Here is a 72,089-nt window from a genome sequence, read left to right on the forward strand (position 1 = left end):
CATCGATTCCTAGGAATTTCTGGGGATTGATAATTGCTACTCAGAACGAAGTGCGTCAAGAACGTTGCGGACGGTTTTAGAGGATGGAATTCTCAAAGTTGTCGGAAGTGGAGAAGACTCTTGTGCAAAGATCAGTACTGCACAGGGTTGTACGTACCAAATGCTTTCTGTTTCAGGTGTTCCTGCTGTTCTTAACTGTTTCCATGTTATTGGTGGGTGGAGTATACTATGGAATACAATCGGTATTGCCTTCTGCTTCACCTACTTCTTCTTCTGAACCCAAACATACTCCCACTGTTTCTCCTCATTCCTTTCACCTTTTACCTCAACACAAGCAGGTTAGACGTGCGGAATTCATGAACAACTCTTTTGTCCAACATCTCCATCAACATCAGTTGGTGATGAATACTACCAACTGTTGGGTGTGTGGTTTAATGCCACATACCACTGATAGGGGAATTCCGTACTTGGTCCTTCCTTACAGTTCCCAGGGTTCAGCTTGAGCATTCCAAACTATGTTTCGTAGCGCACTAGATTCCTACCCCCATCGAGAGCCACGCACTGCAGATCATGGTCCTGGCCGGTACCACAAGTTTTGGCAAGATCGATTGCCGATTTAGATAGAGATATCTTTGACGCATCGCTTATCCCAGAGGAAGAGGTGCGATCATACAGAGATCTGAGTGAGGCTGAGTATAGCATGTCAGTGGGTAATCGGCAGCTTAAAAGCTCATCTCCGATCTGGATCATACCCCATCTCGGTAACTTCTGTCTGAAAAGTCTTGGCCGAAGTCCGCGAGCTCAGCTTGGGAGGAGTGCCTGTACTGAAACGTATGTTTTACCGACGGCCTCTTCCCCTGCTCTCTTGACTGCCAAGGGTACATACTTTGTATGTTACAACCGCGCATATACATGGTTGCCTCGTGACTTCTCAGGCACCTGTTATATTGCGAATCTGTTGCCGCCGACCTTTACGGTTGGGTCGGATTATCACAAAACCAGAGTTGTGAGAGGCGTGATTAGCAAAGAAGACACTGCCGGTCAAGAAGCAGGAGACTTCTTTAAGGGTTTCTTGCCGTTTTGGGGACCTATGATCAATAGTAGGAACCTGAGACAGTTGACTCGAGTGGTGGAATCGACTGCTAATATCACTGTAAGTGCCCTTGGTAATCTTACAGCAGAGCTTCAGGCTGACAGGCTTATGACGTTACAAAACCGTATGGTTTTAGACGTTGTTCTTGCAGATAGAGGTGGAGTATGTAAGGTGATCCATTCGAGTTGCTGCACTTTCATTCCTGATAACGCTCCAACTGTCTATCAAGCCATCTCGAAGTTGCACAAGATCTCCGAGTCCATACACGTGGACCTAGGTGATTGGACGCTACTAGGATGGTTTTGGGGCCTGATGTCGACGTGGGGTTGGAAGATTCTGATGATCATTGGGGTTGTTGTAGCATTTCTATTCACGTGTTGTCTTTGTGTACAGTGTGGTCCTGCCTTATGTGGCCTCTGTGCTACGACGTGTATAAGACGGCCACCTGTCACCAAGGAAACATTGATGGATAAAATGATGTTGCAGCAACATCTGAATGGTCTGATGAATATCGAGATTGATTCTGATATCGACTAGTGCTTGCCTACATGAGAGCAAAAGGAGCGTCTGAGGTTCTGTGACACTTGTAAGTGGTGTTTCTGACTCGCTCGAATATGGACGAGTTTGGTATCTATGAACCGCAAATGACGTGTTTAGTGGGTGTACGCATTTTCACTACGCTGACCTAAACCGTTCGTTTGTTTCGTGGGTTTCTTGATCTGAGCCCACGGGTTCCATTTTAGATACGGCATCCATTTTGTTTCTTGCCCTCAAGTAGCCAGCGAACAGACACTGTCCGCTTCGTGACCCTGGGATTCCCAAACTCTTGCGGAAGACACATGTTCCTTTGAGGGTGTCTTTATGACGAGGGGGATGACACTGCAAAGGCAGATGGCCCCGCTCTAGGCTCATCTTGCCGTGCCGGTCTATTGTTTCAGCCGTGCATTCATTAGGCATGTCTCCTTTGATCCTGCAATCGTGTTTCCGATATCACCCCCTTACACTCTTTTCAATCTGTTGACTATCTTTGTCTTCCTCTGCACCTGTTTTTGACTCTTCCTTAATTCGTTTACAGCCGGATTGGAATGTACTAATGGTGGGAAGATTTACTTTTACAGTTGGGAACTGGTGATGTTACTGTAATTATGTTCCGTGACTCTGAATACATGAAAGCGACCCCCTATGAAATTTACTGTGGGAACTGGGTTGTAACCTTTTGTTTGCCATGTTGTTCTATGACAAAGAACTGTATAAAAGGAGCGATCCACAGATGCAATTTGAAGCAGTCTCCTAGAACCTACACGTGTTGTACTTCTTGTGACTTCTGTGTTCCCTGCAGTAAATAAAACTCGATCTTTGACGCCGAAGGAAGTGTCCCGTGTCTCTGTCATTTGTACGCCGGAACAGGTAACCCTCGAAGGTTTCAGGTGTTGTTCCCTGGCACCCCTGGGTCTTGGCAAAACCCAGTCCTTCCCCCCTCTTAAACCAGGTGAGGTAGAGACACAGGAAATCCTGCTAAGAAACATTAAGGGCTGGTGCGATGAAAACTGTACAGGTGGCAAAAATCTCTCTGCCAGTATAAATATGGGCAGACGGGTGAGTTGGGTGGGAAAAAACAAAAAAAACCTTAAGGGAGATTGTCTCATTGTGAACTTTAATAGACCCTATGAGGCATCCCGGTTATTCTGGGATGCAACGGACATGCTCATACAAGAGGGAGCGATACGTGCACTACCACTAGGGTTCTTTTATCCTCGGCCAGAATTACATAGGAGGAGTACACAGGAGAATGGGCGAATAGCTACAGTAAGAAATCCAGTTAACCAGCCAGCACCCTTGAACAGTTGGGCCACCAAAAAATCTGGATTACTTCCAAAATCATGTAATCTCAACACTACTGTGATTAATGGGGGTATCGATACGTCAAATAGATTTACACCTTTATCCTATTTGGGTGATATCGATTGACTGACACAAGAACGTTCAACAAACCTGCCTAAAAGTCCTATAGTACACCAGGAAAGAAGGGAGCTTCCTGTAAAGCTCACGCGCTGGAATATTGCAGGATTACACTCTAAGAGGGATAATAAGGAATGGATTGAATTTCTGAAGCAGTATGATATAGTGGCGCTGCAAGAAACATGGGATAGGGAGTGTAATTTTTGGGTGAATGGGTTTACCTCATACTCTGTAGCTGCCCGCACATCCAAATCAGGAAGAGACAAAGGAGGACTGATGTTTTTAATATTGGTTAATATACTAGGTATAGTGAAAGAGCTTAACACTACCTCCCCTAACATCTTAGCTATAGAAGTTTTAATGCCAAACAATAACAAAGTTGTATATATTAATTTCTATAACGCAATACAGGGAGAGTATCCAAATGAGCATATCCATTCACTACTAAAATTTTTATCCTCATATAAAGAAGCTCAAACCACTTTTTTCTATGTCATCTTAAGGGGTGATTTTAATGTTCATCTATGTGACTTAAACTGCCAGTATCTAGATTTAGATTACCCAGCCTATTCAGTTTATCAGCATTTCGAACATAATGTAAAGGGAGCTGCCCTGGAGAATCTACTCACAGAGGTAGACCTGTTCGAACCTGGGTTCGCTGATATAAAGGATCGGATTCCCACATATAACGCAAGGGAAAGCGAAACTATTATTGATTATATGTTTTTATCTCCTGGATTGTTAAGTTACGTTTTATTTTACAATACCATTCAATCTACGTTTAGTGATCATAACCCAGTGGTGCTGCAAATGGATAATACTTCACTTTCTTTTAATAAAACAGAGACCCTTAAAGTAATTACTGAGGTTGTAACAAAGAATCAGGGGAGGAGATTAAAATGGAATAAAATCATACCTGAGGAGTTCCTATCTACAATTAAATCTAAGGTTGGGAATGAAATTAACACCTGTAGAGACCCACTCAGATTTTGGGGGGGATCTTATAACATCTTTTGAGACAATCTGTCATCAGGTCTCATCAGAACTTACGGTGAAGCGACAACAGAAACCCAACCCGGTGCAGAGATGGTATGACCATAACTGCACTAAAATTCATAATGAGCTCCTGCATGTTCTAAATAAAAAGCCTAGAGACAAGACTGAGGTCTCCTCTTTAAGGAGAATATACCAAACTATACTACAAACTCGTAAAAATGAAATAAAAAAAGAGGCTTGGGACTCACTATATGATAAAGCTACCCTGAGGAATAGTTCCAAATTTTGGACCATCGTAAATTCTCCCTTGTTTAATGGGGTAGAAAATGCCCCGTTAGAAGTTAACATTACAGAACGGGAATGGTTAAACCATTTTGAGAATATTTACGGAAGTAATTTGGAACTTGACAATTACGAGATACATTCTAAAGAACAGAGTTTTACTATTAAAGAAGTACAGTTAGCAATAGCTGAAACATGGGGGCAGAAAGCACCAGGCCCAGATGGGGTACCGCCAGATATGTACAAAGCCAATCCTGACCTTTGGTCAATAATACTCACTAATGTTTTTAATTTAGCAGCAAGCTCTACCCCGGCCACTCTCCCTAAAACCTGGTCCCGTTCTATTATAATACCAGTATTTACAAAGGGACAAAGGGGGGACCCAAGATGTTATCGGCCGATTTCTTTGATTGATTCATCAATGAAAATATTGGGAAAAGTAATACTGGCCAGGATAAATGCTTGGGCTACAGACAAAGCTATATTATGTGATGCCCAATATGGGTTTAGAGGGGGAAGAGGCATGAAAGATCAATGCCTAAATCTACATCTTATAATCAACAAATACACAGTAGCGTCAAAAGGTTCGATCTTTTTGGCATTTATGGACCTATCCACAGCTTTTGACTTAGTTAATAGGTCAAAGCTGTGGAACATGCTCCTGGAGCTGGGTTTAGACCAGGCTTTGGTAAACTTTCTAGCTGAGTTACATAGGGACCTTTTGGCATCAATCAGAATGACGCAAGAGGGAAAATGCACTGCTGAGTTTAAATCTGGCAGAGGGGTGCGTCAAGGATGCATATTGGCCCCAATGTTGTTCACACTTTACATAAACTCCCTGGAAGAGGCTCTGGCGACTGTAACCGCTGATATTCCGCGTATGGGAGGAACGTCCATCCCTGTACTTCTGTACGCGGACTATATAGTATTGTTGGCGAGAACACCTAATGCCTTACAACGACTGCTTGACTCGTTTGGGGAGTTTATGGGAAGGTTGGACCTGATGGTCAATACAGAAAAATTACATGTCATGTCATTGGGGAACAGAAGAAAGCATTTTAAAACAGTTTCCTGTAATGACTCTTTAATAACTAAGGTTAGAGTTTTCACCTATCTAGGAGTTGTGTTTGATGATGTAGGTACCTGGGCTCCCCAATTATTAAATAAAGCAGCTGGCGTAAGAAGATCAACATCTGCTATTCTGGGCTTTGCAAAGAGACTGGGAGGCAAACCGGGGGAGGCAATCCTGTCTATTTACAAAGCTAAAAATGTGGCCATTGCTAGGTATGGGGCTGCAATATGGGGCTATAAGGATACAACCCTCATACAGAGGGAGGAAAACAAATTTCTGCGAGCCCTTTTGGGTCTTCCCCACTCAACCGCCAGTTATGCTGTACACCTTGAGCTAGGGATGGGTTATATCTCAGATTATTTGAATATGGCACCTATCCTACAATGGATAAGAACATGGATAAATCCCAATCTAACTTTGAACCACAAGAATTTTAAGGACTGCATGGCCCTTGACAAAATGGCAGAAGTAAAATGGTTGTTTTACATTAAATCCATATCTAGTTGTCTTGGACGTCCAGAGATTTACTTCAACCCAGAAAGTTTAATTAAAGCCGATATCAACTAAGGGTGGGCGTAAAATCCGTTTCGCGGGCGAATTTGCGGATTTTCCGCGATTTCGCGATCTGCGAATCTCGCGAAATAGCGGTAAAATCCGCGAATCAGCGGGGACGAATTTTCAGCCAAGCAAGGGTTACAGCAGCTGGTGCAAAAGTTGAAACTAATTTCTTTGTAACCTTTTACAAAAGGGTTACAAACAAATTAACTTCAACTTGGACACCTGCTGCTAATTGCTTCCTGGCACCTCTTTGCCTACTTGCAACTATTCTCTGACCCTGCTCTGACCCTTGAAGCAGGGTCAGAGAATAGTTACAAGTAGGCAACGAGGCACCTGTCCAAGGAATTAAACCTCATCAGGAAGCACTTACAGATATAAAAAACAGGAAGAAGGGAGAGGATGGCAAATACACCCATTTTGAGTTGTCAGGAGGGGTTAAACTAAAAGAGACCTTTACAGCACAATTTTCATATGCATTTTACTAAAAATAAAAAGCTGTATGTTCTGTAGGGGCAACTCAGGAATCTGGCCCTTCAGAGATCCGGCCTCTCTTTTTTTCTCTCGTTCTCTCTCTCCCTCTCTCTTTCCCTCTCTATCTATCTATCTATCTATCTATCTATCTATCTATCTATCTATCTATCTATCTATCTATCTATCTATCTATCTATCTATCTATCTATCTACCTCTCTCTCCCTCTCCCATAAACGACTGCATGGGTAACTTCGCTATGCAAGCTGCTCGCGAAGACACAAAAAGCCCCGCAAACACGCAAAAAACAAAAAAACGCAAATTCGCACAAATTCGCTAATTTTGCGGATCGCGAATTCGCAAATCTGCAAATTCGCGGATCACGAATTTGCAAAATTCGCCCATGCTTAATATCAACTGGGTAAAAACCAATTTTATAAAATCCAGGGAACTGGATCGTGAAGCAACAGAGCTCTGTAAACCTACTGTAAGTGGTCATTATTTGTTGATACTGACAATGTCTATTCAACCATATTTGACAATTGTCACCAAACCCTTTCATCGATGGTTACTCACCAAATTCCGTTTTAATCAATCGCACGTGTTACTGGGAAATTATAGGGAGTGGAGCAAACCAGAGGATGCTGCTCCCTGTAAATGTGATTGTCATTCATACCAGGACACGATGCATTTTGTGTTTTTTTGTCCTTTTTTATACGGAAGGAAGGAAAAAGTTTATTATTCCATTGCTGAAAAATAGGGGTTTCATACAAGTAAAACCTGATCTATTTCACTTACAGTTAATGGAATCTTCTGTTGTTATGTTTGGGGTAGCAAAATTCCTGGTAGACTCCATTCGCAACAAAAAGATGAAGCAAGTAGGGGAAACATCTTCTGACTAAATGCAATTTTATTAATTGAAGAAATTTTAAAGAATTAACTGAGTATATATATGAATGTGAACCTCTGGTTACTAAAATATTGTCCTATAGATAGTGTGTATATTTTGTAAGATAATTTGGAAACTTATGCATTTGCCAAACCCTGTGTGTTATGTACATATGAATTGTATATTATGTAAATAATTGTATTTATTCTCTGTACTTTTGATTTTAGTATGTGATTGAATAGCATACTTTTATGATTTTAAATAATCAAATAAAGTGGATTTTGACTTGACTTGACTTGACATTACATGGTAACAAAAATAGTCCCAAGAACATCATTTAATGCAATAATACTGCAAGAGAAGGACAACCAGGTCAAATTTGCATAACTCAAAATGCAGCCTCAATGATATTTGTAAGATTGTGTATTAAAGAGAAATAATGAACACTTTGTGCTCACAAAAACATATAAAAGGCGCAAGTGAAGCCAGTGAAAAAATATGAAGAAAAAAATGATAATTTGTGTTGGACCAGAATTCAAACTGAAGCTAAGCATGAATCAGTATTGTTGTGACAAAATATAAAATCATATCATAATTAATAGTAAAAAATGTTGCTTGTGCAAGTCCATGGCGCTTCCACCTTCATGACTTGAGGTCATCATCAGGACATAGGAAAACACAACAATGAGTGATGGCTGACTAATGGACGAAAAATTAAAGGAATTGTAAGGGATCGTAAGTTCTGAATAAAACAGGCACATTAAGACAAGTAGGGACTAATAAAAGTGGTACCTTGAATGATCGTGGGTACCTATGGATAAGGAGAAGACACAGAAAGGGGTGGTATTAGTTGTGGATGCTAACGAGGCCGTAAGCAAGGAGGGGGAGGGGAAAAGGGGGGACACTTACGTGGACGGGTATGGGCAGGGTATGCAAATCCAGACGTCGAAGCATCAATCATAAGTTCACGTCCACAAGAGTGCAGAAATCTGTTGTAGGAAGGTATCACGGAAAGACAACTCACGAAAAAGGCTGGGAAGTAAGGAAAAATTATCCTGATTAATTGGAATGCAGTTGGTGAGGTGGGGTATAAGGTCTACTCAGTACGAGGGCAGCTCACCATTTAAGAGACAACCCCTGAGGGCGTTATCTAAGATGAGGGTCCAAATGAGGTACCCTGGATTGAATGAATAAGTCTAAAACTATAAAATAGGCAGAACAATAAATGCATTAGTGCTATACCCCAAACAGGTACGAATTGAAATGGAACCTAGGAAGCTACTGACCCAGAGGGGTGTCAAGGATCTCCCACTTCAGCTGGCTGGAAAATGTCTCAGCTCTTTGGTAAGGGGAGAAGAGGGTCCTTATTCATTTGAAATACCTAGTTGGAATACATTTAACCCGAGTTACCACTACAGAAGGAAAAAAACACATTTAAACCTTGGGATGTAAAATTCCCATCCATATTTCACTATGAGTGCCAGGAACTGCAGGCAGGGCCGTGGCAAGATGGGGAGGTATCTAGCGGTGGCAGTATCCACCAACTTGGGACCACTTAAAGGGAGTGCCGTATTGGGAAAAAGACATGTTAGTGATGACTCAATCAATCCTTGGGGCCCGGTATGCCAAGTGACACATGAGTTGTCCACTCAGGATAAAGCAAGTATGGCAGACACAGGAGCATACCCGTCTGCAGGCACACAAGCTTTCCACTCAGGAATTAACAAGTATGCTGGGAGCAGAAGTATGTCCATCTGGGGGCACTAGGATGAATTGTATCAGTGCGTGTATCCGCTGCTTGCGCTGGCGAAAATGGACCACGCTAAGCGAGCGCCAGTCATATTGGAATAAAACAACTTGCCAAAGTCAGGAACATACCTATCTAGTCGCGCGTGAGCTCTCCACTCAGGAGTAAACCAATATGCCGGGTGCAGAAGCATGCCTGGCTCGGGGCTCTAAGAAGAACCATAACAGAGCATTTAACTGCTGTCAGCGCTGGCAAAAAGAAACCATGCTGCGTGAATGCTCCTACCTGCTCAGTATGTTGGCAGACAGTGAATTAATCTATCCTGCCAGCAAATGAGAGGGGCGGGCCTCTTTGAAAGGAAGGTTCTGCTGGAAAAACTGGGCTGAGGACATGAGGAGGTCTACCCTGCCCCTGGGGGAAGACAGCTGAGAAGAGGATCTAGGTCTCAATCCCCCCGGGGAATTGACCCATGAGAAAGGGAGAGGAATGAAGGGTGAAATACCAGGAACAAAAAGTCCAGGTTCGCTTACAATCTATTTACTCACACAAGAGTATCAACATAATGCTTATTGTTACAATATGATGGACACCGCCATGGTAGGCAGTGCAAATAATTACACAATTTAATACAGTGCAGTCAATATTCAGAACCACAAAATTGAATTGATTTTTTTTATTTTTTATAAAAACATTAGAGAAGTAACCCAGGCTAATATACATCAAACCAGAGGGAAGTATTTTTACTTATTATTTACTGAATATCCATATTATCAAAATTGAACATTGAGTTGATTCTTTAATGTAAGCCAGCTTCTAGAGCTAGAATATGTAGATGAGGTGGAAGGCCTCATCGTGGAAAGAATATTCAAATCCATTAGTCGGGGGAGGGGAGTAAAGTTCATCAAGGGAACAAAACTATGTGAATAGCGGGGTAAAAACTCTAGAGGGTCGCAGTGAAGAACAGAGAAGTTATCTCATGGTGTCACAAACCTACAATGTGACAAAAAACAACAAATGGTGGACAAAGGGCTGGAGCAGTGTATGATCAGCAATCAACGTGTTCAAGTGGAAACCATACTATTCCATTCATCTAAAGTATGAAGCCTATTGTCTAATGAATTGCAACAACACTGATTCTCCCCACAGTATGTTCCAATTTTTCTTGATGATTTTGCAAATTTTATTACTAGCAGGGAAAAATGTGGATGAAAAGGGTATATATTTGTTCTGTTTTATGACTTTTGGTTTTAGAAGCATATCTCTGGTGCAATACCACACACTTTTCAATGAGCGTGTGACCAAATAGGTGGATAACGAAGGGAAATCCATTTTTTCTTTGACGTTGCATCTTCGCTGAAATAATCTTTCTTTCACTTACAATTTCTGCGAAGGCACAGAAATTGATCATATGGCAATCCATCACTGAGTCCTCTCGGGTGGTTGTTGGAATATAGAAGCAGAGTTTTCTGTTCCATTGGTTTTCAAAAGCGTGATGTACCCAATTTGACCTGTTGGACTTGGAGAGAAAGGTGCAGGAAAGGGAGATTATTGGTCCTAGCTTTGAAAGTAAAATTGAAATGAGGCTGATTGGTATTGAGCCAATTTACAAATATTGAAGTGTAGTCTGATAGCCCTTCCAAATGAATAAGGCATGATCTATATAATGTTGCTTAGGAAAATTTGGTTCTGGAAAGAATTTACATGTGAAATGATACTGTTCTGTTTGAGACTGTTTACATACAGTATAGTAAAATTGGGGCAATCCCGGCATTTTTTCCGAACTTGTGTGAGGTCGAAGCACCCGTTTGCTTCATGTCTGCTATTAAACTAAATTGGCTGCAATACTTTAACGAAGCCCACATGGTCTCATGTCAATGTGTCGGTCCCCACCACAACTGTTATGTCCTTTTAGGGGTTCTCAACCTGGGAGTCCTTCATGTGTCAGAAATTCCACAAATCGCGATAGTAGAAGCATACTTTGACTGTGCTATTGTTTTGTCAATATTTGGTTGTGTGTCGTTTTGGGTGTCGTAAAAGCAGATATAATCCAGAGTGAATGCAAGTCTTTCATGTAGGAGGCGCACGTGTGACGAGGATTTGTGTGTGAACAACCTGCATTGTGTAAGGTGCCAGTTTCGGTGCATGCAGTTTTTCAATGTGTAAAAAGGGAAAGTTAAGGGACCATGCCTCCTTGTTGCAGCTAGCAAGAAATATAGCAATGGATAGTACCATTCTTGCCACCTCAAAGCAATGATTGCTTACAGGAGGTAACAATTTACCCAAAAAACAGAACACAATTGGACCGCATTTTGAAGGTGCATATTTGCAACAGCAAGAGGTTCACAATTTGCAACCCTTTTTTATTAGGAAATGTTGAATATATAGCAAAAGACAAATATCTCTCCCCATTTGAGCATACAAAAATCATCAATCAATCAATCAGTACTTGCTAAGCATGACTACTTACCTGTGAGGGTCTCAAGGCGCGGGGGCTGCAGGTCCAACCAGGTGATATAGTTCAGTTGAAGATCCAGGTCTTGAGGTACTTCCTAAATTAAGTCAGTGACCTGGAAAGCCTGAGGTGGAGAAGCAGGGTGATCCAGGTTTTGGTGGCGAGGTAGGAAAAGGATCTTCCTCCAGTCATGGTCTTGTGGATCCGAGGGGCGGTGGCAAGGGCCAATTGGGCTGAGCGGAGGTGTTTGGTGGGTATGTGGAATGAGAGACGGTGGTTCAGGTATGCAGTTCCGGAATCATGGAGGGCTTTGTAGGTTTGTGTGCGGAGCATGAAGGTGACTATTTTGTTGACTGGGAGCTCATTTGCTTAATTTCTTGAATAAACAATTAGTATTACGTTTGTCCTGCTGAGGATTCTGAAAGCAAACACTACAAATCACATCTAGAGAGTAATCCAGGTCTGAGCAGAAGCATGAGTTGGCATCCAAAAAGAAAATAACGGGCTAGTCGACATCCGAGCCGTAATGGAAGCCGTGCTTTATGCACAGTTTGACGGCTTATGTGATATTCGTAAGTTTTGGATGTATGCAAGGCTCCCGACAAACCCAAGACTCCATAATCCAAATGCAATTTTTAAGAAAGAGGGCAGCCAGGTATGATTTGCAATGCATTATTTATGAACTTCGAACAATGATTTATTAGTATCCAATTGCAGCATATTAATGCAAAACACACATAAACCATGGACGTCGATTCACCAAAATGCCTGGGGTAGCAAAAGTAACATCAAATACGCTTTTACCTTAATGACATCACAGGAAGTGACAACATATGGTACTTGACCCTGATTTTTTTCCTCAAGGCATGTCACATTGCCATAACATCATAAAAATTGACACTGCTTAACCCCTTAAGTGCTGCGTCAGTGCGTTGGCCGACGGCAGCACTACCTCCCCAGTACAGCGCACGACCATTGGACGTCCATTCAGCACTAGTTCCAATGGACAGCGCAGCACTGGGGAGGGATGTTTACTAGCATCTATGAGGTTAAGTTCCATAACACCTGAATGATTTGTGTAGCAACATAACACAGAAAATGTTTATTTAGATACTACCTATATTATGGTGCTGACTTTATCGTTGAAATTTCTGGGGCATAATTTGATCTGTAATCTATGGTGAGTGAGATAAGCAAGTACACCTAACAAAATACGAAAAGAATGGGTCGAAATAGTGCATTTTAATGCTGAATTTTCACATAAATTTGGAAAAAATGGCATAGTTATTCAAGTCCTTTCATGGTATGCCACGCCAATAAAGCCAAAGGGAAATGGGACAATTTTAAAAAAAATGTGCTTTGATTGTCCCCGTATTTCAAATCTTACCTCCATTATGCTATTGCCAGTATTTTTTCATGGATTGTCCCCTATATCATTGGTGCCACCATATATAAAAAATTACATAGAATATGCTGTTGACGGAATTTTGCAAGTTATGCCATCCATATATCATAGGTGACCCTTATGTCACAAATCACTGTAGTTTGCCAGAGCCAATATTTTATTATGGTTGCCACCCTCCCATATGCCAGGTTGTCCACCTTTATGATAAGAAGTACCTCCTTTTTGCTTGTGCCTGCATTTTGCCACCTGTGCTCATATAGCAAGAATGTTCTCAAGTATACCAGTATTTTTCCACAGGTGCACCATATGCCATGAATTGTCTCTAATATGTCAGTACCAATAGTTTACAATTGGTGCCCTCTATGTCACGAATTACCTAAAATAATGACTGTCACTCACATATACATGCTTACACATGCACACACTAAGACATGCATACTCTCTCTCTCACACACACACAACCACACTTCCACCCCCAATTACATACACAACATAGTTTTTTTTACTTACCAGTGCACCCACCAATGGTCTCATTCCAGCCTAGATAATCCATTTTTGTTATACTAATCATGAATAATAAAATGTTATTCACTATTAGCATAATGAAATATCAGAAAATAAAGAATTCTGAGCCACCCATGTGTTCTTGGCACTGATTTTTGCGACCTCTGTGGCCACGGTTTGCAAAGGCAGTACCAGGGGTCAAAAGGTGCAGGCAAGGGGTCGAAACAGCAACCTCTTGCAACACCTAAATGACTTCCATGTTGTAACTCCTTGTAATCTTTATGAAAGCAAGGTCTACATTTTTTTAGATAGATTAAAAATGTCAACATATTATTTAATAAAGTACCTCCAAAGAAACTTAACTAGCTTGCAATTGTGACATATACAAATCTTGAATAAAATAAAATTATATCATTTTGCAGGACAGTTATCCAACAGTTAAAGACAAAGACATAAAATACACTCAAAGGGTGATGGTGTGTGTAGACCCATTCTCGTTCTGTGTAAAATTGATAGCTTTAGATAATATTTTGAAGTTCTGAGTCTGCACACTATGGGTGCCATTTTGGATATGTAGAGTTCACAGCCTTTCTAGCTGAAGCTGGACAATGGACTTTAAATCGAGTGGACTCCTTTGTTTTGCGTACCCATTGAGAGCCCTCAATTCCCATTCTGAGAACATGGACTAGGGGTGCCATTTTGGATGTACTGAGTTTGCTGTCTCTAAAATGATTCCATAGATATTCATACATATTGGCACATATTGAAGTGCTGTTAAACATCTTAAAAACTAAGGGGCAGATGTAGGTAAATGTGAAATATCGATTTCTTAATACCGAATTTTACCGATTCGGTATTAAGAAATTAGAATTTCCAATGTAGGTAAAAAGTTGGTACTTTTTACGGACTCGGTAATATTCGGAAAAAATAAGTACTGAATCCTTAATACCAATCAGTATTACCGAATCTGAATTACCGAATCGGTAAATACCGAATCGGTAATTCAACATTCCTGCAATCGAGGAATCAGACAATCCTGTGCATCCTATTTACTCCTAACAAGGAAGTGGCCCTAGCAGCTGCACTGAACCAGAAGCTGTTGGAGAGACAGGCAGCTGGAAAAGACAAACAGGAGCAACTTTATTACCTGACAACAAACACCAGAATGGCCAGCCAGGACAGGGAAATTGATGGTGCAGAAAGGAAAAAAAACTGAAATTTAGTGAGAGGGAGCTGGAGAGCTTAATTGAGGAGGTGGAAAAGAAACACACCAAGCTTTTTGGTAAACAATCACTATAAGTGCCAGAGTCACAAAAGAGAAAAATATGGACTGGAATCCAGGACCTCATCAATGCCATAGGTGTTACCCACCGTGACGTGGACGACCTAAAAAAGAGGTAGTATGACCTCAGGAGTATGGCGAAGAAGAGGATGTCAAACAGAAAAAAGAAAGCAAACCTGGCAGGTGGAGGAAGAAATATAGCCCCTGCACCGACTGCCTTGGAACTGCTTGTGGAGTCCACCATTGAGACTGAGAGTGTCAGCGGCATCCGGGATGCAGACAGCTCTGCCAGAGCTGCAACCAAACAAGGTAAGATGCATGCACACCAAGCTGTGCCCCCCCTTCCTAACCCCATTCCCCAATGAGGCAGTGTGAATCCCACTCCAGTACAGGTTTTACTTAACACCAGCTATGCATTATGGGAGATGTAGTCAGTGTAACACCCATCATAACAGTCAGCCGACTGAACCCAAAGGCATGTGACGCACATCAGCAATAAGCAAGCAGAGGACAGTCAGATTCATTGGCAGACATGAAATTTATTTGTATGCAAATGCTGCCAGACAAGTGAACTAATATATAATCTGTTTCCACAGGCGAGACATTGCGCAGGGCTGCGCCAGGCAAGGCAAGAAAGGCACCCCGGAGAGATAGAGCGGAGGAGGAGGATGTCATTACGCCTGCTTGGCACACCACACCACCACCACCGTCGACACCACCACCATCAACACCACCACCATCAACACCGGCATCACGACTGGCATCACCAGCATCACCAACACCATCACCTCCAAGACCCAGGAGGCATGAAGTTGCAAGCCTCCAACAGATGGAGTTGTCCGACGAGGAGTGCAGGGGGAAGAACAGACGATGGCAATAATGCCAGTACACAGTCCCTCACAGAGCGACCACACACAGGTGCCAGACGCTGCAGGGCTTGAGCACACAGTCCACCTTCGCAGGGCAAGGAGAGTGTCTATGCAGGTCTAGAGGTGAACATGTTAAAGATGCAGCTCCTGCAAGGAAAGGCAATCCGATCAGTTCAGCGCCAGATGGGGCACAAGACAGCACACTTGCAGTGCGTAGATAAGGGCATCTGCACAAAGAACACAACACTGGCTGAGGGAATGAGGGACATGGCTGAGAGCATGAGGGACATGCCAGACTCAGTGAGGCTGCTGTGCAGCAATATGGAGGATGACAGAATGGCAAGGCGCAGGGAGAGGCACAAAATGGAGAACTACACCAAGGCAGCGAACGGCCTCTCTACTGCCACTTCTCTGCTCTCCAGGCGCTCGGTGGCCATGCAGGAAGAGATGGAACACTGCAGCCGGGATGAGGCAAGGGGACTGGTGACAGTCACCACTGCACTTGAAGTGCTACAGAATAATCAGACTGCAAATACTGGTGCAGGTGATGTGGCGGACAGTAAGGAGACAAATTGCCGCAGTAGTGAAACATCCCCTGTTACAAAGTCCAGGAGGGGAAGCGGACTGCAAAATGGTGGCACAGGACAGATTGCCAGTGAGGACAGTATCCACAGAGGAAGCAGCCATGTTGTGCGTGGGAGCAGGAGGTAATGCAAGGCACACTTGTGTTTTATACATGAGTGAATTAACCCATGACGGCTTTGTAGGCTGTTTGCAATTGGGACTGCTTTGTCGAGCCCTTCATGATGTGGCGTAGTGACATGCTTTAAACTACCTCACTCACACACAATTACTGACAGTGTCTCCTCACTTACCTAGAAATAGTTCCATGTAATCTCAGCCCGTCTTTGTCTCCCATCTAGTTCTGGTGCCACTCCTGCTGCGCTGGGCTCTGGCTGTGGACAGTCATCATCCTCAGAGTCGGTCAAATAGACTGCTGTCCCTTTCTTAGTAGCCAGGTTGTGCAGCATAGCACATGTAGTGATGATCTTGCAGGATGTGATAGGTCGATACTGACGGGCGCCTCCGCTTTTGTGGTGGCAGGGTAACCTGCTCTTCAACAGTCCAAACGCCCGCTCTACCATGTTGCTTGTTGATTTGTGAGCAGCATTATATCGTCTCTCACTTGGGGTTGATGGGTTCGGGCAAGGGGTGAGGATGAATGCCCGCATGGCATATGCGCTATCACCTAGGTGAGAAAGAAAATGCCATTAATAACAAACACCAACACATTCATCAGCAGTATACATCAGGGTGTGTCACAGTGATTTATCTAGCAGGTATCCTTCTCCAAATTCTCCCCAGCCAAACGTGTGTTTATCCCACTGTTGCGGAATATGTAGGAGTCATGGGTGTTCCCAGGAAATTTTGCCACAATGTCAGTGATGATGTTGGCCGCATTGCAGATGACCTGCACGTTGATGGAGTGGGTGGATTTTCCGTTACGGTAGATGTACTCGTTGGCTGCAGGTGAGCAGATAGGTATGTGTATCCCATCAATGCACCCTATAACATGCGGGAAGTCTGGTTTTTTTTTCAGCAGTTTCGGTCTGTGTGATGGGGAAGCTCATGTAGTGATGCATCCTTTGCATCATGGCATCCAGGAAATTGTTGATGAACAGGCAGCTCTGCGACACACCACCTACCGCGGCTATAACCCCCTGGTAACTTCCAGATGCTAATAGGTGGAGGCAACAGAGCACCTGGACATGTTGTGGTATAGGCTGCGCCCTTGGTGTAGGATGCTCCAGGAGTGGGTGCAGGTCCTGTATCAGGTCCAGGACAGTTTGGGGGTGTAGCCTGTACCTTTCATGAATTTCAACCTTAGTGAGTTGAAATAGTGTGATGCCCTGTCTGTATATGCACTCCTTCCTTCTCCAGATCCTCATTCCTGCTGCCTGTAGTCGTAGTCGCCTTGCAATAACGTAGAGGGCCGCCATTGTGTTGAGACTGTTGCATTTTGGGGCTGACTAAATGCTGTGCACATGAGTACCACCTGCGGTAATTACTGACTCTTAAATACCGATTTTCATGAAATTCGGTATTACCGATTTTTGGTACATCTCTTTTACCGATTCTTATTTACCGAATCGGTATTTGGGGTTTTCGGTATCTCTGATTCGGTAATAAGGAATCGATAACTGGTTTTCCGCATTTTACCGATTCCTTATTACCGAATCTATTTGGTATTACGTACATTGCAATTGGCTAAATACCTGTCGGTAACACTGAAATTTACTGAATTTCACAGTTACCGACCGATATTTCGAAACCTATATCGGGCGAAAAATTCTTTCTTCCGAAAGATGTCAGCATTTGCGTGGATTGGGAACACAGTCATCTTTAATTAAGAAAAGGCAAAAACTGAGGGGAGTCAATGTTTTTTTTAATGCATTGCCTAACTATGGACGCAGCACTTCTATTAACAAGGGCAGAACTACCTGTATATTCTGCTGACTTCCAGTCACGTAACCGTTTAGTCTGCATTTTGAAGGCGATTCTGACCTTTTCATTGGTAGAAAGTTAAGGTAAATATCCACCACATGAAAAAGTGTCTTTTAGTGAGAAAAGATCAATTCCTGGAAGGCTACCTGAACCTGGTGACCAGAAATTGAGCAGACGTCAGTCAGGACTAAACTCCTTGGACATATCAACATTGAGAAGACAACTTAAGTTAAAGCATGAGACGGAATATTTGAATTGCCAGGGGGAGATCAACTGCTGTAGCAGAAGAGGGTGACACTCTTCCAAATGGTTTCCTGTAGAGGCAATGAACCGAGGACAGAAAGAAAATAATGAACACCACCTCATGCTGCGTAGAAAATCCGAGAATCAAAATGTGAAGAACATTGCAAAAAATACCATGAGTAAAAACGTTTTTTTTAGGTGGCTATTTGCAACAACAGTCATAAAAAGCAGCAAAACAGCAACAATAACAAAAAAACACAAAATCCCAACAAGAAAGCAAAAAAAAAAGTTCTTTTGAGAATCACCAGTAAAAAAAATCTATGAAATAACTTATCTCTATTAAATCTCAAATCTTACGAGGCTGTATGTGGTGGGATGGCTACAAAGAATTACTAAAGTAGTTGGCTGCCAGCAGCAGATTGGGCCCATTGTGGGTAGGGTACCCGTGGCATGTTGGATGCATGGCCTGTGACCAAGCCCAGATGCTCATTGTCAAGTGCAGAGGAGGTTACATTTTCAAAGAATTTGAATGCAGTATATCCTCAAAAATTGTAAAAAGCAATTAACGTGAAGAATTGTTCCTTTAATTATCTTAAAATATCCTCATTTAAGTGGATGTCCCCATTGTTTGTGAAGCCACATTTAAAATAATTTGTGTTTTGAGATCTTAATTTACACAAACTTTATAGACCTTCGGTACAACAATAGAACTGTGACTGGCCAAATGAAAAAATACCTATCCTCTTGTAGCCTCGGAGAATCCTCTTGTAATATAAAGCAAAGAGGACAAAGATCGGGTCTCACTTGTCAACATGTGCTCCCCCGAATTGGACACTCTGCACTACCCAAGATTGGCAGATATTTGCAAACCATTCTACAGCAAGATGAACACTTGTGAGATATTTTCTCAAATATGTTCCTCCTTGTATTCTGACCATCATCCAAATGTTGAAAGACTTATGAACATGGACTTCATGAACTTGAATGAAACAATGCCATGCAAAAACAAGAGTTGTCTAACCTGCTAGCAATTACACATACTTCGGATTTAATCACAACACTGGTAACTTGGAAAAGCTACAAATAAAAGTGAATTTCGCCTGTGCAGAAAATATAGTGATTTACTGAACATGCATATGAAATTTTCTGGTAGTGACTATTACGTTGGAGAAACCAATCTAGTGCTCGGTAAATTAATCAATCACCACTGGCAGAGCCTCAAGAAACCGGAGTAGGACAGCTGTGTAGGTGAGCATTTTTCTTGACCCAACCACATCATTCAATATATAAAGAAAGCAGTACTCAAAGGTAATTTCAAAACAGATATGGGAAGCAAGACTTGTGGATATAAATGCATGTATCTGTTCGGCACACTGAAATGTGGTTTGATCAAGCACTCCAGCTTCATGAATCAACATCATGACTCAAAAACATTCATCCATGTTCCTCTACCATCAGAGATACACGGAGTGTAACATTCTGGCCTGCACCTCAGACAGTCCCAGAGACTTTCATATGACATGTGAATGACACTGCCCCAGACCTTCTGGCCTATTGAAAATGCATACATACATGTGCCAGGCTGCACTCAATCCAGTCTAGTCTTCAAAGGATGCCTACTTAAAATGCAACTGACTGTATCCAAGCCTGAAGAGCAATCCAGAAGCAGTGCCCTGATATTTGCATAAACTTGCGCAAGTTGCCACTCCCAATACGGCTTATAGGCAATTTATTCTATCACATCCCCATCAGCCTGCAATCATACAAGTTAGAGCAGATGACTAACTATGTGGACCTGATTACCACCTGTTTCCTCTTAGTGGTAAATTGCATGTGCAAAATGCCATTTTTGCGCGTTCACGCAATTTGCACCTTTTATGTACATGCAATTTTGCGATTCGCAAATTGTGATACACAATTTGGTAGTCACAAATTGCATGAGCTAATATTGCGTGCCGGTATTTACTTGCAATTTGCTTGAGGCTTTTGCAAGTGTGTTGTTCATTGAAAACGAGCATTTTTGCATGCGCAGGTCATACTCCCCTAGATGCATCAACGTTGTCATTTGCAATTCCTTATTTGCGAAAAATAAGGAATCGCAAATAAGGAATCGCAAATGGCAATGCATCATTTATTTCGCTATTTTATTGAGATTCGGTAAAAATCGCAATTTTTACAGAATCGCAATAAAATTGCGAGTTTCAAATAGCGAATTCGCAATTCCCATTCATTCCTATGGGCTGAAATGCCCATAGGAATGAATGGGAATTGCGAATTCGCAATTTGAAATCGGAATTCAACAAAGCCTTTCAAGGGTGGAGAGGGGGGTCCAAAGGACCCCCCCTGCACCTATGAAATGCACTTTTACATGTAAGTTACATACACACATGTCCTAAGGACATGTGTGTCTGTAACTTAACAGTTTAAAAAATGCATTTTTGTGCGTTTTTAAACAGTTTTGCAAATTACCACGAAGTTCAACTTCGTGGTAATTTGCATTTGCAATTTGTAAAATCGCAAATGTTTTGAGAATGATGCATTGCATTTAAGGAATCGCAAATTTGCGATTCCTTAAAAGCAATCGCATTTTTGGAACTCGCAAAAAATAGCGATTTTCCAAAAATGCATGATGCATCCCAGAAACCAATTTAGGAAGTGCAAAAGGCCGATTTTTGCGAATCGCACCGTTTGCACTTCCTAAAAAGGTTGATGCATCTAGGCATTCGTGACTGATTTAGCGCATGCAAAATGGTCGTACATCTGGCCCTATATGAAGTCTGCAGATTTAGCCACAAGTTAATTTTCAGGAATTTGCTAAGTCTAAAATCGTGATTTGGGGGCTCTGAAGATGGAAATGGACGGGGCAGAGTGCCTGTGGAGTGATTGTCTTCCTTGACATACTCTTCTTGAGTTATAAGTCACTTCGGCCCTCAAAAGGAGTTAGCCGATCATTTTCGATATGTGCAGTAATGTTTGTTATTGCACGTATGAAATGTATGATAACATACTGAGTGCAATAAAAAAGCATCTCACGTTAAATTTCTGCAGGTCAAATTTAGAGAGTAGAAGTGCTCGGAAAATACAGGAACACGCAAATTTTGGTGCAGTGCGCACCATCATCTGCATTTTATGCACCTTTTCAGGGGAACACTAGGCCTTGTGTTATTACTGCACTTAATAAATGACGTACCCCACACCTAATACTGGGCCACTCAGGATAAGGGCTTTCGTCTATAATTTAGTGATTGAAGCTAGCCTGCCTTTAGACAACCCATTCGAGAAACTACTGTGATGCTAAAACCTCTGTATATGTAAAACTTGTCCGAATTTTCTTAAATCTGACAGAAAGGTTGCTTCAAACTACTTCTCATATCAATTCTTATATTTCAATTTTACAACAAATACACATGGGCAACAACTTACGCCAGCCAATGCTCTTACCACCAGAAGGCACTGACGGTATATTAATTTCTCTACAGCTCCGCCAAAAATGAATTGATAACTCAACAGAGATCGCCTGATGCCATCTGCTAATTATGTCCTCCATCTGTTAATGATATTTATTTTGAACATTAAACCACTCCGCTGATGGTTTACCGGGACACAGATGAACTTAGTACCTTACAAATATATTTTGTACTGTAGGCGTTTCTTAGCATTCTCGCAGGTATATTTGGGTGACAGAAGGTGCAAAGGCCTAAATCCCACTGTCCAGGTAAAAATAAAGTGCTGAAAAGCATGAGCACACATACAATTTGGTTAGCTGACTGTGTAATTTATTTTTATGATAGTTAAGGAAAACAAGTGTTATGTAACACAAAAGAGTAATGACAGGCAGTACATTAATATGGAAACAGCAGGTCAATTTACACCGTACTTCCAGATGAAAAGGAAAAAAGATGTAATGCATGTTTAGTAACCATGTCTAGTGAAACACATCACTAGGGACAGCTAATATAGACCTGGTCGCCAAGCTCAGAACGTCAGCTTTCTTAAGTAAGAATACTAGGTCAACTTTACCAAAATTGTCGGAAGGAAAACATGCAAAATACTGACGATGGTCTTTATCGACTTTTAGGCCGTATTTCCTGTTCACATCTCTGGAGTGGTGATTCAAGACCATCCTTCAGATTCAGCGGTGCAGCGGGCCCTTGTACAAGCAAGCAAGCAATTTCAGATGAAGGCAGATTTGAGCACTTCTCTAATAACAACTCAGGGCCATATTATCAAGCCCCAGCGATAATTATCGCTCAGCGCACTTAGCGCTAGGATAAATATCGCCGGGTAGCGTGGATTTTTATCACTGAGATAGCGTGCTATTAGCAACGCTTATCTCAGAAGTGATAAAAATCCTCGCGCTAACTGCCAAATGAGAGATTATCGCAGGAAAACCAACTATAATCTCTTGAAGTTTGGCGTTAGCTTGATGATAGGGGCTCACCAACTTAGCCATGATATCCACCTTCCATAGGATATCATGGCTAAGTCAGGAAAATACCAGGTGTAAAAAAAGCAGCGCTAACCGCGGTTAGCGCTGCTTTTTTTATCACTAACAGGGTTAGCGATATCCTTGATAATAGGAGAAATGTCGCTTAACAACATTTCTCCTATTATTTTTCTCTGGAACGCCCCTTTGCATCTTATTAGAGATGCAAGGGGAAGCGTAGAGAAAAACGATGCTAACAAGCGCCTTGAGACCCTTGCGGGTGAGTAGTGCGCTATACAAGTATCAATTTACATTAGATTTACATTTACATGCAAATTTGCGTGTTAGCACCCTGTTGCTGATAGGGAGATAATTTTATCTCCGCTTTCTTGGCTTTTAAAGCCAAAAAAGCAGAGATAAATCCCTTGATAATATGCCCCTCAGTCTCTTCTTCATGCTATTTAGACTTTATGCCATCATGGAATCCATGGCTTAATTTTTGGCGTCCTGGCACTGCTCATGCTGCCTCTGGTTGGAGATCCATGGGGGAAATATGGGAACAGAAAAAGCCCTTCTGGCCTTCTGTAGTTGTTTCCCAGCACACTTCTCTTAGCCTTTCAGCAGCAACCATGGGTTTATTGGGGGGTTAAAGGTCAGACAAGGATCCACTACTGAGCGTCAATTGAGTCAAAGGGTGCATATTATTAGTTCTGCAACCCTTGGCATTTTCATTTGCTCTCACCTTCGCTCCCTTACATTTATACACTTTTAAACCAACCCATTCTCCAGGGGCATGGGTCCACACCTGCTTCCCAGCCCTGCCAAGTGGGCCTTTCCTCTGAGCCTGCCTTATCTAAGAGCAGGCAGGGGCATGAAGATGACATCCCAGTGCAGTGCTGCCTGCCCGGGGATGGTTCTCCCAGCACTCTATACTCCAATCAATTTCACACACTTGGCCCATTTAGGGTTAGACTGCTTGGCCAACCTTGGCTGTTGTTTCAAAGGACATAAAGCTGACATCCATGCTGCCCTCAAGGTACTGACAAGGGCTCATTTGCTTTCTCAAGTCCAGATAGGGCAACAGGAGGTTGGGTGCGTTCAAACCAGTGGTCCGCTCTGTCACCCGGTGAGCATGGATTACAAGAAAGGGTGGTAGCCTCTCTCCAGGTTAATAGAGACAGGGTACTCTGGATCCCCTTGCAGTCTAGCAGTTGTCAGCCTGGGTGCCTCTATGGCCTGGGCCGGTCCACCCAGTCCCCCAGGGGCCTGAGTCCGAACCTGCCTTCCACCCCTGCCCGATGGGCCTTTCCTCTGAGCCTACATGTCCCGAGAGCAGGCAGGGACACAAAGCTGACATCCAGATGCAGGGAAGGCTCCTGCCAGTGCCATATACTCCTATTGATTGGGCACACTTTGTCCATTTAGGGATGACTGCTTTACCATTCTCAGCTGTCATTTCAAGAGACACAAAGCCGACCGGATTTCTGTAGGTCCCACTTTGTTGGGTTTAATAGTCAAGGAAAATTGGTTTCACATGCAGGTTGTCTGGGCTTAACCTTTCTTTGCTCCATGGGCTCCAGGAAGGTAGAAGGCACCCATCCAAAGCAGCACCCTGAGCCCAGGGTATGGTGGTGACTGTCACTATCCTGACCAGGGTCGCTGCAGACCGGGGAAGACTCCCTTCCTCCCCCACTGGGGTTTATGGGTAAAGAGCAGAGACCAACCCTGGATGAAGACTGGGCTGGAGTACAAGCCTGGGATAACTCCAATAAGCCCCCAGCCTCGAATGGCAGGGACTGTCAATGATGTCCTGCGCCACCCAGGAGATACCACTGGCAGGCCTTGTGCAAGGTTTGCCATTCTGCTAAGTGCGAGCGGGGCCAGGCAAAGAGGAAGAGACTGCCCTTTGGAAAGCCCAACATGAAAAGCCTGTCAGAAACCAACATCATAAATCTGACTGCGGAAACACCGTCCGTAGGGGATTTTGTGCAGCCTCCGACTGGCTGACAAGCTTTTTGAGCCCATTGGAAGCAATGTGATCCAACTGGCCGGTTTAAACTCATACCGCCTACATTGTTATAAGGCGGTCAAACTTTAAACCATGGATGTTGGTCGGAAAGAGACTTTCCGACGGACATCCTAATCAGCTCCTAAGATGTGTACTTTCTTTGGGAAGTTCATCAAACAACCCAAGAAAGGTATTAACCTATCGTGGAGGGCTTTCCAAGATAAGCTACTAGATGTGGTGGGCCCACTCTCGAAGATAATAGAACTAGCAGAGCAGTTCAGATCATCAAAGTCACCCATGCCTACAGATATTACGGCAGGCTGGGCACAGACAGCCATTTGCCTTTTGGGGAACGCAAACTGCACCCTGTCAGTGGAACAACAGAGTTCCCTCCTTAGCAAAATTGATACAAAACTTGGGGAGCTAGCTACATCTGAGGCAGGGGTCATAATTCAGGCGAATCTCTTCAGAGAACTCTTTCTTAAGGAACAGGAACAATTGTGGCCACTTTTTTCACACTGGATGAGGCCCAGTCGTGCATCAGAACTGTTTTACCAGGAAAGGTTTTTGCTGGGGCCAAAAAAGGCAGGGGCCACACCCCTGGCCGCTCTTACCAGCAAGGCTCATTTGGAGGACAAAACAAGAGAAATAACAGCTGACATGATGGACGCCAGACCAGGGCCGTTTCTGCCATTAGGCAGGACTAGGCGGCCGCCTAGGGCGGCAAAAGGTGGAGGGCGGCAAAAATCAGGCAGCAGCAGCACCTATACGTGGAGTGCAAACGCACCTGCTTTATGCTTGTACATTGCTGCGCAGCACTGAGCGCACCTTAGTATATTGGTGGATAGCAGATTGTGTGGAGAGAAGCGGGCGGGAAGTACACACTAACAGTTTTGTATCTGCAGGTACCTCCCCAGGGCCATCAATCTAGTAGCGCGGGATAGCGCTACCAATGACGGCCCTGGGATCATAATTTCGGCCAATCCCCGAGCGGTGCTACAGCAGCTACTGTGGTGACGGCATGACGCACACCCCCCTCTCACTGTTGGTGCGCGAGGGATGGCCGGACTGTGTGTGTGGCGCTGCTGGCTAATGGAGAATTATCTGCCATGCAGGCCTTCTGACCTGTTGACTGCTGCCACTGCCCCACAACAACACAGACCTGTCACTTGTCCCAGTCGGCGGCCGTCTACTCCGAATCCTCTGCTCCCGCTGTCCCCGGAGTCTCACCCTGGTAGTAGTGCCGGTGGTGGCCCGGAGCGTCGTACTGAGGCCAGCAGTACATGAGCCTCGGAGCCTGCTAAATGCACATCCGAATCCGGGGTCTGTTCTGCGCGTGGATGTGACTGTTTCACTCGAGCACAGGTGAGTGAAGTAAGAACATCATCATGCAGGCCTGCTGCGTGCAAATGTGCAAAATATTTGTAATGAGTTCTGTAATTTTAAATGAGGCCTGTGAGTGAGTCTCTAAGCTCGTCTCTGTCCCCACAGGCCCAGAGATGGGCACACAACTGTGAGGGATATAGATGTTGGCGTGGGTTTCGTTTATAAATTATGTGTTGCAGCAGCAGGCCCAGACCCTAAAATCATAAAATGACTGGCATTGGGATTGGTGGCAGCGGCCCCATGTCCAGGCGGCAGGCCTTGGCTCCAGTCCGTGAGGTGATAGAGATTCCCACCACCACTGTGCATGTGGGCGAGGCTGGGTCTCTTCAGTGAATAATAGCCAACAGGATTCTTGTGGAATGTGAAGTTGATTTTTGAATGAGAGTTTTAGGGAGCTGGCATAAGCACCTGTGCTTGCACGAGTGGTAAACGGAGGTACCCGAGGGCTTCTGGTGTGTGGACAGGGTGTTGACTGGTAAATGTCAGCTCACCAGAGGCTCAAGCTGACAGCCCAACTCAAATAAATCACAATCTAATGAAAGTAAGTGAGGTCAGATATACATAACATTTTACAGTGGCAAACTGCATTTGGGACTGAACAGTTTTAATAAGTACAAACCCTATTTTAGTAGTCCATTACTAACAGCTTCTAAACCGGCGTAGGAACTTCCTTTGTAATTGTTATTTGGAAGACGTGTGTTGTAAGTGTCCTTTCCAAATAAAACAAGCATTGAGCTATTTGCAAAAAGGAAAGGGGTCTCGGGTGGAGGTCAGGACACGAGAGAGGGGGCTGCGAAGAGCGTGTGCCTTCCACTGCCTTAAAGCAGGGCCCTCAGCGGATGATGTGTCAATAATATTCATCCTTCTTCAAGAGGAACACCCTCTGGTCTGCTGTGGAACACCGCAAATTTCGTATACTTATTGTATGTGAACGGTAAAAGCATGTTATTCAAAAGTCTTAGGCTATCATTTGCTTCACCAAATTACAAAATGTAGAAGAAGAGGTCCCCGTCCCCCCTGGGCTCTTCTCTCCCCCCAGGCAGGGAAAGTATAAGTCTGCACTGCCCCAGGTGTGTGTGTGTGTGTGTATGTGCGTGTGTGTGTGTGTATGTGTGTGTAATATATATATATATATATATATATATATATATATATATATATATATATATATATATATATATATATATATGATTCTAAATTATAATTTTTAATTAACAATATTGAAAGTCATGTATTCTACATTCTGTGGTATTTTTCTAATTGCTGTGGTATTTAGCAGTGATTGTTTTTGAATGGGTGTAAGTATTTTGAATGATTGTAGTTTTAATTTGAGCCTGGGGAAATTTGTAGCTGTTTGTATATATAACTGTGTACTCTTGGTATGAGGGGTTTTCTTGCTTTTACCCAGCCTACTGTTGTGACCACGTCACAAACGAGCGTAACAGTTGCCGTCCTGGTGTTGTGACCACAGGCCATAGAACAGATAAGTATACAGAGGCAGGGCTGGTGGCTGGTCTGGAGATGTGACCACAATCCATAGCACAGACAACCATAGAGTGGCTTAATGTTTTGGTGACAGTGTTGTCAGTCCCCTGGATAGCTAAGTGCAACATTTGTTTGACTAAAGGTTTCTCCTTCGTTCTACCTAGATGTGGCATAGCAAGGGTGGCTTGGGTCCTATTGCTTGAAAGAAAAAATGCCCTGTTGTCCCTACAGTTGAGTACTAAACTCTAGCCATAATTGGTGCTTATTGGGCCACATAGCCCATGATGTCACAATGTATGGCATTACAGTAAGTGACATCACAAGAAGTAACATCAGATAAGTTAAGATCCCACTCATTGGTTTTTATTAGGTATATTATGAGTGCATTAAGGACATTATTTGATTCAACAAATTTTGCTTTAGGGTTGTGCTGAAAAAGTGGCACATTCCCAAAGCAAAATGCATTAATTCTTCTAGCCTGGATGACAGGGGCGAGAGTGATCGTATTAAAAGGGAGGGGGCGGCATTTTTCAATTCTCGCCTAGGGCGGCAAAACACCTAGAAACGGCCCTGCGCCAGACGCAACATTGTTGTCTGTGGACAAGGTTGGAATATATCCCTCCACCTCAGGGCTCTGCCACTCAGCTGGGTGCCCTTGGGTAGTGGCGCATATCGAGCATAGAGGTTTGACTGAGCTGCAATAAAAGTGAGGTAAAGCCTTAGGCTGCCACCATCATGTGCTGCAAAACTGCACGAAGATGGCAGAAAAAAGGATCTTTTTAGAAATTGATGGGGAGTCCAACTGCACCAAAGTTACGTGTTGGTGATGTGTGAAACATTCTTGCATTGTTCCTGTGGGCTACAGGTTGTATATTTATAATGTGCATCCGGCAGTGAGTTTTGGAGAAATGTTTTTATCTTTTGTAAGAACTGCCACATACGTGGCGATGGCTTTTCTCTTAATTCTGCTGAGCACCAATATATCTAGCAAACGTATTTTTATATAGGTCAAGCTTCCTGCCTGTTGCAAGGTGTATAGGGGATTTCCCAAGAACACTGAGGAGCTGGAGCCAGTCCATTGCTTACCACTATTTTGCTTTACTTGTAACTCTCATTTGTCTGCTTCCTATTTGTGTCCCAGCTTATTAATCTTCTGCTTGTCCCTCTCAGGGATCATTGCCTCTATACAATATATTTGATTTGCTGGTATGGCTGCTTCCACTTCTTGCTTTTCAAGCACTTTTTCTTTCTTTCTTTCGTGTGTGTGTGTTTTTACGCCACCTCCCTCATGTACGTCTTTACTCTTCACTCAGTGTTCTTCTGTGTTGGTTAACTGCTTCTCCGAGCCTCCTCACTTTTGTGCTCATCCATGTTATTTTTATATCTCCTCACCTGCACCCTCCACGTTGCTTTCCCCCAACCCCATAGGTTGTTTTTGCTCCCACATAGTTAAAAACCATTGGCAAACACAATAGGTCACAAAGGGGAGACCTACTAACTTTTCCAATGCATATCTTCATTGTTGCTCTTGTTGAAGGATAGTAGGTCCCACTGCCCAGGACACCTGTAAAGTCAAATGGTTCAACAGGACAGGTCCAGGGACTGGCCAAGTGCCGCACCTCCTAGAGCCATGGTGTACATATCATACAGAGAACACCTGGAAGCCCAGCACCACACTTGCTATCGGGCAGTAAAACCTGAAGGAGGATTTACCTGTTTGCAAATGGTAATGGCTAAGATCTTGATGATGCAATTTCTCTTGAAGCTCATGATATGTTATTTGTGGAGTTATGCAAAGTATGTATCATGCATGAACAAAGACTTACTTAGTAAGAAGAGCTTGGTAACGTCTCAATTTTACCCTACCTACCGGTATCATGAGTGGAGGACTGTTGCTATGGACACTCACACCCCAGTAGTAGCTGAGGGATCTAGTTCACTGTTTTTTAAATTTTTTTATTAACGATGTTCTTTGAAAGTATCTGTTATATAAAATACAATGAAGAAAGAAATGTATAACCCTGGCCTCCATGTCCTTAAAAGAATAGAAACTTTCCTCTGGATAGCTAGGAAATTGTTCATTTGTGCCCAAAACACTCACTGTTACTCCTAGGTTCAGAACCCAGAATGAGTAGGTAACAGCACGCCGTATCTATGTTTACAAGGTGCATCGTTACCTGTCTACATACTGTGGGTCTCATAATGACGTGCCCCATGAGTGTCATTGCTGCAGATATATTTTGAAATACATGAAACATTGTAAAGCAAGCATATGTTTTTATTTACGAGTGTGTTATAAAACATTGAGACACTGTAGCCTGTTCCTTTCACGCTCACCCACGCGCCAGCAACTGTGTTTTAATAGGGTCAAGATGCAAAATGCCCTACTTTGCAGTCAAGAGACAAGAAAAGCAAACACAGTAAACTAATGACCAGTACTTGGTCTGAAGAAGTTGTCCGACATTTGACAGTGTCTCTTTGGCAAAACATTAAATGCTGCAAGACAATCATGCGAAAGCTTCTATTGTGCTAATTTTCAAAGTGAACCAATTCAAGGATCCGCTGCACCTTCCGCCTTCTTAAGTCCAGTGTCCCTAGCACGAACTAGACCCCATGAAAGTAGCGGGTTTTAAGAATTATTTTGAATTGAAGTCGTATTTTCCACGTTACTGTTATCCTCTGGAAAGAAAGTCAAAGATATTCTGGATAAGCTATGAATTTGTCCTCCAGGAAATTCTATGTTTTCTTGGAACATCTTTTTTTACCTCTTGCCATGGCATTTTCGGCGAACTGAATGACTTGATTTAACATTCTGGTGATCTATATTTGACCCTATGTTCTGAACTGAGTGAACGTACTGAAGAATAACTGATATGGAATCTTGATTTACACAGGTGTTGCGTGCCCAGCTGCAGTTAAAGTCTGTAGCCTGTTTTACAGATAACTTTTGTTAACTCAATTGGGTGATTGTTTAATTAGAGAACAAGCTGGTCACTTACAATTTGCATGGTAAAACAGCCAGCAGGATCCACAGGATGTGGTTTAAAGTGTATTTATCATCATTATTGTGGCTTGTATCTAAATTGCCAACCATAAAACAAGGAGGCAAGGGTTCTAATTGTGGCTTTGGCAATTTATTAAACATTTTGGTCCTGCTTAACAAGCAGTTTCATGGGAGAGGGGGTGATTTGTTTATTAGGTGTTCTGAGGTACTCCTTACTTCTGGAATTTAGGCGTATGGTAGAAGTACTTCAAAGTAAATCACAACATCTTTGTTTGTGGACAAATCCCTCCATTTCTCTGTGTCTGAGAGCCTAAAATGTGTGCAGTAGGGGAAAACAACTTCTCAATATATGCAATGTGCTGGACATTGCCCTCTCACCAGTATGGTCACCACCATACTTTTCGCTTTCACCCCTCTTGTCGGCTGAACCCATTTGTTTTGTCGTTTAAGACTCTGTGTACCTTACCACTGCTAACCAGTGCTAAAATAATTGTGCTCTCACCTTTAAACATGGTAAAATTGGCTTATACACAATTGGTGCAATTAATTTACTTAGTAACCAGGGCACATGCATTAAATTCAACTAGTGGGCTTGCAGCACTTATTGTGCCACACACTTGAGTATCCCTTTGAACAATTGCTTAGATCTGCCATTGGAACCAGTAGGCAGTTTTAAACTGCCAATTCGACTTGGCAAAATAAGCTACTTGCCAAGTCTAAAACTCAATTTTTAATTGATATAAGTTAGCCCAAGTGTAGATTCTAAAATACCAATAGGGCAGAGTGCATTGTATTTAAAATGTTTTACATATAAATCATACATTCTTATATAGCGCCTTTCACCGTAAGGTCTCAAGCTGCTTGCTTTGGGAACACATCCTGGCCTTTCCCTGCAAGATTACCCCTACTGGGCGTCCCCAAGGTGAAGACCAGGCATCCCATCGCAGTGGGGCTGTAGTGGAGATTAAGCAAGCTATTGCCCAGAGTTGCAGAGTGTGAACCCACAATTCGAGTAGGCACCGAGGCGAGAAATATCGAGTCCGTGGACATTTTGAGTTCAAGGCCCTGCCGCGTCGGGGTTTGAACCCTGGTCCCGGGTCTGACCTCTGCATCAAGGACTGCCTCCTCTAACCGGTGAGCCACACTTCTCCTTTAGGTTTTACTTGTCCTGACAGTGAAAAACTCACAAATTCCTTTTTTCACTGCTGTGAGGCCAAACCCTCCCAAAGGATAAAATTGGGTTACCTTATTATATTCAATAAGTGATAACTTTTCTTTGGGAGCAAGTAGAAATCATCTCATGTTTGGTATCTAAGGAATTGTAACTTAAAACCCACATTAATGGTAAAGCTGGATTTTATGTCATAATCTTGAAAATACTTTTAGAAAGTTGGCATTTATTTGTCCTAACTATTTGGTGCCTGTAGCCTGTTTCCTGGGTCACATGGCTAGGTTTAATTGGCTGATGACACATTAGAAGAACTGGGTGTTGGCATGATGAGCCATCCAATTTAGGATGTGTGACAGGGCTGTGCATAGTCCTACTTGCACTTTCAAGTCACTGCCTCAGCTCACACACAGAACCTCACACTAGTCTATTGTGACTGCAGGCAGGCTAGTGCCAGGGCATGGAGGCAGGACATCCCAGACTCTTCTGTGAGGTGGAACGAAAACTCTAGAAGATTTTTCTACTTCAAAGTGGGCAACAGGTATAAAAATAGGGCTCTGAGACCCACCCTTCAGTCCACTTCTGGACCTGTAGAAGGACTCTTAGAAGACTACCCTGCTGTCTGTAGCATGCTGTGTACTTTAGAGGACGCCCTGCTGCACCAAGAGTACTGCCCTGCTTCCTGAAGCCTGCCTTGTTCCCTCACAGGCCTACCCTGCTGCTTTAGAGCTGCTTTCCTGCTTGAACCCAAGATTTCCAGAGTGACTTCAAGAGTTATTTGCTGGCCTCCTGATCAGAGCCTCAGCAACAGAAAAGGCTGAAACTATCTTGAACCCACTCCTCAACCCAGCCTGAATGAGTCCTGATGACTCTGCAAGTGTTGCCCCTCCAGTTCTGGACCCTCAGAAGAGGTACTAAAGAAGGCCAGATAGCCCAAATCCCAAACTTGTAACTTAAAATGTTTTCTGCCAGACATTGCTGTGAAAACTGGGAGGAGACTGGGACATACCTGCTTGCCAATCCACCCAAGGTGCATCGCCAGTTGGCCTGACTTCACGGTAGCCTCCACTGCAGTCTCCACAGTAGCAAACCCTTTTCAGCCACTCCTCGCAAAAGTAGTATCCGGCCTCATAGAGCCCTTGATCAGCTACAGCCTTTAGCTTTGTCCTGCTTGAGATTTTTGAGATCCAAAAAAGAGACTAAGTCTGAACATGGAAATCTTAACTGCGACTTCATACAGTGGATCCGCAAAGATGATACTTCCTCCTCAGATGCTGCCAGATGCCTTGCCGCACTGAACTTTATCTCTCAGACAGTTTTCTTTAAAATTGTTTCTAGGTCCAAAGGTAAGCTAAGACTCGGCCCTATCCAGTTTTGTGTATCAGAACTGTGCTCCATTGCGGTCAGCCATCATTTTGATTTTGTCCCTGCCTCGCATGGGTAGATGTCAGTGGGTACTATTTTCCACTAAAAACTTTAAAATTGCTAACTCAGGTTCTACTGATTGAAACTTTGATGTTTTGGCATCAAATAATTTATAACAAATTACACTGCTTTTCCAAATTTGTGTGGGGAATTTCTCGTGGTGAGTTGTAACGTTATTACAGTTTGAGTGCTGCATGAATACTTTGCACATTACCACTAAGTTAGGCATGACTACTTTTGTGCCAAGCTACCATAAGTATTAACCACAGATTCATTTAGTGAGTTTTTGTATTTCACCTTGACAAGGAATGTGGCTGTTGCTTGAGCAGGGTCTTACTCCCCTCAACCAATAACCTAATCTCTCACTAAATGTAATTTATGCTCAAAATACAATTGTATTTCCACATTCATAACAAATCGCCTGCATCATTGATATATGTAACACTTCTCTTTGCAATGTCTCAATACACAACATTTGTGGTAGAAATATTTAGTTTAAAATGAAATAATTTCCTACACATGAAATCATATTTAAGAGAGCCCCGCTTTATTACACAACATTATGCTAACGAAGATGGAGCATATTTAAAATAAAATTGCAGAACACAGGCTAACATTTAAAAACATGTATTTTATCTGTATCTTTTATTAGTTATTTGAATAATGCAAACATAATAACCGCATATGCTGCTTTTTTAGGTCTTGCCTTGGCAGCGCGTGCGCTGCATGCGCTGCATGCGCTGCATGCGCTGTCTCAGCAAGACATAAAGTAATCTGTATGTTGGCTTAAACTTCATGTAATCTGTGTTTCCGCTTGCTATTGGCTTATTGTGGTAGTGTTGTTGTTATTTTCCTTCCTGTTGGTTGTTGCTCATTTGCTAACTTCCGTGTAGTCCCGATTCAGCAGTACCTAACTACAGTTTTAGTCCGCTCTGCTTGCAATTCTTTTATTTGCAGTGCAGTGTGCCATCTGTTTTTCACGCTGTAGCCTGCATCTGTAAGCAGAGATTTTCATATAAGCTGGCTAGTTACTTTAGCCTCAGTAACGAGCCAGGCAGTATTGTATTACTGATTTATTTATTGTGTATTTCTCCACCCCTACGGTCCTCTTTCTCTGCTCTCCGTCCACTTTCTCTTCTCTCCATCTCCTCTCTGTCAGTCAGCTGGCTCCATTCTGCCTCTCAGCAGAGCCATGTGGACAGAGAGGGAGGGTTCTGCTGCAGGATTCCTTGGAGCAGGGGGCACTGCTGTCTGTCCCTTTCCTGCTCCTCACAGCTGCCTGGGCCCAGGATTGGATATGGTCTTCACAGAGATTGGCAGGTTCTTTCTATTATATTTAACGGCAGGCACAGTGCCCTTTGACGAGCACCTCAATGGTTTGATTTAATTCTCCTGTCTCCAACACCCCTCATCCCACTCTTTCTGCTCTCCCCCCTCCCTCCCTTGCAATCAGTCACGGGGCTCGGGCTTGCTTGCTTCGCAGCAGAGCCAGGCGGACAGAGTGGAAGGGTTGTGCTGAGTCACTGGCTGCAGCCTGCCTCAGAGCAGGGGGCATTGCTGTCTCTGCCTTTTCTGGTCCTCGCAGCTGCCATAAACTGACTTTGGTTTTTGTTCCTCCCATCTCACACGCAATGTGACACTCTCGAAGAGGATGCGAAAGCCAGAAACGGGGTAGCTTTGTTGATAAGATGTAGCCGATAAGCTTATCTCTACTCGAGGATCGGCTTGTTCACTCTTGTAATACAAATACTATAGAGAGGGAGTAAAGTTACACTCAGTGTGTGGTTCCCAGTTTCCCTTTAAAGCGTTCATTTATTGTCTCTGTTAGAAGAACACTTCTGAAACACCAGTCAATCAGTCACTGTTTTCTTATTCACATTTTTATTATGCACTGTTTCAACGTGATAATATCATTGAACTTTAAAAAGCAATTTACATTTGGAAAAGGAACAACGTAACAAAAAAATCTATAGAATAGTCTAATGCTCAACGCTTACAAATGAAAGGATCAGCTTCCCTGGGACATATAAACCTTCAGCATGTTCCTCACTGAAACCCTCAGAGAAAACAAGTTCGCTGCAACCTAAAATGTATTGTTATCACGTTTTAAAACAACAGCGATCTACAGAAAAAAAACACTTGAGCCCATTTTTAGTGTGCCAGTCAGTGCTTAATTTGTGCCGGTTAGGTTACCGGTGCTCAGCATACTCACTGAAATGTGATAATAGCTGTCTGCTACATGGTGGCACTGTTTGTGGGATTCAGAGATGAGCACAACAAGAATTGTTTATTAATTCAAAAGACATTATAAATTACTAATACCTTGCGTCCCAAGTGTTCTTGTAGCTTTGTGGCATGGAAGAGTCTGAATTGTCACACATGTAGAAGTGTGAATGCTAAAAGTTGTGTTGGTACAGCAGTGGGTAGTGTGAGCTGTTGTAGCCTCATTAAGAGAGCCCTGGCTCATATTTGTTTACGATTTAAGCCCTGGATAGTGGTAGCTTGATGCAAAGCATGGCATTCTATTTACTATCCAGCTCTTTTGCATTAAAAAGTCGCACATTTCACAGCATAAAAAATGCCCTGCTTTGTGTCAAGGGGCAAACAGTGATAGATTTTGACTCAAGGGCCGACTACAAAAATAGACAGACCAGGCTTTACATTAAAATAGTAATGTCAATTAAATCAAGTGCAAACAAAGGGGAATGCATTAATTTCTACCAAAACACACTGCATGTGTGCTACAGTGCACAGCACACACAAAATGTGAGGCAACCTTTTGAGTTTGTCTACGCCTGGACATTTGTGGGGAAAATGTGTGCCTCAAGTACAATCCAATGCTAGAAGCTTACACTCCCCTGTGCACCCTGGTGTGAAGCTACCTGTTTCATAGGGCAGCCTGTTTGTGTGACAGCGCAAGGGATGCACTGTATTTTTCTCCTTGCACAAATCAGCAGAGTAAATAAATTTGGATGCTGCACTGTGTAAAAAAATGTCAAATCTGGGCCTTGTTTACCATGAGCATGAAAGTAAAAGTGTGTTGTTTCTGTTACAGTGCCACAACATGTATGTAAAACACTTGCCTCTCTTTTTACTATAGCATATATACACCGACTGGCTGCATACCAAATACACTTGCCACATCTCCTACTAACCTTCTCTCATCTTCTTTCTTTCTCTCTCTCTATCTCACTCTCTCTGCTATTTTTTCCTCTTTTACTTTTCTCTTTCTTACTCTTCCTCTTGTATTTCTCTTCTGTTTTCTCCCTTGCCACTCCTCCTGGGCCCTCTTTTTCATTTTCGTCTCCACAACGTTACTTCTCTCTCGATATCTTTCTTGGCGCACACACTGTTTTTATCTTCCCTTGTCCCTTAAGCGAAGACAAAAACATTGCTCAGTTTAACAAGCATTTGTAATGCAATAAGTCTAGTATTCACACAAATTTAAGCTATTGGCATTGTAAATGACAATGCCTTTTATTTTTATTTATGTTTTAAAAACCAAAACATAAATAAAAGGCATTGTCATTTACAACGCCAATAGTTCAAACTCAAGTAAATGCGAGACCTATTGCATTGCAAATGCTTGTTATGTCCAGGCAACACTCCTAGTTACATTTTTTGCGCTATTATTGGGTAGGTACCGATATTTGCTACAGTTCCCCATAATATAGACCATTGCAGCAGATATGAGCAGGGGAGTCAAGAGGTTTTCACAGGTCACTAAAGAAATAATCTCACTGCATCCCCATTGCCCACATTTGAGCCATCATTCCACAGTCATAGCTGCTCCGCATGCCAAACCTTTTCTAAGTTTGATGAAGCTGACGGGGAATTTCAGATTTGAAACACTTGTGCAAGTAAATAATGCTTTAAACTCTTAAGCGAAGCTACATTTTCAAACCCTCCCCTCCACGTGTTAATCTCAGTTTTTTTTTTTTTACATTTAGGGCAGTTCACTCTTAAACTTCAGTAGGGAAATCAAAAAGGGGGGGAGGAAGAGGTAGTGCTGGGTGGCACCGAGGTGGGCACGTCCTCCTCTTACAAAAGTACTAATAATCAAAAAGGTCCACCTCGAAGAGGGTCAGTGTATATCCTGTTGTTTATGGAATACACACAGTGTGTTAAAATACCCCTCACACACCAAAAGGGCCCTTGGTGTCATGCTTCATCATCGGAGTCTTCCCGCCCGGCTGCCGGACGGGGCAGTGCTGCGACAAGCGACTACGCTGGAGCACCTTTTAAATGTGGGTGCTATGTGAGTGAATTGGAGTGAGTGTCAGTAGGGTCAGGGGTGATAATGAAAAGTGATGTTAAAAAAAAACCTAGCCTAGTGATAGAAAAAACTGTTTAATAAACACTGGCTGGTATTATTAAAAAAATTGGTGGTGTCGGAAAGATTAAGCGGGTTAATGGGCTTACTTTCCTGTGCGGGTCAACATGTTTCGGGGCGCCATGCCCCTTCGTCAGGACCGGGGTCAGATCCCCGTCACTCACTAATGTCTCTCCACAATAAAAAAGTGTATGTACAAAAAGGTGTAGTGGTGATCTTATTTATCAATGTGTATAGATATACATTTTATATTAATACACTTCCCTTGCTAATGCTAAGATACTGATGTAGTATGCCTGAAAGACAAGAGCACGGTATTATTAATGCGCGGATCCCACAGTGCTATTCTCTAAAATACCTATGAGAGAAAAGGGGGGAAAAACACACATATAGCAGTAATCTGGTGCTAAGGATCCTCGAAGAGAGTCCCTAGTTTCTGTAACTATTGAGGTGATTGAGTAGACATAGTTAAACACACACGGTTAAACGAAGGAACAACGGTGGGTGTACCGGTTGGGTACACATCAAACTGGCCTGAATGATGATATACCCAGGTCCCAACTGAACTCCTGACCAGTCCTAGTGCCCATCTAGGGTATTAGTACTTATAAGTCACCCTAAGATAGGCCGTAAATGTCCGTAGATCAGGATGCTTTGTACTTAAAAAGTAAAACATGTGAATTTAAGTTTAAATGTACTGGCAGTGAAAAATCTCCAAAGCCGTTTTTCACTGTGGCATGGCTGGCTCTCACAAAGAGAAATTTAGTTTGCGGTGAACTAGAACTATGATTTAAGGAATTTAAAATCCAATCTGATGATAAAGTTGGATTTTAAGGTACTACTTTAAACTTTCGACTTTTAGAAAGGAGAAATGTTCCTGCCTAAAGCCTCCAATAGCCCTTTCAGAGATAATTCCAACTGCCAACTGTAAGCCTTGCGATAGATAAGAATTGCTCTCAGCGAAAGGAAGAAACCAGGCTTGGCTGGGAGGAGGTGAGACGTCCTCCTGTGAAAGCTTTAAATGTGCATCCCCTGTTATAGGCAGATATTAGTCATAACTAGGCCTGCCCTGACACCTTCCATACTGCAGCACACAAAGAAAGAGCAAGAATGAGGAGAAATAAAATATTTCTCCCTGTTACACCAAAAACAATGGGTGTTGCAGTGGAATGTCCACAGCAACTCCCATTGCACTCTCCTTTCACGCAGATATCTGCGTGAAAGGAAGGGTAGGATATTTACAAATCCGCTTTAAGCCAAGCAAAGTAGATTAATGCCTCTTTGTCAATATGGAGACGGGCACTGACACATTGTAAAAAAGTGACACTCTGGTGGCACAATCCCTGTAAAAATGCCCCCTATTGTCACATAATTCAAGTGCTTTGAGTGCTCTGTGATAAAAATCGAAAAGACCATACAAGGTATACTCAGCTCTTGTGTAGAATAGAAGGAATATAAACACTACTGTAAGTAATGAGTTCTAGGCACTGGCATGTACTGTGTGTGAGATGAAGGAGACAATGATTACAATATGTGCTCTAGACATAAAAGTCTCCACATTGCACAGATGTTAATAAAGCCTTCTTGAAACTCACCTTCAGACCTTTGGATGCTCACGGGATGAGCTAGTAATTGGTTCTGATCATCTGTGTAGAAGGCGAAGGAGCATCGCCTCACTGCTCTAAGAGCAGTGCAAAGGAAAAATAAAATTATAATAATGGAAGGTTATTATCATTTTATGTTTAGTATTGAGCATGCACCCAGGTTAGGGCGGGGCTGAGCTCGCAATGATGTCAGAGTGAGGAATAGTGGTTGCTGCACTATAACTGCGCCTGACGGTTTGGCTGGCAGTCTTCGGCCAGCAAAACTGACATGCACACTCAGCATGTTATCCACCGGCTGTATTGCACAGCCTGGGTAGAGAACATGCACAGCTTCCTACTCCCTTACTGAGCAATGAACCACGGCACTCGAACCAATCACGACGCTGCTGTCATGCTGGTGACAGCAGCGCTGTGATTGGCTGAGGGAGTCTGGGAGCCTGGGTGCTTCCTGTTTCCTGCATCAGAGGGGAGGCGGTGGCTGGCGACCGACAACCAGCAGGTACGTTTTCTTTTATATTACTTTTTTTAACCGTCCCACTTCCCCCCACCATCCCATCACCATTTATCCACCAGTCACCATTAGTAGATGCACTATTAATTAACAAGTGAAACACCTGAACTAGACGAATTCCTAATGTTTAATGTAGCCTTTCGGATGTTGATTACAATTGGGGGGATTGAGGCTACATCAAACGGAAGCAGAACATCAGTCATAAGGGATGTACCAATGCTCCACAGCAGGAGTCATTCTGGAAAAGGTCATTGTGCAGAAACAGTGAGAACTGCAAAGAGCCACATGAAGGTTCCTTGGAGGAGGAGATAGCAGTGGCAGCTGGTAGGGAACAGTGTTGGGGGATGTGCAGTGGGGGTAGATGAGAAAACAAAAAAAAGAATCAAGCAAACTTAATTGTTGATCACATCTCAACCACCGGGTCTCCGGCACCTCTCCTCCTCGCAGGAAACACCCAGGCTCCCTAAGCCAATGACAACGCTGCAATGCAGCATTGTGATTGGTTCCCCTAAGTTACCCTAAGCCAATCCCAACTCTGCATTCCAGCAATGTGATTGGTCTGAGTGCCATGGTTTGGCGCTCAGACAGGGACAGGGAACCTGTGATGGTTCCCACCAGGCTCTGTATTGCAGTCTGGTGGTGAACATGCAAAGTGCGCATGAATGTTTGGCCGGCCCATGACGGCCCTTCAAACATTCATGCTCACTTTGAGTATGCTCACCCCTTCTCCCCTGCTCTGCCCAGCCCCGCCTCTCCCAGCACCTAGAAAGGAAAAATAAACGATAAGAACATGTCGTTAGTATTTTATTTTTCCTCTGCACTGCTCATAAAGCAGTGGGGCAACGCTCCTGTGCGTTAGCGCAGGAGCCGCCCCTGGGAGATAGGTAGTTTGTATTTCAAGTTCACAACAGTCCTATTTATGACAAGCAGAGTGATGTTAGCTACCAGTACCTTTATTTTCATACCATGCGATTTAATACAACAGATTACTTTGAAATGCAATTGACTGGCCCTGTTATATTTATTTTTAATTTACATTTTAACCACTTCAGGCTTGATTTGATGGTCTAAGAGTCAGTGCTTCTCTAGGATGTGTCTTACCTGCTTGATTTCACATGTTACATGTGGAATTACGATCCTGATCTACACTATGTCCTCGGTTCATCATACACACAAGCGTTTCTTTAGCTCATGCAGTGCATCGTGCCTCCTGTTGCCGTGGGTGCCGTCTGCTAAAGTGCCTCAATTCAATGTGTGACAAGTGAGGTAATGTGTGCTAGTCATGTGTCCTTTTGCATACATGCTGTTGTACAGGACATGGGCACCACTATATTTAAGCACCTCAAACAATCAGCATTGGTTATAGGGGAAAACATGTGCGCCCCACAATTGTGACTGGTGACACTGTGTCTACCATCCGCACATGTGACTTTCCATGTTTCAAGATCGTGATTACAAATGTTTTTGAATCTTCTAAAGTCAAATGGCATTTTTCCGTTTTTTGCACCAGGTTAACCCCTGTCTCCTTACGAGGGTAACTTGAAGCAGTGTGCTGAATTTGTGACAGTTTCATAAATAATATTAGCAACTCACTATTTGGTGTTTGTATTGGCAGCTTCAGATTTGCTGTTTTCAATTGCATATTTGTGAGTAGTTAAGTAGTTATATACCCAATTTGCTGTGCTATTTTAGCAATCTCGATCCTTTAGTTTACAGTCCTTATTAAATAGCAACGGGTACCTTTTTCTGTCTCAAATTGGTTTTTTCCTTGTATTTCGTATCTCTTCATTCTCTACGAAGACCAATGTATACACTAAATGAGATGCAGCTCAAACAATAATTAAAAAATACCTATGGGCATGAACAGGTGATTAAAAATGAAAAACATTCTAAAACACTACTCCATCGATCTTGCAAAATCTGACTTAACAGAAACTGCTCTTGAATTTATTTTTGGAACATTTTCACAGCACGCAGTCAGATGTAAACGATTTCAAAAGTTTAAATAATGGCAGATTTAGCAGTTTTAGCATCACACCTCAACAGTGTAACAGCTGTTGTATATCAAGACACCCCAAGTATTTATACCCAGAAATACATTTTCCTCCAAGGCACATTTTGTCTGAGTTGTGTCAGCAATCAGCTTTAAACAAATCTCTGTGGCTAGAGTCACAATGTCACCTGCCTCAGTTTTTGGTCGTGTTGCTGAACTACCCTGAAATGATTTAGTTATATTAGACAATATAATTTCCATACCGCCGCGTTCTGTGAAGCCACCCGTCTCTGTCATCCTTGAGTAGCGTAAGACAGTACATTTAAACCTAAAGGTCAAATAGGGAAAATAACCCCTTCTCACTGCTGAAACAACGAGAGGAAAAAACACTTTATTCCTAATATTTCATTCGATGTTTGTGAATGGTCTCGTTTTGTTTAATGCCAACAACGACAACAACTTAAAACAGGTCTAGCACATATATGGTTGTGATTGCCAACAAGGGTGAAGGTTAGAGGATGAAGGAACCATGGACTTTCTGGTAATATTTACATTTTGCCTCCTTATCAGGAAGAACACTAAGGGAGTGCCTTTTCTTTTTCTTCTTCTTCACTCCATATTAACTCATTATCATCAAGATTGATATTTATGCTGTTATTATTAGGACTGTTGATGTTTTAGCCTTTATCATTGTTATTTTAATTTGGGTTTACGGTTGAATTAGCAGGAATATCTTCATCTGAAATGTTACATTTGATGATTTGTATGATACTATCTCTACTATCTTCTAACTACTCATAATGTATGGTTGAATACATATTGCATAATATCTACATTATCTCCTCCTTCGTCCACCTAATCTATTTCTTTAATTCCAGGGTTTCTTTTCAGGTCTTATTTCTAAAATCTAAGTCACAGCTGATTGCATTATGAATATCTCTGATATTGTATCTATTGATATTTATATTATGCCTTTTATGTTTAGAAATCTGAAAAGTAAACATTTCATAGTATTTTACTGTGTGAACATAACTTTTTTCTTTAATACTCTTTTTTGACGTATTTTTTAAATATTAACATGTAATTCTCAATAGAAATATGCAAAAAAGTAGAAAGAATGAGCCAGGGCCGGGGGCTTCCACAGGAAGAGATTGCTGCTGCTGTGCAGCTGCTTTACTGATTCTCAGGCTGGTGATTTTAATAATCTGACTACTGAGCTATCACACAACGTAACCTATTTAGCTTTTCCTAAATTTAGTACCTCTCTATTTGTGCATCAAAAGAGCCAAAAAATGTTAACATGCAGCATCCTCAAGTTTTCAATAAAAATTGTTTAGCCCCTTGTGTGCTGTTGACGAGCTCAGCTCATCATGAGGGATGGTTGAGCTGCCCTCATGACGAGCTGAGCTCGTCACAGCCGTTGGAACGTTTGCACACAGAGATAATTTCCCCGCTGTGCTGAACGTTCTAAAAACGGGTGTGGTGTGACAAGTTCAGCTCATCACTAGGGCAGCTCCGCTGTGCCTCATGACGAGCCGAGCTCGTCAACAGCACAGCGGCGGCGCGCGAGGAATCTGTCTAGGAATCCTAAAAACTGATTTATATGTCCTTACCACTATGCCCTCAAGCAATTTTGCATCCCTACCCCTGAAAATTATTAACCCATAGTCCAGGGAGGGGAAAAGCTTTGCTCTCATGGCTTTGAGCAAGTGATCATAATTTGGACATAATAACTTATCTCTCAGTTTTCGAAAAGCAAAGGCAAGTGAGGTACCTTTAGCCTCCAAGTTATTAAAGTTATTAAAATTCTGTCTAAATGTCAAATCATCATCAAATGTGATTCCCAAATATTTATAAGATTTTTTGCAGTCTATAGTCCAACCATTAATATTCAAATTCTTTACCCCTTATTTGGCTTTCCCTATTGACATTATTTGTGTTTTTTTTGTATTGATTGTTAAACCATTTTGAGTAACATATTTATTGAATGAATGTATTAGTCTTTTTAATCCTATGATAGTTTGGCTAAGTAAAATGGTATCGTCTGCATACTGTAAGTATTAGATTGCTTTACCCATCACAGCAGCGGAGTGCGAGATGACATCATTAAAATGGGCTGGGAGATCAGACATAAATAAATTAAAAGGGCAAGGAGCGAGCACACAGCCTTGTTTTAAGCCGACATTTGTTTCAAGGCGACGGGTGGTGTGTCTACCGTCGCCAATTTTGATCTGAACCCAAGTATTAGAGTATAATAATTTAATCATTTTTAAAAGTGTTTCTGATATACTCCAATTAATTAAATTAATCCAAAGAATATTTCTAGGAACGTAATCAAAAGCTGCTTTTAAGTCAATAAAACAGATGTACAATTTTTGTTTCCTACATTTTGCTCTTTCTCCCAGTAATGTCAATAAAATCAAATTAGTGAGAGTTGATTCACCCTTCCTAAAACCCGTTTGGAAAATTGAAATCAGTTCTTCTCTTAGCGCCCAAGATTCCAACTCCTCTAGCAGACAACTTGCATTCTCTCCATGCCACTGGAGTCAAGCTAGCCTAACAGATGAGGGATCATAACTCTGAAACCAGTCCCAAGTTGCTTGTTTCTGGTCCTGAGAGGACCTGGCAGTTCAGGCTGGACTGTTCCCATGGGAGCAGGGTTAAGACTGATTTGCATATGGCTGGAAACAAACTGAAATGACATGGTGAGCAAAAGAAATGTTGGATTTAGGCCCAGATCTCTGTACTGGGGGTGCATGTTTGGCATTGTTTAACATTCCTTAAATCAATTGTTCTTTTTGCATTTGTTACCCCAAGTGCGATGGGTAAGCCCAGACGTGGGTACCGTGCTCTCCATGCCACCGGAGTTAAGATAGACTAGCTGTTGAGGGATGATACCCCAAAACCGATCCCAGGATGCTTGCTTCCAGTCCATGGAAGACCTGGACTGGCCTGGAAGTGTGGGCTGTACTGTTACCATGGGAAGCTGGGTAAACACTGATTTGCACAAGGCTGGGAACACATTGGAATGACATGGCTAGCAAAAAAAAACAATGGATTTGGGCCCAGATCCCAGGACTAGGGTGAGAATTTTACATTATGCAGCATTCCGGTCCCTGGAGGACCTGGCCTTGGAGTTCGGGCTAGACTGTTCCCGTGGAGTTTAGGGTCAAAACTGATTTGCATGGTGAGGAAAATAAACAATGGATTTAGGCCCAGTTCTCTGTACTGGGGATGAATATTTGACATTGTCCAGCATTGCATCCATTAGTTGTTCTTTTTGCATTTCCCACCACATCACCGCGAGTCTCACCACTCCAATAAATCCAGTAAATATATACATATGTGGAATGATTTATAGTCTAGATATGGGACTGCCTATACTGAAACCAGCAGACCTAACGTCTGTTTATTATATTTATACTTTGTTTTCAGGTACACAAAAAAATTAGTTTAAAGAATCCAATTTAAAACACATTAACTGCAACAATACCTCTTGAATATAATGTAATTCTTTACCTAACATAGAACCTAAAAAACAAAAAAGTTTGAATTCCCATTCCCTGCGATTTGCAAAGTCATAGCGTTTGCTATGACAAAATGGCTTTTTGATATGCACTAAAGCCATTTTGCAATTCAGTAAAGCCTTTCAGACTCCCCTTTAAGCAATAATTCCCTTACAGCCGCCTGGCGTTATCATCAGCTTCCCAATAAAATAATTTACTTGGTCCCCTTCCTCGCAGTCCCATAGAAAATGCTTATGCTTTGATATCACGGACTCCCTTCTTCTACATGAGAGATGGATTATAGTTTGGAAATTAAAGTTGCAGTGCTGCCTAATATTCCTGTTATTCCAGTAGGAAAACTCAAACATACTTTGTCAATACAATGAAGGAAAGGCTTTTATGCTGTATATGTATACAAGAAATGATCCAATAAACCCCACACAGTGACCTCGCATTTCCCAATGTCATGTGTGAGTAGTCAATGCATTGCATCCTGGCACTTGTAGTCCTGTCTATAATGGAAATATCAATATAACAAGAACCGAAGTCGCAAAAAAATGCATCTAACAAGAAAAAGGTTAAGATCTTTGCTTTTATTGACTTCACTGAATCGTTTTATGTAATACAAAGGCAACCTGCCTTGGAGACTGCTTTGGTTTAAAAACAAATGCACAAAGCACTAGGAAATATTTAAGTAAAGCTGGTCACCTTAGTTTTTCAATGTGCTTTTATTGGTATATATTGGTAAATAATTTTTTTAACTATATGAACCGCATGTTGCTTTTAACATTTGTCTGACATCTTTTTCAAAGCATGCATAAGGGAAACAAGAACTCAGCCAGGACCTTAAATGCTAGTCATTGCGTGTGGTTTCCCAATGTTTCTATTAAACGACCTGTTAGAACACCTGAGTTCCTGTTTCCCTTGTGCATGCTTTTACCCTTTGTCTGACATCTTTTTCAAAGCATGCCCAAGGGGAACTCTTGGGTTCTATCAGATGCTTTAATAGAAAATTGGAAAATCACATATAATACTAGCATTTAAGGGCATGACTGGTATTTGTTTCCCTTATCAATAGATTCTTTAATAGTTAATGTAATAAGAAAACCATTTAAAATGAGTTTTAGCTGCTTTAATGGCCCCTGACGGGGTGGTGTCAGCAGCTCCCAGTATGATGCAAAATGCAACTGCTTTAAAGAGGCACATTGCACAGACATGCTAATGGAGCCCCTTTCATGTAGAGAAGTTTGGGCCCTTCCTCCACACCATGGGATCTGTGGGGGTGCCCGTTACACCTCTGATTATGCACTGCACAGCTACTGGAAATCACAAACCACCCAGCCATATACAAACATACATATCACAGACATCCCCAATATTTTTTATTGCTTAATCAAATACATTTATTTAAAACTCTTGCTTCTCTAATTCTCAATTGTCTCTATGTCATAGTGGATAAAGATCTCCACTTACTGCAATCATTCATGTTATCAGCATCAATCAGTCATTAGCATCCTACTATCCAAAAATGCTGGGAAAGTGGAACAACAAGGATTGTGACAAGCCACGTTTGATCTCGAATCATTGTAGATTACCATTAAATCTTTGTCCATTGCCACTTTATCCATCTTGCTTCTCTCAGTCTTTACCTACAAAAAGGTGTGCCAAGTAAGGCTAGATTTTCATAAAGATGAGAGCATACATACAATTCTGCATCACATATGTATTCTAATGCACAGGTGGTAGAGCACATTATTGCCTCACATAATTGAGGAAAGGAATACAAAAAATCCTGAACTGACATCCGATCACCACCAAACATTAATGCTTAATGGAAGGTGTGAAGTGAGTAGTACCACCGTTTTAAAGGCATTAGAAATAGCAGACCTCAGTCATCAACTTAACAATCCAGAAATAAATAATAAGGCCCCGGTAGAAATCTAGCTATGGGGAGGAACACAGGAGTAAGGCATACCATAGGCAACAAAAGTAAACCTGCCTTCTGGTACCAACAAGCGGAGTATCTTGCTATAGTTTAGAGACAACTTCACATCTCTATTGAGCCACGTGATTCAGAGCCACACATTTAAAAGAGCCATCAATAATGGGACCATCAACTTATTTAGTTACAAGCTCCTTAGTAGTTCATACAAAAGCACATCAAAATATTTATCCACAAATTATATACATACATTTTTTAACTAATCCCAAAGGTCCACAAGGACATCAGATGCCCACCGGGCAAACCAATAATCTCGGCTTTAGGAAGTTTATTTGAGAACACCAGCAAATATATAGACCATTTTCTTCAGCCACTAGTAAAAACACTACCTGCCTTCCTTCAAGACACTGGGGATTTTTTAACTCATGTTTCAGACTTTGTTTGGCACAATGACTATGTTTTTGTCACAATGGATGTACAAAGCTTGTACACAAGCATCAGGCATGCAGATGGGCTAAATGCAATGAGACACTACTTAGGCACCAGGGACATCACACTACACCAGCATACCATGATGCTCCTACAGATGACAGAGTGGTGCCTAGACAACAACACCTTCTCCTACAATAAACTGCTTTACAAACAGACACAGGGCACGAGCATGGGTACTTGCTTTGCCCCCAGCTATGCGAATCTGCATATGGGCTGGTGGGAGGAGCAAGTACTCATGGTCCAACACCAACACACAGTCAACAGCCATATAGTGATGTACAAGCGCTACATTGACGGCATCTTCATGGTATGGCGAGGATCTGAGCAAAGCGCCTTGGAAATTGCGACAGTCATTAACAGCAATACTCTTAATCTCAAGTTCACCTGCACTACCAGCACAGAAAAAAAGTTTTCATAGATCTAGAGGTCTTCCATGCAGGATGCAAGGTAGCAACACGAACACACAGGAAGGAGACCGCTGGGAATGCTATTTTACACGCACTAAGCTTCCACCCCACCAGCCAAAAAGAAAGCATACCATATGCAGAGTGTCTTAGGATGAAAAGAAATTGCAGCCTAGATAGGGATTTGCAAGCCAGTACAGACAGCCTTTTCGAGAGACTCAGTGCAAGGGGGTACCATCAAAAGACGCTCAGTAAGGCCAAAGAAAAATGCAACGATCTAAATAGATCGGATCTGCTCCATAAGAACAGAAATCCAAACACAGAACACACAACCACAAAATCCACAATGACTCCCAGGCTGATAACGAGATATAACAAATATCATGCCAACCTTCGCAAAATCCTGTACATACACTGGCCACTCATCAGAAATGACCCTACCCTAGGCCCAACTTGTGCTAAGTTACCACAGCTGACTTTCCGTACAGCCACATCAGTGAGGCAGGAATTAGTAAAAAATGCACAGACGTTGCAGAAAAATAAAACCTGGCTTCAAGCCGAAACAGGATTCGTTAAATCCACAAAAAGCAAGGCCTGCAAGCCCGGGGTTAACACCAAGACGGTACATTTACCGTTTAGAAAATCACCGTACGAAATCAGAGAACACTATACATGCAAAATTGATTTTGTGGTATACGTGCTTAGATGTACCTGCAATAAACTACACGTAGGTAGCACCATCCATCCAGTGCACCTCAGGATCCTGCAACATCTCAGAGCCATCACCAATGATGATCCATCATATCCAGTGGCTAGGCACATAAATTCCCACGACAATGGCAAAACAAAAGATCTAACATACTTTCAGGTACATGCATCAAATGATTTTGCGATCACAAACGGTGCGAATCGCAAAAATCATCCGTTTGCGATCGCAAAATCTGCTTTTGGAATGCATGAAGGATGAAGACCCTGGCAATTTGAGAATTCGCAAATATTTGCGAATTCTCAAAATGCGATTGCATTTAGGGATTCACATTTTGCGATTCCTTAAATGCAATTCATGAAACTTAAAAAATTGTGATTTCGCAAATAGGGGGAGCAAATTACCATGAGGTTGAACATCATGGTAATTTGCGTAACTTTTGAAAAATGCACTTTAGTGCATTTTTCAAAGTTTCATGTTGTGCACACACATGCCCTAAGGACATGTGTGTGCACAACATATGTGCACAGATTGATTTCAGGGGTGCGACAGGGTGTCCTTTGGACACCCCTGCACCCTTGAAATCGCATTCTCTATTTGTGATTCGCTAATTGCTAATCGCAAATTGAGAATGTCTTCCCATTCATTCCTATGGGCCTCTAGTCCCATAGGAATAAATGGGGAGGTATTCCTTAATTGCGACTCGTAATTTGCGAGTCGCAATTAAGGAATATTAAGAAATCGCAATTTATTTCGCAATTTCTTGATGCATTGCATTTTGCAATTCCTTAATTGCGATTCCTTATTTTTCGCAATTAAGGAATCGCAAAAAGCAATATTGATGCATGTACCTGTATGTGATTGACAGTGTTACACAGAACCACAAGGGGGGAACCAGACAACAAACATTAAGAAGACTAGAATCGAAATACATTATCAACCTATATTGCAAAATCCCCAATGGGCTCAACGCAGATGAAGCACAAAGCGTACATCTGTAGCTGACACGTACTCCCTAACACAACTGACAAGTCTCCTCGTACCGTGAAAGCGACCCATTCATTTGAGAACATCATGCTTCACCATCTTTCTTTTAATAATCATTAATTTAACACATGGCACTGTAGATAGTAACCACACACACTCACCACACCTCACTAGCACTCTATCCAGGTTTGACACGATCACAAACACTGCTGCCAGCACGTACAAAACATTTGAGACACCCAAGCCTCACAATCGCGACTGTAGACTTGACAAACATTAGTGGAAATAGGCACCACCCATCCACAAGGGACCTAGAAACAAGGACCGGGTGGGATAGGATTGAGGGCATGGGAAGAACTGCCAGAGTACAATGGTTCACATGCCCACTGGGGCTGCATGCCAAACATCAAGCACCTAGGAGCACGCACGCACTAGCAGGAGGCCGCTCCGCTCCGTACCGCACTAAGCACAGGGCATCATCCCCCAAATCAGGTTCCTTAGGGCAGTGAAGCGGATGATGCCCGTACCACACGGGCCATAGTGGCAGCATCCGGCCACCATCTGCAACTGTTACGCTCCACGTATAGGTCTTGGACAGACTTATTTACGAAGTCTGTAGATCCCACCCACACGGTGCCAATCGTGCCAGTTAAACTCTTCGCACTACACCTATTCCAGGCCCCACGGCTATCCCCCTGACATGGTTTCGCGGAGACAGCTGAATACCGAAGGGTACCTTCCAAAGCAAATGTAAAAAATCACCAAGCGATTTTCAAAATCCATATATATAACGACTCCTCAGATAACATACATACAAACCGCACGGAGACCTTACCTGTCTCCGTAGTCGTTACAGAAACCGCGCGCGCAGGATTCTATGCTGTATCAATTTTTTTATATGTCAACTACAGCACGTACATATACATGCAACCAGCATGAAGCAGAGGTACACAATAAACATGATACACAATACTACAAATTTCTTAAAGGCAGAAACAAATGGATGATCAAGCGTAGCACACAGCAAGCAGTTTATAAACATTTAAATGTAAAGAGTTATTTACATGTCTTTCAGTGTTAAACCATGACTTGCACTTTTTAATGACACAAACTTTTCCATGTCTATTTCCATGTCACATGTAACCTGGGCTAACCACCTGACCTTCTCTTGGTTACTTTGCACTACTATAAATAAGCTCACTCCTATGGTGATAACTGATGTAGTCAACAAGGCGGACTAGTCCGCCAAAACGCGTCTGGGTGTTTTTTTAATACATTCCTTTGATCTTCAAACCCACAGAGTCAGTGCCTGTTTTCAAAGATTGTAGAAACAGGATTGGATCCACATTTTTGAACTATACATAGATATATTTAACTCCGAATATTTTCAAAACAATTTTTTATATTATTTATTGTCCCCCTACAATCACACTATTTCATAAACCGCAACTGCAAACAAATCACACATACCACATACATCCATCTTCCACAAGCAGTGCAGTTCTACACAGAGTTCCGCGAGTGGCCGGAGTTGCTCGCCACACTCGTTCGTGTGACATTTTACATACTATACCATGCAAAAATCATGCATGAACGGCACCATGTGTTAGCATTGGTGCGGTCTTCTTGTTTTTATGCTCAATTGGGGGTGCTGTGGCCTACTTTTGAATTCCTCCTTAATATGTTTAATCCTACCCCTCTCTAATTTATCTACCTCTCAGAGCTGCGGAGCGGTAGTGCCAGGCCTGCCCCAAACCCCCCGTAGCACCAGACGCCTACCTTGCGGTCAGCAGCGCTGCAAAAGGGTACAGCCTTCACTATTTTTTCAGAGGTGGAGGTGGCTATGCTAGTTTTTTTAGGTGCACCGCCACCTCCCCTCCACCCTGGCAGCAGGCGGCAGGCCTGGCAGTGGGTTTGCCTCTGGGAGTGTCGGCAGCACTGGAAGAGGGTGTGCCGGACTGTTCGCTGCAGCTCTGGGGTTTGGAGCATACATCAACAGCTTACCCACCAGTGGGTCAACATAATGGATAGGGACTGGGACCTGCTCAACCTGCTGGGTGTGGAGGTTGCAGGACTAGGTGAGTGATAAATATTTATTTATTGTGTTCTATTTATGTTAATATTTTTTTTCCACATAGCAAGCATGCTGCTCACACTCAGGTAAGTTACGTTTATGTTACAAATATTATGTGATCATCATCTAGACAGGTGCTCGGAAGTGCTACCTAATCCTACTCATTGGCACTCACTTTAGCTGTTTATTTAAGAGGTCATGCGGAGACTCCTCTGATCTGTCACTAAGGCAGTAGTTATTAGTTAGTTAGCTTATTCTCTAACTTCACTGTGCTTATCTTTGATGTTGTACTTCGTACAGTCCCAATCCCAACCCCAAGCAATTTCCCAGTGATGTGTAGTATATGCATGCACCAATACATTGAAAAAAATGCAGACTGAGTTGGCTCATCAAAGGGTGTTGAACTTGAGACTGAGAGAATGAGAATGTGATGAGAAGCAAAGATCATTCTTTGAATTTCATTAGTAGTTCCAAAATGTAGTTTAAGAAATTTGGACTAGGTGTAGATTTTGGAAATTAGGAATAGGTCTACTATATTAGTAGTCCTATGAGAAATCTGATTTAGAAAAGTTCAATGTTACTGTGTTTGCCCCTCCTGTCAAGATATTTTTGGGTAGATTATTATTAGATGTGACACTAATCTTATTTTGGCTGGGGCCAATGGCAGCTTCCCAGGTCCCCAGCTAATCCCTTGTCCCTCAAACATCTCAGTCTCAACAGCACCGACACCACAGTCCACTGGCACCTACTAGACCTCATTCCATCACAGCTGCCCCCCCCCCCTCAATTTCTGACCGCAATTTCTGGCACATCATGCTAAATCTGGCACGCATAAAAGCCAGGCAGATAAAGATGCTTGGGCACCTTGGAAAGCTCCTGGTCCAATGTCAGTCCCCTTTTCTGCCTCTTTCTTCACATTTATTTTGGTGAGTGACAAGGAAGTTGGGACAGAGACAGCTGGACTTTAGATTTTTGGGGTATTTTGGACATTGTTTGGGGTCAGGGAGAATTGTTTAGGATTAAAAGTGTGGGATGCTTATGATATTGTTTGTTAGCGGAATACATATTTATTTTACGTTATTTATGCTTCAAATCTTTTTTGGGGCTTTTATGTCAGCAGCAGCCCATTTTTTAAATCTGCTGATAAGGTATATTTATATGGTACCCTTGTCCTGCTACTACTCTCCTATTCTCTGCAATCTGCAACTATATTGACTACTAAGGGAGGGTGGGAGGGGGTTTCCACTTTCCATTGACTATATTGCCTATAAGTACAACATGCTCCATAGTTCTCTTACCTGAACAGATGAAGCAAGAGCTGCATGGTTTCCGAAGGTGCAATGGCGGTGGTAGTGGATAGCGCACTAAAGGTGAAGGAATCAGAAGCGAGGTTCCACTCTCACCTAGGTGAACTCCAACTCTAGGATTGAACAGAAGATTTCCCATTACAGGCAACTAAATAGAAATAAAAACTGACTTAGTGGGTTATATATGTTATTATGTGAGAGCTTTACAAACAATTCAGATCAGACTATGTCGGAGGGATGGTCGGAAGCAGAAGCGAGGAGGCTGTATGGGGTTAATAATGAGTGTTTATTTAAGGTTACAAAAAAAAACAGGCAAGCAAGAGAAGATTGAGGTAAAGAAAAGTTTGGTGGTTAGAAGGGCAGTTCACAATTTCTCTGCTGTCCTTGTGGATTTTCCCAGGGTCCTAGTTGATCGGGATGATGTTTTCCTTGGTTATTTCAGAAACCTATTACGGGTTTCTACCACTGGATTGGGGGCTCGGGTTAGGCTCAAAAAGAAAACAAAGAAATCAGTGGTCAAAGCCTTGTTCTTCTAAGGCGCTATGCCATCCCCAAAACCATGTGAGGGGGGGGTCAGTGGCAGTCTTTGCTTGATGGCCCGATCAGTAGCTCTCACTGCAGGCAGGTAAAGGGGCGGGTTAGTGCACAGGCGTGGGGTTTGTGGAAAGTAAGTCAAGTGTCTAGGAAAAGCAACAAAAACACTTTTCTATCAACCCGAAGTTTGACACTACCTTCCACCACCCACTTCGACTTCCCTCCCCACTCCCTACGCCCCTTCGCCCGTCACGTACTGCAATGGGCCACAACTCTCTGGAGTTGTGGCGGCTTCTGTGTCTTCCGGGACCCACCACTCCTCGGTCCACGTTTCAGGGATTTCCTCTTTGGGGTCTCGGCGTCTGACGTCCTCGTAGTTCCTCTCCAGCTCTCCAGGACTCTCCTTCCGATGACGCGCTGGTTATCCCGTCCTCTTCCTTTTTCTGTCGTTCTTTACCTCCTTCAGCAGCTCCTGATTGGTCGATGTCATTACCTGTCCCACCTGTGAGCCTGACTGCATCCGGGTCAATTTGAACACTCTGCGGGAGGAGGGAAGAGGTGGGCATTATCGAAGTCAGTCCCTCTGTTTCGCATTCGCGTTCTTTACTAAGGTAAGAACTCTAGTCCAGGTTTTGTGGGGTTTTGTTGTCTGTAGGGAAAACGTGTCCAGCGCTTTCCTCACAGACTACTACACAACAAAGAGTACCTGATACTGAAAATATAATATGCAGTACTAGTGATGAGCTAGTATTTTAATTAAAAGTAAAGTAGTAAATACTCCAGTCACGAAGTGGATTCAAAGTCTGGAGTGCACAAGTGTAAGCGTTTACCTGACACAATGCCTGAATGATGATACGGATGAATGATGTTCCTCTACATCTAAAATATTGATAATTTTTATGCAGGGGTCTGAAAATGTTGGCTATTGTTTAGGTAATAGAAAACCAATGATCCTGCACTGAGTTGGTGTTGCTTTCACCACATCCACCCACCAAGTGTTCGATCAATTAATGGTGTACATTTTTCCGTTATAGCTCAATAAATTGCACAGCCAGGGGAAAGAGGGTTAGGGGATTGATGAATGGATGTGAAGGGGGATTTGGGGAAAAGCTTGACAAACACAACACAAAGATTATATTCATCTGGGAGATGAGCATCCAACCATCATAAATCTGTTGTGGGAGGAAACAAAGGAATGCCTATGACACATGTATTACTTAAATACCTCAAATAACTTAAATACCTTAAAAAACATTGCAAAGTTTGCAAACAGTCCATCAGCACTAAGGAGACCTAAGTTATATTATCATATATCTAAATGTTTTGTCACATAGGTTTGAAAAATAGTGAATACAAATTAAGTAGGAGTGAAGCAAAAAACACACGCAATTCTAAAAAATGATTATTAAAAGAAAACTGATACTGTATTGCCAAATTGGGTGGTCCATCTGGATTCTTCTTGGATTGTTCGTCAATCTTGGGTGCCTAAGTGATGTGATCCGGTAAGGTAAGGATGTAAGCATTTGTGTTATGGTGCTTTTGCCTTTTGTGCAGGAGAAGTGAAGGCCTGCAGATTGTAAAACAGAAATTTTATTGTAGAATCAAGGAGAAGGACAGAAGGTAAGCTTCTTGAGGATTGTACCAAGAAGACTCAGAGGTAGAGCAAGAGCAAAGTCTGTTGCAATTACTAATTTTATCCCTGATGTGCAATCAATTAAGTTAGTGCAATTCGATGACAACAGACAAGTGGCTGTATGTATCGAGTTGATCAAACTGGCAACTGTCATGATCATAACCATATCATTTGAACTAGCGGCCCGGGTGGTAATGAGACTGGCATCATCACATTTCCGTCTCCAGTTACCTACATCATCAGGCCACCCACCAAACTACATAGCTTAAAATTTGAGGCACACATACTCAGCAGCATTGCATTTACCAAATCAAGAAATCAACCAACCTCTCACCAGTCCACAGACAGAGATGACTACACCTCTCAGAGTCATCACCATGTTGGTTTCCGTGAAGCTGATAACTTCCCTTTTCTTCCAGTTGCTAAAGTAGTCACAACTCATGCCCTGAGTCCTTTCATTATCCTCCTGACTCTGAGTAACACATATGTCCAACTCTGTAGTCTGTTTCGACTCCCGTACCAACTCCCCATCTCAAATAAAAGAGTTCTATCTGTAGTGTAGGGCAATGCTGTTGATGATAAACAACAAGTGAAACATTGAATATTTTTTTGTGTAAACTAAATTTGTGTTCATTACCTAAATGGACTGGTCAGGCTGGTGAGGAGTGTGAACCATAAAACAAAGCAGTGTGGACCCAGCAAACAAATCTCGGTAAGTGATAAAGGGGAAAAAAATATCACCTTTAGGAACGAAATCATCACAAATACAATGACGCTTAATGATTATAATGAAACATCCACTCTCACTGTCTGCCACCACATGGATCATCTCAACACACTCACAAACAACAATCACGCAGAATATATATCAACTTTTGGTGCATGCCATTTTCCTGTTCTAATTCTAGCAGAGTGGTACATTGCTGATCCTCTTTGATTAGCAAAACACACATTGGCTAGTCTTGTAAATCAGTCCTGCTATGGGATTAAAGAAATGATAGATAGGCATGGGATAGAGACGGGCATTGTCTCCCCAATGCCCTTGAAGGGAATGGGTGGCTTCTTCACTGCACACTGGTCCAACTCTTAGCTGGCCAAATATGTGTCTAAACGGTGGGGCTACATTAGTCGGTCAGACGCAAACAAACAAAATAATATAATGTTCCTATAGCTATATCCTTTTTTTATTGTGTCAAAGCATTTTGGCAATAGAAAGTTTTATTGTGGCCCAGGACAATTCAGTAGTCAGGGAAGTATAGTTCATCTTCAAACTCAGGTGGTTAGCCTAGAAGTTGGTTAGCTAACACACTAACATGACCTGAGTCTGACCAATCACCCTCCTCCTTCTGTTGTACTTCAGGTATGGTGTATTTCAGTGGCATAAAGTTCTGCTTCATTTTTGATCATTGCTAATTTCTCCAGGTTTTGTATGTTTTTCGCATACCAATACACCAAAGGGCTAGTTTTTATCAAGATAGACCTCTGGTGTGTCATCCAGATAGGCCTGGACCATCCTCTCAATAGTCATTGGTGCTCCACCTCGCTTGATCTCTATTGCCTTCACTCCTGCACGGGACTTAAGCCCTGTCATTAGAAGCCAATTGAATGCAGAATTTGGGGCTGATACTCCTGTTCCTGTTGTTGCTGGTGTTTTTGTTGTTGTGTTTGGCTTCTGTGAGTCAACCGCACTGGCCTCAGGCTCTGAAGTTAAAAGGTTGCACCACAGAACTGGTGCCCTGGAGTGAGCCTCTAATTCCCAGCCGTTCTTTTTCTAGGTTGCTGGCTTGCTCAGCAAACCACATCTTGTAGTTTGAAATATCCCCATCTGATAAAGGTATGAAAGTGGCCAATAATTGTTAGTACTGTGGCTCAAGAATTGTACCACAGATGTGATGTTTGGATGATACATTGTTTTATTGCACCCTTGTATTAAGAGATAAGCAAAGCATTAAGATCTCCACCAACTCATGCGTATTTTTTTTTGTCCACACCTGCGTACATTTCAGACACCTCCTTTAGCTGTTCCTGTAACATATGCTACAACGAGATAGCTTGGCCCATGGTACTGTTCTCCTTGCTGACTTTCCATGTGAAAACCTCTAAAGGAAGCAGATTCTCTGCAAGGCATTTGACTAGGCCCCCTTGGTCCATCTCATTGATCATCGCTTTTACAGTTGCATCTCCTCTTTGCATGACATATTAATTGATTGGTCTTTACTGCTCAAACAGACGTTGGAACATGTAATACATCACATTTCAACATGTTGGCACCACCTGTATGAGTGCTTTAACTGGCATTCTATTATCATGCTGAATGATCCTTAACTGCTTCCGGGCTTTGAAAGAATAGCTGAAATGAGTGCAGACTCTTCTGCAGGAGGACAGTAAGTTGCTGACTCAACCTTCTTTTCTAAGAAAGTCCTATGCAATGATGTTGATGCCGTTCACCAAACACAGGACCCTGACATAGCCAACATCTGCCATTGCCTTAACTGCATTACTGCCATTGTCCGTGGCAACACATCTAATATTAAGCACTCTTGGATACAAACATTCAAAGACCTTGTTGTTAAAGTAATCCTGATGTTTGCAGCAGTCTTGGATTTCTCCATGATGAACATGGCTACTGTTGCATACTTTTGAATCCATTAAAAATTTCAGTAGTGTCAACCCCTGCAGATATCATTTCTCGAACCCCCACAAAAGAGATCCAGTGTGGCTTGGCAACTGGTCCACATGTCTGTCATCAGGTGGATAGTGTGAACAGCACTCTGCTGCAAAAATTGTCCACCCAATTTCAGCACATTGTAATGTAGCACCCTGATCTCTGTCATCAAGTCCCACAATGTCAGCCTGTTGAATGATGATTATTATGCTCAGCTCATCTTGTCACTGGAGGGGAACCAGTCACTATCACTGGAAAAATTGCATGTTTGCAGGACACTGCACAATGGCTTAAAAATAACTCTCTGAAATGTAATATTGATAAAACGGAGATGTTATGCTCTATAGCCAAGGAAGTTCCATGCCTGCTCCCAACAAACGTGTAGCCAATTCATGTGGAGAAGCCATTGATACCCTTGGAGGCAGTACGCAATACAGGGGTAGTAATTGACGATGGGTTGAGTTTAGAAAGCAAATAAAGCAGCAGGGACTAGTTTTTCCCTTATAAGAGGGCTACAGAAGATCCTCCCAATGCTGCCAATTTCAACTAGAGCACAGGGTGTGAAAAGTGTGTTTTTGAGCCGGTTGGATTACAGCAGCACCCTGCTGTTGGAGGCCCCAAAGTATCTGATTGAGAGACTTCAAAGAGTTCAGATAATTGCAGCTATGAAACCACGTTGATCATCAGCCTCTCTGGCTCTTAATAAGCTTCACTGCGTTCCCGTGTCACAGAAGATTCAGTTCAAATCACTCCGTATTGTGTTTAAGGCTCTACATGGTCTGGGGCCTAAACTGCTGCAGAGCAAGTTCAAATGGTATGCTCCTACCAGAAGCTTGCGATCATCGTTAGCTAAACTGGTAAAAGCACCGATGTTTATAAGAACAAAAATGGGAGGAAGAGCCTTTAGCTCTCCAGCCACCCAGCTCTGGAATGACCTCCCGATCAGCCTCAGACAGATAGTAGATCATTAGCAGTATACGAAGAAATTAAAGACCTGGCTCTATCCTAAGGGTGCGCTTAGGTCCCCTTTATCTATAATGAGTTTGATTTTCACTGCAAATATGTAAATGTTCGAGTTAGTGTAGGTCAGCCCCAGGATGCCCGTGGGGTGATTGTGCACTTTATAAGTCTGTTCAACATTAACATTAACATTAACTGGAACATCAACTCACTCCTTCCACCATCGACTAAGGGAGGAGATCCAGTGCTAACATTTTAGCCAGCTTTGCACTGTACATACGTGCCACTGGGTGGTTGCAGTGGTACTGCCCCTCCTGCCTAAACATGCCAGAGATTGTTGCCTGGATTTATTCATTTTCTGTTACCACTGATGCAGGTGACTTCTTTAGAGCAGAAGCTAGTAGGCTCAATGTATGTCTCATCAGGGCAGTCACTGTATGCTCTTGCCTTGGTGTCTCTACCTGACTCAGAGTCTGGTGCCATTGCGATATTGTTGATGTGGGAGATACTACTGCACTGCTGGGGACAGGCTGATTGCATAACAAAAATGTTACCCTCTTCTTTACCTTCACCTTCCTCACTGATCTGATCTGATTTCCTGCTCTCACTGCTTCACCAACATCAGTTGCAGTTTTTTGGCTGCTAAGGTGCTCCCCCAAGCTGATTGGTGGCGTTTTCCCAAATGAGTTGTATCACAAATGGAGAATATTGCTAACCATAAAGAAGTTCCAAACTGGGGAGGTCCATTTTCTGACAGTGGTGTCACTGCCAATGGCGGAAGAAGTGATATTTGCCTCTCTGCAGTGCCTATTTCTTCTGCACTGGTTGTGGATATAGGTCGCTGCCAGGGCTCCATAGGAAACAGCTCCATCCTTCGGGCGAAGCTGTTCCTGCAGAATCATAATCAGCAGTTTGGATTCATTTCCAACCCACCCATTTGATGGAGTCGGTCGGATATGAATCCAAATTGAATTTCTCAATTTCTCGGAGAGCTTGCCTGCCATTTGTAAAGCTGCCTGTAATCCCAAGGACGGCTCTTTCCACCCGAGGGATTACAATGTCAGATTACGACAGCCTATCTGTACCGGCCTTTCCGACACAGATAGGCTGTTGGAAGTTGACTTTGGGGGCCCCCAGCAGGGCCAACATGGGTGCAAGGCCTCTTGATGGGCGCTGAGGAGGCATGTATGGGGCCCCCCTGTTGATCCTTGCACCCTGTGGCAGGCACCTTGAGGTACCTGCCAAGGGGTGCAGGGAGGAACTGACCTATTCACTTTACACTAAGAGCATGCATTCTAGTCAGAATGCATGCTCCTATTGTAACAAATAGGATTGTGACCTGACAGCATCCTAGTTGCTTGGCAGGGACCGCCGACAGCAGATCGGTCAGTGCCAGTACTCAATCAATGTCAGACGTACTCAGGTCCGTCTGACAACGTAATCGGTGCCTTAGTGTGGTTACTTAAGTAAGACATAATTAACAATTTAGTGTGTCCATTTTTAAAACCACACCAACATACACATGTTTATGCACACTCAGGAAGGATAAGAAAGACCAAAAACAACACACAGATGTAACTGTTTATTTTATGTGCCTCAAGTTGGATGTGACACTCAGGGAGGTGCAGGGGACAGTGGAATTACCTTTAGAAAACAAATGCTGTTGTGAGGCTGCGTGGCTATAGGAGACATGGTGTTGATGCCGGAAGTAAGGAGAATGGAAAAGAGAAAATTAGAAAACAAATAATTTTAAACAATGGAGAAAATAATTTACTAAAAATTGAAAAAAATTATTTAAAACAGTTACAAAAAATTGAAACAAAATTGGAAAAAAAAGAAAAAAGTATTTTAAAAATTTAGCAAGAAATAAAAAATTGAAAAAAAATTCAAATTAATTTTGAAAGGTTGTGATATTTAAAAAAAATACTAATTAGAAAAATATAATTGCTGATGTACTAGGGGATGGGAACTACTATGAGAATTCAAATCCACTAGTATTTGGGAGGCAGGGGGTGTTGCAGTTGAAAAATGCAAAAAAGTACATAATCTATACTACTATTATAAAGTAAGAACTTTAACCCTTTGAGGCGGGTAAACTCGGGAACCACAGCGCCAATCCAAACACACGATACATCATTAGAATTGTTAGGGTCTGCAGAGTGACATAGGCTATATATACCCAAAAAATATACGTTCTATAAAAAATATACATTCATAAAAAAGTAGTCCCTTGGAAGTAGCGCCGGGCGTGTTCGTGAACGTGCGTGCTGACATCATCTAGTGCAGGGGTTGCGGTGGACAGAAGCGCGAGGAGGTCGAGGAGCGGCAGACAGGAGCACGGACAGGAGCGAGGAACTCAGGCTGAGGTAGGTGAAGCGCGGGGAGGATCGGAACGTGTGCGGCTGAGTGAAGCGTGGGGAGGAGCGGAGAAAAGGACTCAGGCTGAGGTGGGTGAAGCAAGGGGAGGAGCGGCCCGTTAGCACTCACACACGCCTGCGGGAAGTCTCCAATGTGCGGCTGATAGGAACGCGGGGAGGAGCAGAGGAAAGGACTCGGGCTGAAGTGGGTGAAGCAAGGGGAGAAGAGACCCGTTATCGCTCACACACGCCTGCGGGAAGTCTCCAATGTGGTACCACATTCACAACGGAAATAAAAGACAGAACGCAAAATAAAATAATAATTAAGAGAGACGTGTGTGCCTGTTTGCACAGGGCATTGGTCAGCCGGAGATGAGGTTTATTGCTAAGAGGTGGAACGCAAAATAAAATAATAATAAATAGAGACATGTGTGCGTGTTTGCACAGTTCATTGGTCAGCTGGAGATGAGGTTTATTGCTAAGAGGTGGAATACAAAATAAAATCATAATAAAGAGAGACATGTGTGCGTGTTTGCACAGGGCATTGGTCAGCCGAAGATGAGGTTTATTGCTAAGAGGTGGGTGAAGCAAGGGGAGGAGCGGCCCGTTAGCGCGGGGAGGAGTGGTGAACTGTGTGCAGCTAATTAGGGGCCCTGAAGGTGGCGGGTGTGCAAAGGGGGACCCCCCGGACAACGTCGGGATGGGCTGCTAGTACTATATAAAACACTGTTCATAGTGTACATTTGATATGATATTTGAGCTACTAGGCCTCAAAGATAACATACAAAATGGCCACCAGCCGCATGGTTAAACAACAAGCAGGAGACATGGCAATAACAAAGAACACATGTAGACCGAAAAGCAAAAGGACACCGTCTGGCTAAACAAAATGCCCACTGACCACATGGTCAAACAGTAAGCACTGATGCATGGCCAAAAACAAAGGACACATGCAGGCCTATGGCAAAAGCACGCTGTCTGACTGCATAAAATGGTCACCAAACACATGGTCAAACAGCAAGCAAAGAGGCATGGCACAAACAAAGAACACATGCAGGCCTATGGCAAAAGCACACTGGCTGGCTAAACAAAATGGGCGCCGACCACATGGTCAAACAACAAGAAAGGCGGCATTTCTGCAACAAAGAAAACATGCAGGCTTATGGCAAAAGCCCACTGGCTGCCTACATAAAATGCCCAACAGGCACATGGTCACAACAACAACCAGTAAGGAGGCAAGGCAAAACAAAGAACACATGCAGGCCTATGACAAGAGCACACTGGCTCCCTAGACCACCAGCCACATGGTCAAATAACAAGCAGGAGGCATGGAAAACAAAGAACACATGCAGGCCTATGGGCACTGATGATACAAAATGACCCCTGGGCAAATGGCATGGGTAACAAAGACTAATTGTGGCCTATGGCAAAACACTCACACACTGGTCAGACAAAGGAGGCATGGTAATACAGGAGAAAACAGCATTAAATAAGCAACGCCAAAAATGAAAAGTAAATGGACTAAATGTTTTCAACATACATCCTCCGAAGTTACCCAATATACTACCGGACCTATACACTGTTTGAGGAAGAAAAGTAAAATATCTCCCAAAAACACATTTGGTAATATAATGTAATGCCATACATTGCCTAAATGATGTTTCAATTCAATTGAAGAAGCAGCTGTGTCATGCACCCATGACTAGTACTGGGCCTACTGGCTGGAAGGCCCATTGGCAGACTAGACCACATAGACAATTAAATGAATATTGCAAATTTATAAACAATACACAGATGAAATATACTGAACTGTGCAACATGTTTCCTTTATAAAAGAAAACAAATTACATGCAAAAAAATTGATGGTCCCCTACTGAAACTGCATGCAACCCACTACAATTAATTAGAAAAATTAAATAAAAATACAAATAAATCCTGGTGAATGCCCTCTATCAAACAAACAACACCCTTATACAACTGTTTTTCAAATTACTTGTGAAATCTCAAATATAAAGTCCTTAAATCCAATGGTATATATGCAGAAGACAAAAAAAGAGATCCTTGAAGCTTAAATCCAACTGAAAAGTGACAGGAGATGGACAAAGTACTGGGAGGAGCTTGACGGACAGGAACAGGAAGTTGGAGACTCTGGGGCACTTCCTTCTTGTTGGAAAAGAAAGGAGCGTCGGAAGTCACTTGCGTGGCCTAATGCCACGCTAGCAAGATTAAAATCTTGTAGGAGCTCGCGAGTGGCTAGAAAATCTTGTGGGCACTCACGAGCACTCAGCAAGTCTCTCAATTCAGCCCCACATGTGCAAAATGAAGCTTCAAGCAAGCTAACAGAAAAAAAACTCCATTGTAGAGTGCCGAGTTTACCAGTAACAAATTCCACAAGCAGAGCAGAGTTTTACACCCAGGCCTAGAAAAAAACAAAGATTACTGGGACGTTATAGTTAGACTCAGGTTTTACTCATAGAAAACCAATGACATTCAGCAGTTATAGCTTCCTGAGCTACCTATAACGTACAACCCCGCAATACACTGCTTATGACCTTACATGATGACATCACTGATGCCATTACTGATTACATCACTGATGACATCATCCAGTGATTGTGAGTGTTTTCTAAAAGTTTTTATGTGGGAAATGTATATACTAAGGTACCTCAAAATTTTATTTACTATACTTTGCGTACTGCTATTGAGTGATTCCCTTTTTTAACATAGTTTATGGTTTATGCGAGTCGCTGTGTGACTGTGTCTATCTGTGTGTGAGTGGGTGTCTGAGTGATAGTACAGGTGTGTAAATTGGTATTTGAGTGGCTTTATGGGTGTATAAGTGGGTGTCTGAGTGGCTGTGTGGGTGACTTAGTGGCTGTATGGGTGGGTGAATGTGTGTGTCAGTGACTGTATGAATGAGTGAGTGGGTTTCTAATTGGCTGTATGAGTGAGTGACTGCCTGTGTAGGTGGCTGTGCGGGCGAGTGAGTGGCTGTTTGAGTGAGTGTTTATTTAAGTGGGTTAGTGTGTGAGTGGCTGTATGAAATAGTGAGTGCCTGTGGGATTGGCTGTATGGGTGAGTAAGTGGATGTGTGAGTGGTTGTATGAATGTATGAATGGGTATGTTACTGGCTGTGTGAGTATGTGAGTGACTGTGTGAGTGGTTTGTATGGGTGAGTGATTGGCTCTGTTGAGAGGTCATATGGGTGAATGAGTAGGTGTGTGAGTGGCTGTACAGGTGAATAACTGGGTGTGCCAATAGCTGCATTGGTGAGTGTGCGGCTGTGTGAGTGGCTGTATCTGTAAGTGACTGGTTATATGTTCAAGCTTTATGAGTGAGTGAGTGGGTGGGTTAGTTGCTCTGTGGAGTTGTGATAAGTACGTGTATGGGTCTGTAAATAGGTATGTGCATGGTTGTGTGGGTATGAGTGGGTGAATGATTGGTTGTATGGGAGTGTGAGTAGGTGTGTGAGTGGTTCTTTGGATGATGTCATCAGTGATGTCTTTTGAGATGTCATTAGTGATGTCCCTGACCATGCCATGAGCTATGTAATATGTGTGGTCATAAGCAGTGCATTGCGGGGGCATAAGTTATAGTTAGCTCAGGCAACTATAACTGCTGAAGTTCTATGGTTTTGTACAAGTAAAATCTAAAAATCTGAGCCTAACTACTGTAGCAATTTTTTCTCTCTGTATATATATATATATATATATATATATATATATATATATATATATATATATATATATATATATATATATATATACATACATACATACATACATACATACATACATACATACATACATACATACATACATATATATATATATATATATATATATATATATATATATATATTCACTGAAAAAACCATAGGTTTCACACCAGTTATAGTTAGCTGGAAATTTTACTGATATAAAACCATTGAAATTCCCACGTTATAGTTAGTCGGACTCACTATAACTTGCGCGTGCAATGCACTGCTGATGACATCACATATTACATCACTCATGACATCGTCCAGTGAATGTGTATCTTTCTGAAAAATAAATATATTTTATATATGTATATGTTAAGGTCGATGGAAGAATAAATGTTTAAATAAGTGTCTAAATGGATGTTTTTTAAAAAAAAATGATTGGTTAACTGGCTTATTAAGTGTATCTTAGTGAATACATATATTAGCGAGTAATGTTTAAATATTTAAATATATGTATCAGTGTTTTACTTTGTGTAAAAGTGGCTGCATGGGTTGGTGAGTAGCTACATGTGTGTGTATATGGGTTATTAGATGTTTTTTTAGTATCAGTATGAGTGTCTGTATGGTTTGGTGGGGTGTTACTTACCACATAGATGCATGAATGCAAAACTCATTATTTATATGTGTTTTGAAGACAACATATGTGCAGGACTGTATGGGTGGATGAGTGTGTATATGTGTGTGTTAGTGAGTGAATGCCTCTCTCACTAGTGTCTTTATGAGTAACTACATATGTTTTAATCTTGTATATATGAGCATTGATGTATATAAGTAAGTATATGTGAGAGTGAGAGATTGAAAGAGTTCCTGTTTAAATAAGTATGTGTTTCTGTAAGTCATTGTTTAAGAGAGTAAGTATGTGTAAGTTTCCTTAGAAGTAATGTGCTAATGTGTGTATAGTTGTATATGCAAATAAATGGATGTTTATTAGTTTATTTGCATGTGTGAGTATATGTATGAGTAAGTTTTTGATGACTGTCGGTGTGTAACAGAATGAATAGGGGTATCACTACATATGATGAATGAGTATATGTATGAGTGAATACATAAAACTGTTGGTGAATGTGTGAATTTGTATATAGATGGTGAAATTACTGAATTGGTTGTTGTAACTGGTATGGGTATATGCAATTTTTTGAAAATGTTAGTTTCTATTTTTCAATATGTGTTTCAAAGGTTACTTTACAGTGAGAGGAGGTCTGTCACTGTGTCACAAGGATGGTGTCATCAGTGATGTCATGAGTGATGTCACTGACCATGTCATGAGTGATGTAATATGTGATGTCATCAGCAGTGCATTGCACGCGCAAGTTATAGTGAGTCCGACTAACTATAACGTGGGAATTTCAATGGTTTTATATCAGTAAAATTTCCAGCTAACTATAACTGGTGTGAAACCTATGGTTCTTTCAGTGAATTTAATAGGTTTTTTAAATGCTATTTCCTAACTATAACTGGTGTGAAATCTATGGTTTTTTCAGTGAATTTCATAGGTTTTTTAAATGCTAATTCCTTTCTATATCGAGTTTCTAACCATTTTTTTTTTTACAATTTGCTGTTTTTTTGTAAGTATTCATTTTTTTTTATATAATTTTTTTTTTTTGCGCTCTGGGTGCGCGCTCAGGGAAGCTTTCAGCTAGGCTCTCCGGTAAGCTTTCCGGTGAGCTCTCCTGAAAGCGCACCCAGAGCGCTACTGTCGTTCGTGAAAAAAAATATGAATGAAAAGTTAATAATAATGCAAAACATTTCGTACCATACAAATAAAATCAGTTTTTTTTTTATAAGGAAAATGATTATGCATTTCTGTAAAAGTTTGATGACGTCACTTCGGCGCGCAACGTAAGTGCCCTCGGAAGCGCCTACGTTCGCGCCGCGTAAAAGCACCCAGAAGCGCCTTCGATCGCGCCACGTTTGCGCCCCGGAGGCGCCTACGATCGCGCTGCGTAAACGCACCCGGAAGTGCTCCGGAGCGCGCAGCGTAAACGCGTCGGGTCATGTGACCCTAAAATAACACTTTTCATTGGTTGCTAACAGTTTTTTTTACAATGAATGAAATCCCCACCCATTTCCTTCACTTCTTCTTTCACTTTTGTGACTGAAAGACCTGTTTTTTGCACCTGGATCTTTTGTGATTTACCATGGCTGCCAGAGAATCCAGCAGTGAGGATGAACCTGAGTTCATCAATGAAGAGCCTCCTACCCCAAAGGTGAAGGAACATTTCATATGGAAATTTGTTAAGATTCCAGCTGACCAGAAGAAGGTGAATGCACCAAAAGTGGAGTGCAGGATCTGCAAACAGGTCCTGTCACGGGGTGACCCCCAAAAAAAGTACTCTTTTGGGAACTTTACGATGATCCGACATGTGGAGAGGAGGCACCCCCGGAATTTTGCCCGGGAAAGTGTCAGGGCTCTGGCACAAGAGGTTCCCAGAGATGGGGCCTCTACATCAACCGGAGGAGCAACTTCTTCTGGGAGAGGGCAATCGCAGGAGCAGGTGCCAAACATACAACCTGCTTTTAACCATGGTGTCCTCAGATGCAGATACTGCAATCAACTCCTCACCTATGGGGAGCAAAGTGTCCAGCTCATGGTTCGAGCATTGGAGAACCATCGCTGCCCTTCCCACCCCTAATTTTTTTTGTTTTCTTTTTGCTCCTGTTGAGCAGTTTCCATTCCCTGTTTTTGTTCCTGTTCAGTTAAAAGAAGAAAACCAAAAGTTCTTTTCAGAACTACCTTCAATTCTCATCAAAGAGCTATATTCTTAAAAAAATGAAGAGTAAGTGAAATATAGTGCATTGATAATTGAAAGGAGAATGTGTAAGAAAGAACAGAAAGGTATGAGAGGAAAAAAGAAGTGAAGTAGGAGGAATGAAAGAAGGTGAGTGTTAGAAAAGAAAGTTATGAGAAGAAGAGTGAATATGGGGAATGTTGATATTCAATGAAAATGTTGAAAAAGAACAGGAGTGTTGAAGGATAAGAAAAGATGCATTGCTGGAGTTGAAGGTAGAAGGCTTCATTTATGAAGCCATGCGTCACTTTAACGCCACCAAAGCATCACTTTTTGTGACACAACATTCCAATAAAAAATGCACCTTATTTATTCATATTTACAAAGTGGCGTTTCTTGGTAAATACATCACTTTGTAAACCCCTGTGCCACATTATTCCTACCTCAGGTGTAATGTATGCAAAAGGGACGTATTGACGCAAGAAAGGGTCGTAGAGGTGACACAGTGAATAAACTGGAGGCCTCATTTCTGAAAAGTGACGCATCGCTACGTGAAAACAGCGATGCATCACTTTTCTGGACGCACTCCTTATGACATTCCAGATATGTCATATTTAATATATGTCTAATCAATTCGCAAGGAGTTACAGATATGTCAGTATTTCTGACGTATCTGTAAACACAAAAGTGACGCAACTCCAGTAATGTGTCCTTTCACATGGAAAAAGCACCATATGAAAGGTCTGCTGTGAAGCAGGCGCAAGATTTGGACGCAACAGCATCCTAAAAGTGACGCACTGAAATCTCAAAGATTTCACTGCGTCGCTATTACAAAGCTTTTTGCGGGGGAACACCCCCTCTGCATGCATTATACCTGACGCAGATATAATGTGGCGCAGGAATTTAAAAAGTGACCCATCTACCTAGATGCGTCACTTTTTAAATATAGCGCAACGAGGCGCATTTTTTTACACCACTGGTACAATGTGTCACTTTTCTGTGCGCACTCCTTATGACATTCCAGATATGTCATATTTAATGTATGAGGAATCATGTCGCAAGGAGTTACAGATATGTCAGTATTTCTGACGTATCTGTAAACACTAAAGTAACGCATTGCTGGAGTGCATCACAAAAGTGACGCAACTCCAGTAATGTGTCCTTTCACATGGAAAAAGCACCATGTGAAAGGTCTGCTGTGAAGCAGGCGCAAGATTTTGACGCAACAGCATCCTAAAAGTGACGCAGTGAAATCTCAAAGATTTCACTGCGTCGCTATTACAAAGCTTTTTGCGGGGGAACACCCCCTCTGCATGCATTATACCTGACGCAGATATAATGTGGCGCTTGATTTTAAAAAGTGACCCATCTACCTAGATACGTCACTTTTTAAATATAGCGCAACGAGGCGCATTTTTTTACACCACTGGTGCGATGCGTCACTTTTCTGTGCGCACTCCTTATGACATTCCAAGTAACGCATTGCTGGAGTGCGTCACAAAAGTGACGCAACTCCAGTAATGTGTCCTTTCACATGGAAAAAGCACCATGTGAAAGGTCTGCTGTGAAGCAGGCGCAAGATTTTGACGCAACAGCATCCTAAAAGTGACGCAGTGAAATCTCAAAGATTTCACTGCGTCGTTATTACCAAGCTTTTTGCGGAGAAACACCCCCTCTGCATGCATTATACCTGACGCTATTTTTAAAAAGTGACGCATCTAGGTACATGGGTCACTTTTTAAAACTCTGCGCCACATTATATCTGTGTCAGGTATAATGTATGCAGAGGGGGCAATCCCCCGCAAAAAGCTTGGTAATAACGACGTACTGAAATCTATGAGATTTCTCTGCGTCACTTTTAGGATGCTGTTGCGTCAAAATCTTGCGCCTGCCTCGCGTCACTTTCATGTTTACAGATATGTCAGAAATACTGACGTATCTGTAACTCCTTGCAACATGATTCGTCATACATTAAATATGACACATCTGGAATGTCATAAGGAGTGCGCACAGAAAAGTGACGCATCGCACCAGCAGTGTAAAAAAATGTGCCTCGTTGCACTATATTTAAAAAGTGACGCAGCTAGATAGATGCGTCACTTTTTAAATATAGCGTAACAATGCGCATTTTTTTACACCGCTGGTGCGTCACAAAAATTGACGCACAGGCGGCGCAAAACTGGCAGCGCAAGGCCTTCATAAATATGGTCCTGGATTTTCCCCGTGCTTCGCTTCCCGGTGCGCGTACCATGCGCTTCCCCCGCGCAAAACGAAAAAAAAAAAAAAATGTAATGCCCCGCAGGACCCTATTTTAGCCCCCACATCAAACCTAGGGGGTCAGAGGGGGTCTACTCTTCCTCCTTATGGTCATTTGCCCCTTTTTTTTTCAAACCCCTTGTGTCTCGATTTTACCGAGACACAAGATGGCGGCCGCTCCAGACTGTTTAGAATGTTTACAGACACCCAAGAGCCAATCAGCTTTCTGCGCACAAGTCGCGTGTCGCGCCAGGAGCGCACTCCAGTGCGCTCACCGGAGAGCGCCTATAGATATATATATTTTTTTGAACCTAAATTACTCAAAGTCCACTGCAGCACACATCTTGAGACATAGCAAAGGCACATCGGGCTACCAGTCCCTACAATTTTGCCAAGTTTGGTGGAAATCCATTCAGCCGTTCGGGCTAAAAGTGAAATCGACCGCCCTATGGAAATTAACATGGGGAAAACGCGTTTTGGGACCCCCCTTTTATCTCGGCCCCCGCTTGACGTATCCCCCCCAAACTTTCAAGGAAGGACCGGAGCTCGACGAGGCCATTTTCAGGAAATTTTCAGGCAGATTCGTCAACCGGTGCCAAAGTTATTCCAAATAGAATTTTGAGATTTAACATTGAAAAAATCCTAACTATAACTACCTACTGGCGACCGCCAGTAGGTAATATATATATATGCATATATATACATATGTGTGTGTATATACTCTTAATAAGTGGTTTCCTGTCTTCCAAATACAAGGAAATAAATTAGTCTGCAAAATAGTAGTGTGAACTTGAAAATCTGTAGCCATGGAGTACTCTAACTACGGATGAGGAAGGTGCTACTGCACCCCAGTTGCCCGTGAAGGAGTTCACTCTGAACATTTGCACTGTGGAGTCCTCTGGGTATTTGCCATGCAACATTTAATGTTTGCTTTTCAAAGACGCACTATGAAATGTCAGACAGCTTCTTCTGACCAACTATGAATACATATTTTACTATGTTTGCTTTTCGTTTCTTTAACTGCAAAGTGAGGGCATTTTTCAGCTTGACTCTACTAACACTTTTGTTGGGCACTGGCAAATTTGACGGGAAAAGGCTACAGTGTGTCAATGTTTTATAACACACAAGTAAATAAAATATATGCTTGCTTTAGAAACTAAGGGCCAGAGTTACAAGGGAATGGCAGAGCGTGACGTTAAGCACAAAATGCTAGCGCCACTCTCTGCCATTCTGAAAATGCATGAATGCACCGTATTTACAAAGATACAGCAAATGCTGGGGTTTTCCCTAGCGCTGGTGCAAAATTAAGCTGCCTTGCACCATTGCACGCACTCTGGCACCATAGTGCAAGGGTGCCTTTTTTGAGAGAATGATTGTTTATTTGCAGGAAGGTGCCCTTTCCTGCACATGAACAATCACAAATGGCGAATTGTAACTTCTATGTGTGCTGCATTGTGCAGCACACATAGAAGTTGGAAATCGTGATTTTCTTTATGAGTATCTATGTTCAGGAAGGGACACCTACCTGCACATAAACAGTCATTCGTGGAGTTTTGCTGGTTCTATATGTGCTGCACAATGCAGCACATATAGAAACAGCAAAAATGAGGAAAATTAAGTATTTCTCCTCGTTTAGCCATGTTAGGACCAGGTTTTCCTTGGTCCTAATTTTGGAGCTGCCTCCTATTTACACCACCCTTGTAAATAAGGAGTAGCATCAAAATCAATGGGTATTGCGGTGTAACACCCACCCCAACACCCATTTCCCACCCCTTTCACGCTAAGGGCAGCATGAAAGGAGGCTTTATTTTCAAGGTGGCGTTAAGACACGTCAAGTGGCTTAACGCCGCCTTGTAAGTAAGGTGAAGCCTCTATCGCCACAGGAGCATCATTAAAAGTGACATTCCTGTGATGATAGGAGCTAGTAAATATGCCCCTAAATGGTTCATGTATTTATATCTTATGCTATGATACATATTGGTGCTCGTTCTGAGACCAATGGTATGGAGAGAGGTAACAATGCACCTAGCAAACACAGTAGCGGTGTGATATATTTACCAGGTGTAATATTACTTATGCACTGCCAGTTCAAAACCTTGGGGTAAT

The sequence above is a fragment of the Lissotriton vulgaris genome, chromosome 1_1 (genome assembly GCF_964263255.1).
Source record: "Lissotriton vulgaris chromosome 1_1, aLisVul1.2, whole genome shotgun sequence".
In the NCBI taxonomy this organism is placed as follows: Eukaryota; Metazoa; Chordata; class Amphibia; order Caudata; family Salamandridae; genus Lissotriton; species Lissotriton vulgaris.